General features: G+C 46.6%; 1 protein-coding gene across 2 annotated transcripts; it reads right to left on the reverse strand.

Annotated features, from left to right (window-relative positions):
- Positions 1-12,111: 12,111 nt before the first annotated feature.
- LOC138566122 (zinc finger protein 432-like) lies at positions 12,112-34,589 on the reverse strand. 2 transcript variants are annotated; one of them, XM_069643121.1, is made up of 3 exons: positions 34,378-34,589; positions 30,513-30,551; positions 12,112-17,685 (listed from the first exon to the last, which is right to left on the reverse strand). In XM_069643121.1, exon 3 carries the CDS (start codon positions 17,151-17,153, stop codon positions 15,975-15,977), a length of 1,179 nt encoding a protein of 392 aa, XP_069499222.1. In that variant the 5' UTR covers positions 17,154-17,685; positions 30,513-30,551; positions 34,378-34,589; the 3' UTR covers positions 12,112-15,974. The 2 variants fall into 2 exon arrangements, with proteins under 2 accessions (XP_069499222.1, XP_069499223.1); XM_069643122.1 differs by lacking the exon at positions 30,513-30,551.
- Between the last annotated feature and the right edge of the window lie 37,500 nt (positions 34,590-72,089).

A 72,089-nucleotide genomic window follows, 5' to 3' on the forward strand; every position in this document is an offset into this window, starting at 1 on the left:
GGGAGAAAGAACAACTAATCTTGTTCGGAGTGGATAATTGATCTAGGCTGTGAAAAGGCTGGCAGAATTGAACTGACATTTTCATTGAACTTTTGGCATCAAGAACGAGAGAGATCTGCGACGAACTTTGTCAGCAAGAAGAAGGACGATGAAGAACAAATCAAGACCGGTTTCAGCCTCCTCCTGCACCATTGCTGAAGAAATCATAGTTTTAGAGACTGTAAATTCAGGGAAAACGCATGCAAAGAAAAATCATGTACTGACTTGGACACTGGTCCTGTGTTTCTTAAGTATGGCAATACCAACAATAATAGCTATTAAGCTATGGTTTATGGAGTCAGCACACCCATTAGAAACACTCTTGCGAAAAGTGACTACTGAAAGCCCGGTTCATGTAATCACTGGTACATTGTCCGCAATGGAAGAGAGACATAGAGAAGGGTATGGCAAGAACACATTGTTTGCAGTTTTAAAAAGAAGAGATTGTTGGGTTTGTGCCCATTTACCACACAGGGTGGGAAAGGGATAGGCTGGTATGTACAACCATTGCCACTAAGTTCTGCATGCAGAGCATCTTTGGGTGCAATGTTTTTCGGGAAATAGAACAGAAGCAGTACAAGTAAATTAGATAAAACAAATATGGATGAATTTGAGGAAATTGTCATGAGACCAGTAGGATGCTCCATATTCCACAAAACACGTGTAATAATCTCAAAACCCACGCCAAAGATCGCACGAAAGATAACAAACCAATATAGGCAGGATAGATTGTCCCCGTCAGAAAAAACATCAGTAATGACGTTCCGCATGAGAGCAGAATGGAACAAAGATGCTGTGCCACCTTCCTATGTGGTGAATTACAGCCCAAGAACTGTCCTGTTATGCCTGAAGAAAAAAGGTACCTACTGAATAGGCACCTCCTCTGGGGGCATGAATACAGTGGTCTTGAACCAGTATATGTAGGAGACCCTGTTTATTTCATATGTGGGGGAAAGAGCATATCCATGGTTACCTAGAAACTGGGGAGGTACGCGTTACTTGGGTCTACTATTCCCAGGAGTGTTCCTCTTGGAAACTGCAGAAGTAGTGAGGCGATTAAAAGGTAGAACCCGAAGGAGTAGTGAAGATGGAATGATAGCAATGGAAGTAGCCAAATCGTTTATACCATTCTTGGCCCAAATAGAAAATTCCTATAATATAAGAAAACTGTCTAGAATATTAAAAAATACAATAGATTCAACAACTGATATTTTATTCAATATGACGTTAGAAGAGAAAGAATAAGACTAATGGCACTACAAAACAGAATGGCTCTTGACATAATATTAGTTGATTGTGGGGGAGTTTGCAAACTCGTAAAAACTGCATGCTGTGTGTTCATAGATGACTACTCCCCTACCATATTCAGAGCCATCAGGAAACTACATGTCCTTAGTTCCACACTCTCTAATGAAGAAGGGGGTTGGGGGGATAGGATCCTGGTTTTGCGGACTATTGCGGTCCTGGGGATGGAAGCTAATTTCGATACTAGTGGTGGTACTTGGTATATTCATAACATGTTGCTGTTGCATACATTCCCTACCAATAGTTTGCACTGAGATAACTGAGGGATGTACTAAGGGATGTATGCACATGGTGTCGAGAGGAAAACAAACGCATGGCCGAAATAACAGAGACACTGATGAAACAAAAACAGTAAAACAATTCATGGCTATAGACATTAATGATGAAGATGATGCTTATGATAGCATGAAAGGTTCAGGCATAGATACCCCAGACTTATCCTCATCAGAGGAGGATAGAATGAATGAATAAGACGTTTGGCATACGGCCAAAAGGAGGGTTTGTCAATCTCGAAAAGTGAATACCCTTCATTTGGATGATAAACGTATCTTGATGGCCGAAGGCCAACCGTTTTATGCACAGAATTATAGAAATACAGACTGCTATGCTTGACCAACAAGCGGCCATTTTAAACGTAGCAAGAATCGCCATTTTGCTTGTTAACCATTGCTCATTGCTTTCTGTCTAAACTGCTTTGCAGCTTGCAATTCTTGCGAATTCTGCTTACTCTGCTTAACTGTTAACATTGTTGTCTGAATATGAAAGGGCAAGGCTGCGGGACTGAGGAGTTCGTTGAAACTCCTCATGAGCAGCCCAGAAAGGAATGCCCACGCTCCCTCTCTGTAGCCTTGAGGGAGAGCTGCAGGGCATTTAATCATTTCACAGCTGCCAGTCAGTCTCGTACTGTGGTAGAATATGTTAGAATAAAGCAGCTAAAGGCTTGAATTATGCTCCTCTTACGGCCCCCTTCACAAAACCCTTTAGATCGTGTCGGCTCCCAGGACACGAATAGCACCTCATAGATGGCAAAGCTTGGAATGTGACTCTTCCCCCGTGTGCAGCTTGCTTCCAAGAACAGAAGCACCGTGTTCTGTTCAGCAACTAGAAGATGCCTCTGCACTTTCTAAATTGCACATTGTCACTAGAATAGACATCGAAAGTGTCATAATTGTCATACTTGTCGGAAATGTCCATCTTCATCCAGAGTACAAAGAAACTCAATAAAAGGGGGGTGTTAAACATGTCATAGCTGATTGTATGATATGCATTTTGTATATATTTAACTGATGTACGTAATTCGCTCTCTTGCGTCCCTCGAGGTCTAGAGAATACACGTCGCGGGGCGTGAGACCATAGTTGACCAATTGGGACTATTTTGCTTGCAATAAACCCTAGCATTGGGAATTTTAACCTCGTGTCTGGCGCATTCTTTCGTGTATGGTTATTGCCTTGTTTCCATATCGCGAGGGACCCCTAAGGGCCCCTTTCATTGTGAGCATTCAGAACAAGCAAGTGCAGCAAGGAAGAGGGATGGCGGGGGTGTGCTAAAGTGTCCGTGAGTGAGCCACCGATAAATGCAAGCTGGAAGTGCATGTTGAGGAGAGAGCTACACGTCCTGGGGCCGCCATGGGTAAGTGTGAGCCTCCAAGGCAGAAGGAGTGCAAGGGCAAGTGCTGAGGGTAGACAGGAGCTGGGACGATTGGTTGTGGGAGGTCAGGGGTCCCGAGCATGCATGAGGGCCCAGGACACTAATCACAGCAGCTGTGCAAATTAGTAGAGAGAAAAAGAGAAGGAGGTTAAGAGGAACGTCTTGAGTAGCTTCCTGAATTTAAGGAAGTCCTGCTCAAGGTGCAGAGAGAGGGCGAGGCTGTTCCATAGGAGGGAACAAGCAGAGGAGAGTGATCAACAACCTACTCCCTTTTCTCTGTAAGCTTTACACACAGAGTTGGTGCCAGAGGAACGTTAAAGGAGAGTATTTAGTGAGATAAAGTTGAAGATAGTGTGGTCCGCAGCCCAGACAGCCTTCTGGATGATACAGGAGGGATTAAAATTTAACCCACGCAGTAACCGGGAACCAGTGAAGACCTTTTAGGGCAGGAGAGATGCAGTGCCAGGGCTTAAGGCCAACGATAAGTTTTGCTGCCCTATTCTGGATTAACTGGAGGGGTTGCAGAGTGGAAGAAGGGAGATTCAGGGGAAGGCTATCGCAACAGTGAAGCCTAGAGAGAACCAGGGCACGGGTAACTTTGAGCCCCTTACGGAAAGTGAGAAAAGGGAGAATTCCTCTGAGAAGGAAGAGCTGAAAGTGGGACTTCTTGGCAATGTGCTAAGTGTGAGGTAGGAAGGAGAGAGAGGAGTCGAAGATGACTCCAAGGTTTCCGTCTTCAGAGGAATGATCAGGGGGAAGAGCTCATTGTGGAAGGCCAGAGTGAGGATAAGAAGGAGGAACAGGGGTTGTGGCAGAGATCATTGGCAGTGAACCAGGATTAGAAGGCAGATAGGCAGTCAGGGTGATGGAAGGTGCAAAAGGGTCAGCAGGAACTTTTAACAAGAGTTGTGTGTTATCAGCATAACACTGGAGAGAAAGAGGAGATGAGGCGAGCAAGCAGAGCAACGATAGATGTTGGAGCCAGGGGGAGAGGATAGAGCCCTGGGGGACACCCCAGGTGGAGAAGGAAGTAGGAGAAGAAGAAGCCTGGGATGACCTAGGACGTGCGTCACATAGGAAGGATGTCAGCCATTGCAGTTCCCAGTCCGAGATACCAAGGGTATCGTGGAGCCTTTGTATGAGGATGGAATGGTTGACCGTGTCAAAGGCGGAGGAGAGATCGAGTACGATCTGTACAGCTGGGGAGTTGGAGTCAAGAGATGCGAGCAGTTCTTCACAGGTGTTCAGAAGAGCGGTTTGTGCATCTGGAAGCTCGGAATCCAGATTGATGGTCGTGGAGACCACCAACAGGTTCTGTGTGCGAGCTGAGTTGGGGCAAGGCCAGCTTCTGCAGAAGTTTCCCCAGGAAGGGGGTGATGGAAATAGAGCAGCAGTTGGCTGGACAGATAGGGTCTGCTGAAGGTTTTTTCAGGAGGGGATGCACAAAGGAGTGCTTGAGCGAGGAGGGCAAAGATCCAGTGGCAAAATAATAATGACAGAAATCAACAAGTGTGGGAGCAAGAGAGCCAATGTTGTCCTTAATGGTTCTGGATGAGCAAGGGGAAACCTGTTTAGAAGAGACCTTCATGGAGCGGACAACTCTGCTACCCTCTTTAGGTGTAACAGGGCAGAGGGAAGAATGTGGAAGGCGCACAGCCAAGGGAGGCAAGGGGGAGTGGCAAGGGCTGGGCCGGTGAGTAGCAAGAGTGTACAGGATGTCATGAGTTTTTGTGGAGAAGTGAGTGGCCAGAGCATTGCAGAGAGCCTGGGAAGGGGAAGGGGAGGAGGAGGAGGAGGAGACTGCGGAAGGGTTGACAAGTTCCCAACAGATCTTGAAAAGTTCAGCCGTGTTGTTGGATTCACTGGAAATTCGTGCCTGTATGTGGGCTCTTTTCTTGGCTCAGATGGAGTCTGTATTGCCTTTGGAGCAGACGACAGGCCATTTTGTCAGAGGATGCACCAGAGGTTTGCCACTTACGTTTGGCCAATGTGCACTTTGTTTTCAGGTGCGCAAGTTCAGAATCATACCAGGTGTTACGCTTAGAGGCGGGTTTGAGGCGGATCCTCATGACTAGGGCAAGAATGTCAAGAGCATTGGTAATGGACAAATGGAGGTTGCTGAGGGCAGAGTCAGTGGTAGGGGGTGTGGTGGGATGAACGCAGAAACTGACACTTTTCTTTGGGCAGATGTTCGTGTATGAAGTTGGCAGGGCTTTTGGGGGTGCGGTCACAGTGCCAAAGTACCCAAATGGGAGGAGAGAAGAGAATAGTCTGGCAAGGGGGGAGAAGAGAAAAAGAGAGGTCAGAGTGAATGAGGGCGTCAAGAGTGTGTCCAGCAGAGTGGGTTGGACCAGAAGGGAGAATGGAGAGGGACAGAGAGGTGCAGAAGCGTAATGAAGAGTAGATGTTGCGACAGGGGAGTGCAACTGGATGTTGAAATCCCCCAAGAGGAGGAGATTGGAGGTGGAGGAGAGTAAGGAAGAACAGAAATCATCCCATTCAGAAAGGAACAGGGTGGTAGTGTCTGGAGGCCTGTAAGGGAGGAGGGAGTCAAAAGCAATGGCTGAGCTGGCATTGAACGTCTCGGTAAGAGTGAGAATGTCGAGATCAATGTCTTGAAGGAGGAGGCAGATGTCAGCGGAGTGTTTGTTGGCTGAGCGGGCGTTAAGAGTTGCCAGGTGAAGGAGGTCTTTGCCTTTGAAAGTTTTCTGAGGAGGGGTACGAGGGCGTGGTGCACTGGTAGGATCTGGTCAATGAGAAGGAGGTTGGGTTGAGGGCCCTGACCCAAGATAGTGCCTGTGTGGTAGACATTAACGAAGCAACGTGTAGATGTGAAGCCAGCCAAGAGGACTTCCCACTTGGAGCCACCGTTAATGGTAGAGGTTGTGGAAGGAGAAAGAGCGGCGATGAGATGGGAGACAGAGAAGAGGATGTCAGCGAAAACCTCTCTGGAAGAAGCGCTGTCTTAGGTGTCCGGGATGGTAAGGCCAGGGTTTAACTCAAGATGTCCTTTTTGTGCTTTTGTCTTCCTGATTTTGAGAGTGGGGGGGAAAGGTGATAGTGTAGCAGGTAGAGAAGATGGGAGAGATGGTGAGATCCATAGGGGGCGAAAGAGGATAGTAGAGGAATGAGGAAGAGTGGCTGCACTGCACAGTTCTAGCTAAACCCACCATGTGGCCTAGTAGACACAAAAGGCAAAAAGTGAAAATCAAAAGGAAAGCGACTTTTCAAAAATAGGACTTAAATGCAAACCATAAAAGAGGTGCACATATGAAAGGGCACAGCTAAAATCGATTTTCAAACATAGGCCTTAAATGCAAATGCAGTGAGAGAAGTGGTAGGATTAGGTGTGGGCAGGGAGGCAGCAAGGCAGAGAACAAAGGCACATGACAAAGTTCAGTTTGTGGAGCAGGCAAAGAGATAGTTCAGCCATCACTCACTAGTAAGTGTGCATGGAGCGTGGTGATCCATAGGTCCGATGTCAATGGAGAAGCAGTCATGACGTCTGAAGGTAGAATCATACTTTGAGAGGGGGCAAAGTGCAGAGAAGGACCACCAGGCCCTCCTTGGCCCGGACAGGCACAGGCAGGGCCTTAGGTGAGGGCCATAGTTAGGGGCCGGCTTGCCGGCACCAATTGGGTTTATGAGGCCCCAGGGTTGCCAATCACAAAGACTGTAGGGTTTGCAGGAGAGCCACTGCTGGAAGACAGATGGCATCTCTGTTACGCTCATCTGGTATCCACGGGGACGCCACCCAGCCCTGGTTGGATGATTTGCACCCTCGAACCCTCTCCCGGTCCCTTGGTAAGGCCTCTGGTTAAAGATGGGTCTGCAATATAGGAGAGCTGGATTCAATACCAGATTGTCTTTATGTTTTCCCACCTCCCTTAACCTCAACTCCTTCCAGCCCCTTGGGCCTTCTCCTCACCTTAATATTGTAAAAGGTGGATTCCCCATCCTGCTCCTCATGGCAGGGGCGCGTAGATGTGGGGAGCGAGCATCGACCAAGTGACTTCACTGGTGCAAGCCCCCTGTGGGAATCCAGGCCTGCTGCGACTCCGTAGATTTGCTGTTTTACAGTCTTTATATGTAGTTTTTATGTTGCTCTTAGTTCGAATAATAATGTCTTGCTTCTTTCCTTTTAGGTATGGAAAGGCATTTTGGTGTTGTCATGCAGTTTGAAGATGAGCATGGGCCGGTAGACGAAAGCACAGTGTGCGCGATGCTGTCCGGTGAGTAATGCGCGATGCACGGCGCTGTTTCGCCTTTTATATTGCTAACCTGTGTCTTATCTCTCCTTGCAGGTTGCAATGTTCCTCGCTGAGCACCGTAACATTCCAGCAATGATACTGACCAGGAGATGAGTACCTAGGTAAGAATTGTGTGGCTTTCTTCATTCGGGAGGAAACATTAGTAAACGCTTACGAATGCTGTGTTTCTTTCTCCTCTTTCCAGGTTATGGTATTCCAGGATGCATGCAGTGCCGGATGATGGAGTTCGTACCTTCAGGTGAGTGGACCTGAAGTCAGCGATGGATTGAAGACCGGATCCTGTTGCAGGTACGTTTTGCAGTGTTCTTTCTCTCTCTGCAGGTCCTTGGTTTCACGCAAAGCATGTTCTGCTGTTTGGGTGTGGTTTAAATAGTCTCAGGTAAAGTAGTCCAGGTAAAATAGTCCCAGGCCTGCCACAACCAAAGTAGTCCAGGTAAAGTAGTCCCAGGCCTGCCACACCCAAAAGACTAGACCGCATAGCTCAGTTCCTTGTAACTGAGCTATGTTTGTGCCTCCATGTTGGCTGACTCACCCCCCCCCCAAAAGTTAAATAATCCCAAGTAAATAGTCCCATTCTAATGTTGGTCTTCATGATGGTTATGCGCCAGGACTGACTCCAAGAGAGTCTTGGATGAGGATTTAAGGCCTTTGACCTGGTCCTAACTGGAAGGCTGACTTGCCAGTAGGGGCCAGGGGCAAGGGTCATGACAGTCGGCCATTTTAAAATGGGAGCCCCTGGAAGCAAGGAGAAAGCCAGGGGGACTAGCAGCACCAATATGCACCCTTGCATCACAGATAAAAAGACAAAAATAATCACGCTGATCCCACAGTGAATATTAAATGCTAAATGTGTCTAGAGATGAAAAGCACATATTGCAGGCGCGCAAAGCCCAATGGGCCTTACCCGCAGAATTATGACATTTTCCGAGGTAAAGACTCCTTTGATGATGTCTCGTGTCGGGGAGCCTCTCCGGTGTTGCTGGGAATCCTCCCTCGATCAGGCTACAATACCTGTTAACACAAATACAAAAACAAGAAAACACAAGATGATACTCCATCTGTTCCTTCATACACCACCTAAAATATAGGACATCACTTCTCACAGCTGTCAGACGGTGGGACGATGAGGTTGTTGGTTGGAGCCCTACGGTAGACATGTTTCTTCTGATACACCGGGGAAGAGCAAGAGAACACACTGCCCTTCCCAGTGAAACAGAATCAGAATACCAGGCATTCACCGACAGTAGCCTCATGAGTGCGCTCCAGAATCCTGAGATGAATTGTGACCCTCCAGCTGAGATATAATAATAATAGAATTATAATAATAATGGCTGGTAGACCAAAAAAGACAGAACATGTGTTGAAAATAAATAAATTTTAAATCGTTCATGACCGGGGAGGAAGGCAGTCCCTTGCACGGTATGAACCGAGCCATCTTGATGAATACATCCACCACAACCCACGCAGGTTTTATTCCTCGCACATCCGGGAATTCGCAGATGAAGTCTGTGATGATCGTAACCCAAGTCTTTTGGGGTATGAGCATGTTCATTAAAACCCCATGGGTCTCCCCAGTTGTTTTTGTCCCTGAAAACAAACGTAGCAGGACGAGACATTTTCCTCAACAGAATTGAGGCACACCTAGCGACCAACACCATTGCTGTAACATTTCTCCTGTCTGCTTGGTTCCTGGGGGAGCACTGACCGAATCCTGACACCACTGTAATGCATTCAATCACACCTTATCAGTAGAAAGGAAAAGCCTGTTCTCTACATCCGGTAATCCCTCTAATGGTATCACAGGCAGCTTCTCCAGTACTTAGGGATGGGCTTGCACTCGGATCTCTTGCCACACGATGGAGTTTGGGAATTTGGACAGAGGAAACGCTGAGATGGCAGTTACTTCAGGAGAACGCGATAAGGCATCAGCTTTTCTGTTCCGTGAGGCCGGGCGGTATTTGATCACAAAGTCAAACGTAATGCAAAACAGGTGCCATCATGATCAGCAGGCCAGAACACACTGAAGCAGCACAGTTTCTTTTTACTTTGAATATTAGTGAAATTGGATCTGTACAAGGTTCCTGGTGCCCATTTACTGCTGCATAACCAGGCATGGTTGCATATTTATATATCCCATATAATTCTGGATTATGTACACTTTGAATTGGTTTTACAAACAGTTGACGCACACCAGGGCATTTATTTCTATATTCTTTTTTTCTGTTTACCAACATAGACCATGTCATATGACATGTATACAGGCATGTTGTTGAACAATTGTAGTATTATTTCTAAAAGATTATCTCCTGTGGAGGAGACACATCATACGTTCATTTGTTTGTATCATAATTGTTCACAGTGAGAGGCCCTGAAGATGGACTCCCCAGTCCTAATGCATTGGCCAACACAGGATGCCTTGCAAAAACATTGAAATAAACAAAAATCTATATTATTTTTAAAAAGGGAGAGTTGGATCTAATGAGTCTTGTATGAATGTTTCTCACCTGCAGTAGTTATACACTACAGGGGTGCAGCCAGAACTGCGAGTGCTTCCCACAGTAGTTTTTGATCATTTGATAGTGGTAAATCTGCCATAAGTAGCCGCTGAACCCTTCTCTGCGTGTTCCATCGTGTGCCATTTTCTCCTCTGCCTCACCTATCACACTTTCTGTCCTTCCTGGAAGTAGTGGTGTGCTTTTAGAGGTGTGCCAACACCTAGGAGTTGTAGTAAAAACAGAACTGAAGCCAACGGACGCTGTGCGCACTATGTGTGCCTTCAGTGACGTCGACATCGAGACAGAGGCCTCCGAGGGACATCAAGATCAGAGCCCTCTGCTGGAAAACTCTTCCGAAGCAGCTAAACTGGATATTGGAAATATCTTAAGATAAGGAATACGTGGGCAGAACATGCAGTCGTAAGAACGTTACCAGTGGCAAGTAACTTGTTCATCCAGTGAGTACACACAATGAGCAGATCAAGGTGACCTGCTTTGGGAAGCCTACTACAGCATGGGTTTAGCACACACAGACTCTGGGTTATTGGACTTCAAGATATAGCACCTCTGTGTGGGAAAAGGTTGGTAAACAACTATTCCAGGTAAGCCAGCAGCCTTTGCTGTGGCACACCTACAACGCCACTCATCAGAACCTTCCACAAGAGAGACCACGAACAATGAGATAAATAGCCCATGGCAGCCCATACCCATCACTAAGACACAGCGCAATAGACCCACCCATGCCCGGCGCATCCTAGGACACTTTTCACCGAGAGACCATGAATGACAAGACCCTGCCGTCCGCTCTGAACGGGGATCACACCAGCCATACAACTCCGAAGGCCACAGTATGTATAATCCCTGAAGCCCTTCGGTATGTAGACCTACACATATGTGGACACAGGCCGCAGGCACGACCAAGCACCCATGCACCATAGAATGCAGCTACAGCTATGCTTTCCGGTCTAGCAGCACATAAAACTGTCCACATTGAAACACCAGACGTACCTCAACACCTCTGCCACTAGCATACAGCGACTACAAACGAAAAGAAATTCAGTATAGCCAGCCACACACCGAATCTCTCAACAATAGCTCTCCATTACAACCTCCAACAGCGCCCTCCCACATGCCTAGACCATTCAGGCTGCTTAGTCGAGCCAGGCCAGCCACCCAAGTCCAACAAAAAATATATATAACACACACACACCTCCTAACCTAAACCTCTATAACTTTCCTTGACATATGGACTACGGTCACGGAGGGCGTTCCATTCTGGTAAAAGCACATTGAGGTCATACAAATGGGGAAGAGCGCTATAAAAATAACCAAATACAATATAATACATCATCATCATCTTCCCCTGTATTTTCAGAGCACCCAATGTCCAATCAGCACAAATCACACTGTGTACATGTTTACACAAGACTTTCTGGGGCCTGGGGCCAAAATACCTTCAGCTATCCCTCCGCAAATACCTCCCCTCTCGAGCTCTTCGCTCCTCTACCTCCCACTCCCTGCGGGTCAATTGTTTTTCAAAGAAACGAGCTGGGGGTAGATCTCTTTCTTCGGCTGGGGCCTCCCTCTGGAACAGCCTCTCTGCCACTCTAAAACATGAGGAGAACCATCTCCGGTTTCGGGAGAACCTCAAGACCTTCCTCTTTGCTTCCGACTTTGCTTCCCCTCTCCCTTGCTGCTCTCTCTTGGCACTGTGCACCTGGCCGCCCTCTGTCCCCTGGGCTCAGGTACCTGTTCACCCTGCTAACATCCTGCACTGCCTCCTGGCCACTCCTTGCACTGGGGACTGTATATGTACCCATACAGCCCCGCCCCCCACTTTTCTTATATTTCTGCACTTATCAGACTTACCCAGTCTGCTGCCTTAAACACAGCACTTGCCGGCGGCACTACCACTGTTTATTGCCTCCATGTTCTATTTATTATTTTTTATCTACTCCGCACTTCCAATCTCCCCCTTCCATGCAGTTTTTTCCTGTTCCCTTTCCCATGCACTTGCGTGTACTCGATGACACTGGGCCTAGTAAGATCGTCGTTATGTGTTCTCCCGTTCCCCTCCCTTGCATTGACAAATAAAATATCATATCATACATTGGCTGAATTGATCATTGCATATACCAATATTCCTATTGCAGTCAGAATCGTGTAGCCTCAAGGAAAATTCGGAGAGATACAAACATGATAAGAACGCTTAAAAAGTTGACAATCACATTCATTCTAACATAAATAAATCAAGACAGTCACCCACTACCTAGAACACATCAATCGCCTCTGTTACAGGAATCAGTTTACTCCAGAGTAAAGACAGAAAATAAACAGATTTACCATACAAATGTAGGTTCTACTAAAGATTTATTTGTAATGTAACACAGCAACATATTGGCTGAAGTGCAATATTCTTTTAATGAGCATTTCATTCAATGTGTGAACACCGGTGGGTAACGTTTAAATTCAGCTTGTCAGTTTTCCAGGATTACTTTAATTTGGTAAACATTTGTTTCCACTATTCCTGCTCAGAATTCAGAGAGCACGGCTAGGATATCATTACACCCAAAACACGTTCATTTCAGACAGAAAGGCACCATTTCATTTCCATGTTTTCATGGATTTCATTGTCTCACAATTCTATTCCATGTGTCTTCTACTCTGTTCATAAAATGTCACTTTTCTAAAACACACGTCCACATAATATAATGGAACTCTTGCCATCTTCTCCAGGCCCTTCACACCAGGCCAGTTTCTTATAAGACAGTGCTTTGACAGAGGGCCTTCACCCTCCCGCTTATGTAACTGCACCTCCATATTGTAGATATAGGAAACCGTGAAATACACCAGAGGGGATCCTGAGAAGAGTCTTGGCAATAGTGTAATACACTAGAGGGAGTCCTGAGGAGAAGAGCGTTCCACTAGAGATAGGCAATGGTGTACAGAGGGGGTCCTGAGGGGAAGAGTGTTCCACTAGACATAGGCAATAGTGTAATACACTAGAGGGGGTCCTGAGGGGAAAAGGAGTGGAGTGTCGCAGAATGTGCTGCCAAAGCCTTTTCACATGTGTGTTGCCAAGCTTAGTCTAATTAGCCATATGAGAATCCAACTTTCTCCCAGTGTATTAAGGAGGGCTCCAATGTGGAATGTTTTAATCCATATGTTGTGAAGTTGAAAGTAATATTACTTTATGGGGGTGTAAAAGTAGGATTCTCATTTTCAGTAGAATTTTTTTACTTAAGCTGAAAGAAATGTAATTGTTTGTTTTTCACGCATCTCTGTATCTAGCAATTCATGTAAAAGAAAATATGCCTTCTTCCTTTACAGTTTCTCTACATATCAGTCAGTAACACCTGTAGAACACCTCCGAGTGGTGAAGCGTGGCTGGTATCACTGGGCTGAACATATCCATTGAACTGAGGGGTGAAATCAGGAAAGCCGGCAGCTATGTGCCCATTGCTTCCGATGTTATAGCTGGGAGCATTGCTACTTTTACATTGAGAGTGTTCGACAATTCTTGGGGAGTAAATGTGATCAATACACCGCTTATTTGTAGGGCTGGGATTAAGAGATGCCTTCTTTAAAAAAACTAAGAAAGCTTTCTCTACGGTACTTATTCATCCAAAGGTCACATGGTCTGTGGTGGCGTGCATTCTTAGAAGGCATTCCAGATAGGAGGAGCTAAAACCCAAAAAGCTACACCACCTGGTTACCTTCTGAAACAGGAAATCCTCGTCTAGAGGGGTAGAACTAAAAATACAGGCAGGACAAGGGTGGAAGGATGCACTGCAGAAAAGGGGGATGTGTGCCATACAGTACACAATGGGTTACACACAGCACCTTAAACCCAATGGGAGGTCACATGACCTCTCGCATTAGCCAGTGCAGATTGTAACAGACCAGAGTTATATGGTCACATTTCTGAACACCTGAAAGAAGCAGGTTGGCACGTTCTGTGCCACCTGAAGTTAGTCACATATGCCAGGATGCACAGAATAAATGGCATCGCCATAGTCACGTCTGGAAATGAGGGCTATAGCAAGTGAGTATGAAGGTTAAGAAATGGGAGGTTATTGTGCAGCAATTTAAAGGAATAGTGCGCTCTAAAATTGCCTTAAGAGATGGGCAATAGTCTAAAACATACTTTAAACATATTTTTAATGAAAGTTCCTATTTAAACACTTTTGAGCAAACGAGGCTCAAAGCGTTTACATGGGAGCATCCATTTTGCCATTTCAGGCAGCCTCCTCAGCTCATGTTAAGCTCTGCCCTAGCGGCACTAAACAAGCAGCAAAAGCCCCCTACTGGGAGCTTTTGTTTACGGCAGCCAGAGCAGAGCTGCATGAGCTGAGGAGGCTGCCTTCACTTTCATTTTACGTTTTCGGTGCTGCCCAAGCCCAGGGAAGCACAGAAAACAAAATGAAGGCAAAAAGCAAAGGGACAGCAATTACAAATACAACGTTGTTTTATTTGTGATTGCCTTGGTTGGAAAACCACGGAAATCAAATACAAGAACGTATTTCTGACCGTGGCGGCTTTCGCGTGGAGTCTCCTGGGCTCCGGGAGACACCAAGCGAAAGCCGCCGCTGTCAGAATAATAACGTTCCTGTATTTGTAAATACAGCGGAATTTGCAAATACAACAATGTTGCATTTCTCACTGCGGCACCTTTCGCTTGGAGTCTCCTGGGCTACCCTGGGGGAGCCCAGGGGACTGAAAGTGAAATCCACGGCAGGCAGAAATAGAACGCGGTTGTATTTAAAAATGCTGCAGTTTTTCTTTCTAAGTTTCTCGGGCTCCCCCGGCTCAGAGGAACGCGAGAAATTTGGAATGAAAATCACAGCGTTTTCAAATAATACAACGTTGTATTTATGTTTGCGGTAGCCTCCGCTTGGAGCCCTTGCTCCTCCAAACTTGGAAAGAAAACTGCAGCTAGTGCTAAGTTAAAAAAAGAAATAAGCACTTACCCAGATGCAGCTTTCCTGCCTGCAGTCTCTGGTCTCCAGCACCAATGAAGCAAAAGCCACCCAGTGGTAGCTTTTGTTTATTACAGCTGGCTGGCTTTGGCTTCATTAGTGCCGCAAGGGCAAGCACAGGAGGCATCCATTTCACAAAATGGATGCCTCCTAGTGCTTCACATTTTTGAGTTTGAGCTTCATTTGCTCAATACTTTACATAGGGACTTTGTTTAAAAATATTTTTTATATATATTTTTGATTATGGGTCATCTTTTTAGCCAATAATATTTTAGAGCACACTATTCTTTTAATCTGGGAATAAACTGCTGCCAGCCACAGCATCTCAGATACAAGTGAGAGCTCACAGGCAGATGGCGTGAGCACCAAGCTCGGAGGAATGTCAGGGAAGCATGCCAAGTGCCCGGTGCAACCCCAACAACCAATATATACTGGTCAGTCACTGAGAAACCATTCACTCGTTCACAGTTATCAGACAGCTGGTATAGTGATACCTTTGCTGAGCTCCCAAATAAGCAGAAGAGGATCAGGCTGTTAATAAGGGACTCTGATATCAAATGCAGCATCATTACCGGTAATGTTCTATTATCCTGCAAGGATTGTACAAAGTCTGAATCCCAGTGCAGGCATCTCATAGATTAAGTAGGAGCTGATGATTAATGGCGTCAAAGCAAACAGAGAGGTCCAAGAGAATTAGAAAGGTTTCCCACAATCACTTCACCAACGCGGGCTCTCATCTGCATATGTTCTCTTGCACCATCTACACAAATGACTACTCATTTAGTGCTAGGTGGCCACTTAGAAAATAATTCATAGGACAGTTTCCCAAATAAATCCAAAGAGTGTCTATAGTTATTGATTCAACTACTGAGTCTTTAAACTTTTTCAAAATGCTGTTGCACATTAATCTGCATGAGTTCCTTAGGCAAAGTGTTGTATAGGGTGGGTACCTTAGTACAGAAAGTACAGTCTCCTTTTAGAATATTCCAGAAGGTCTGCATTTGAAATAGCAGGAATTCAACCAATCATAATCAGCCACTATTTGTGTGCCAAAGGAAACTGGGAACAGCTGTGGTGATAAGTTCACAGTTTTAGTAAATAGCCATGCCAAAGTCAGACCCATTGAAGAATCACCACCTCCTCTCTGAAGCTTCAATTGCACAGGGGACTTCACAACATGTCCTCTCGTAGGGCAGATGAGAACACTGGAGTATTTTCCACATTCACTACACTGCAATCATGCCTCACACATGTTTATCTGGTGCCTAATAAGGTTACTGTTCACAATGCAGCTCTTTCCATGTTCTGCACACACAATTTCTGGGCACACATGACGTTTCTCAACTGTATGTGTTCGCTGGTGGTGCTTAAGATCGTGTTTTGCAGCAAACCCTTTCCCGCATTCAGTGCACACATGAGGTTTCTCTCCTGTATGTATTCTCTGGTGACAAATAAGTTGTCCCTTCTGAGCAAACCCTTTTCCACATTCAGTGCACTCATGAGGTTTCTCACCTGTGTGCGTTCTCTGGTGAAGAGTAAGATCTCGTTTCCCAGCAAACCCTTTCCCACATTCAGTGCATTCATGACGTTTATCACCTGTATGTGTTCTCTGGTGGATAGTAAGATCTCCCTTCAGAGCAAACCCTTTCCCACATTCAGTGCACTCATGAGGTTTCTCATCTGTATGTGTTCTCTGGTGACGAGTAAGATCTTGTTTCCTAGAAAACCCTTTCCCACATTCAGTGCACTCATACAGTGTCTCACCTGTATGTGCTCTCTGGTGGCTAATAAGATGTCCCTTCTGAGCAAACACTTTCCCACATTCAGTGCACACATGAGGTTTCTCACCTGTATGTGCTCTCTGGTGGATAGTAAGAGCTCCCTTCAGAGCAAACCCTTTCCCACATTCAGTGCACACATGAGGTTTCTCACCTGTATGTGTTCTCTGGTGGTGAATAAGACTTACCTTCTGAGCAAACCCTTTCCCACATTCAGTACACACATGAGGTTTCTCGCCTGTATGTGTTCTCTGGTGGTGAATAAGACCACCCTTCTGAGCAAACCCTTTCCCACATTCATTGCACACATGTGGTTTCCCACCTGTATGTGTTCTCTGGCGAAGAGTAAGATCTTGTTTCCCAGCGAACCCTTTCCCACATTCAGTGCACTCGTGAGGTTTCTCACCTATGTGTGTTCTCTGGTGGATAGTAAGATGTTCCTTCTGAGCAAACCCTTTCCCACATTCAGTGCACAGGTGATGTGTTTCACCTGTATGCATTGTTTGGGGGCAGACAGGTGTATCATGCAAATGGACACTATTCTCAAATTCAGTGAACGGATAAGGTTGTTCACCCATGTTCTCACGTGGGCAATATCTATGTTCTTGAGATGGCAACTTTTCCCCTATTCTGTGCATGTGTAAGGTTTCTCGTCAATTTACTGCACCACGTGCTTAATAAGAGGACACTTCCCACTGAATCTTTTGCCAAATTCAGAGCACAAATGAGCTCTCTCGTGTGAAGAACATTTCTGGTGACAAACACGATTTTTCCTCTGACTGAAAGTTTTAAAACATTCAGCCCAAGGATACATTTTGTCCAGTCACATTAGAAACTACCTTTACATTCAGAATGCATATAAAATAACACTCACATGTGTGTTATCAGGAATACTAGTAAAAAAAAAAAAAATGTCTCTTCTTACTGCACATCAAACAATGTGGTTGTCATGCCCACTATCCCTCAACCCCAGGATTGACAGAAGAAACAAGCTTAGTTACTGGATGTAACAAGGAAGGAGTTGCATGGACAGAAGCCTGACAGCTGGAACCCAAACTTGCACACTTGTCAGGTGCTTGGAAGTTGCATATTCTAATAATGACGCTTTTCACTGCATTAGTCCAGAGAATCTAACAGTCACTGCGGTTGCATTTCTGGGGCATCAGTCACCTGTTAAAATAAAAGGAGAATGTTTCAACACAATCACAGGCATCACATGTAAAAGGCAGACTGGTTCTCAGTAGTAGTGATGTGCACTAGTTAATTACTCACACAGTAGTTTATAAGACTTTGAATACTAGGGTGCCATCTATTGGGGACACAAAGTCTAGACGGCAGAGTAGTGGTTCTCTGATGATAACATAATCTGATGGAGGCAAATGCAGCAGGAACAGAGGAATTGATTTTTACGAAGACTATTTTAGTATCCAAGAATAGGAAAATGAAACACAGGGTGAACACAATTTAAGTGGGAACTTTAATGATCAGGGCCGTGCATATACATTCTACCATTTTATTTATTCAGAAATGACTAAAGTAGTTTGAAAGCGCCACATTTCCATAAACAAACGATAAAGGCAGGTGTTTGACACTAGGTCAGCAGTTTGACACCAATCGGGCACATGTTTGTCTATTTTGCAATCACAGATTACTGCCTTACATTTAGGCAAATGTATATTCACCCAAACACAGACTGATAGAAAGCAATAAGGCAAATTGTACGGTAGACTCCCCTCCTACTTTTTTTTTATACATATGCCCCATTGCCATGTACTGAAGATAATTTGCCAAAGGGATACCACTTTTGTTGCCTTTTATATATACCACTGGGTAGCGTTCAGGAGGGGGAAGACACACGGTTTCATTGTTGAGTGGGTGTAAATGGGCCTGTTACTTGCCAGTTTCCCATAACCCGGTCCAGAACCCCCTTTTTTGTGGACTCTGATTATTGCACCCTAGGTTGCATCTCAGCAGCCCCTGTACCCGCTGCACTGTGAGCAAGGATTGCTTTCATGACATCTCCAGTAACCAATGGGAATGCAGCCCCAACATTGTAAATATCCAAGAAGAGATCAGCACCATTTACTGATTACACACCAGTTGTTTGTGTCCTATATGGCATTGATCCTGGAATAAGATTTATGTACTTGTGAATAGTATGCATAGTTAGTCACCCCATGATGGGTGGGCCGCCAGTTGTCTGCCTCTCTGTCAGACAGTCCTAGATTATTTGTTGTGTGACAGACTATATGAGAAACTATGAGCATTCCGGTATGGGACCCAAGCAGTAGTTTTAGGAGAACCGATGCAATCAATTCCCTTTTTGGCTTCCCCTTCTTGCAACTTCAAGAAATACAATGTATGTACTTGCGTGCGTGTATGTGCGTGTGCACGCTGATAGGAAAGATTTCCATTTACATGTCATTTTCCCTCCAGTTGGGCCCCCCTCCCCCAACTTGTTGCTGTTGTCGGACCATCTTAGCCTGATTTTTGCCAGTGGAGCCCAGGCTTCTGCTGCACTCAGCTGAATTTTCGATCACTTTGTTATGTGGAAACTGACATGCCCTTGAAGACAGTCAGTACTGGGAGACTTTGTTTCCCTTAGTCTTTCACTTTGTTGCAAGTTCTCTGCAACATGTTTACCAGTGCAGAAAGTACCTTACAGTATAGTGCGCGGGGGTCTTCCTTTCGTTTCATTTTCTAAGGCCCTAGACACCCTCAAATGATTTATGTTGAACTACAGATGTGCCTTGGACAGAGCTGTTGACAACTGTTAATTTTCACATATGTTTAACCCTTTCTTTCGGTCCATATCGCGTTTACCACGTTTGGCCTTGGACAGTGGCTTGGCCCCAAAATAGCCATTCCACAAGATCCTTTGTTCTTTCCTTTGGCCATCTTGTCCCTTTGCCTTCCCCAGGTGGAGCTGACACGGGCCAGTGCTTATTTGGTCATGCATTCTCCCACGAAACTGCAACCTTTCGCAGGCTTCTGCATGCCTTGTGTTTGTGCTTCCAGGATGTGGGCTGGACTGTCTAGTTCCAATACACATCCTGGGTGCCAGAGAGTCTGGTGTGCTGGGAATGACTGGGACCACCGCAGTCCGTGATTGGTCCACGTCTGGCATGGCTGTATGTGAGCAGGTCTCTCATTGGGTCCTCTTCATTTTGGCACGAAGGAGATTCTGGATAATATAAGGGCCCAAACACCCACACCAGGTCAATCTCTTGAGTTCTCACTGAACCTAGGATAGGACCCATGCATCCTGAAGCTAAGAAGCTGAGTCAAGGAACCGCTGGTGACTCACTGGAAAGTTTGGCACCATGAGCCCGCTGTTGTCCCGCAGGACCCTTCTGCCTCTGATCGAACTAGGTGTGCAAAGGCGCTTCAACCCATTTGAATAGTGGGAACAACTATTCACAGCACCTCCACCTTTACCTGCAAGTGAGCCTTTTCGGAAGTGTCCCTGGGCCAACCAGTGAACTGACCAGCTTGCGCAGGATCTTTGCCCCGGACCTGCCACCGCCTCGAGTTAACTCTTGAGACTTTGGAGATTGCAAGTACTGGTCCAAGGCACTCTCTAGCCGTGTTTCGTACACCTAGGTGCCCTAGGTCTGGAATTAGGAGAGTATGCCTGAACCCGTGTACACATGGGCACCGTGTCGCCCAACTTCGTGGGTGCACTGCTGCTGTGCCTTCCTCTGCCTTGCGACGAGATGCAGTGACATTGAGTTGATCCCTTCACCAGGAGAGGAGAAATCGCCACTGTCTTCACTAGTGGGAAAAGGACCTTGGTAATGAGCTAGCGGCACTCCCAAATGACAAAAAACATATGAATATATTTTTTGACTTCCTTAATCTTGATAAATTACACTGATTTGTGTTTCTTCACACCAGTTGTGATTTATTCTTCAATCAATCTCTTTACTCAATTGTCGTTATTTTCAACTTTGCCTAGACAAGGGCCCATGCATTTCGTACATCACAGTCTTTCATCAGGGCCGGTTCCATCTTTATCAAGAAGCTCGAAATCATGATATTGAAAGAACCAAAGTAAAACTAAAATTAAAATAAATATTTCCATTTCGTCAGAATATTCAGTGTGTTCGCAACTCGCTATTCAAATAAATTCACATTATTCAATGCATTTACCCCAAATAACAAATGGATATTGAAACGATATGAAGCATATACATACGTATTGTGGAGTACCCATGTAGCGGTGCACCAAAAAGGAAAGTAAAAAAAGTCCTGTTAAATGCTGTACATATGGTAACTGACTCATAATTTGTTCTGTAGAGTGAATAATCTACCTACTGACCTACATACTTAGTAAGTGTAGCTTACGTTCTGTAAAGGAGACTCCGTCATCCACGGAGAAAAAATGTTCAGCTATGCTATCTTTGTGTTCGCTCGTCACTGTTAATAAGGGCTATTTAGATGACAGTATAAAGTGCATCTTACCCAAAAGTTTGGCATTATGTAGACTTCGTGCGGGGCACTGTACGAATTCTTCCTGCTGGCTGTGCCGATAATCGTGTGCACGTCCTAGGTGTAAATCAGCACTCGTTTAATACGTGTACATGCCTTATATTGTGAATAGAATAGTGTATAACTAACCAGAGTTCGAAATACTCAAATCGCATTCCTGCAGTGAAACGCCAACACCACAGCAAAAAAGTCTGTAGTTGTCTGTTACTGTAAATGTAAACTCATGGTTACCATGGGGCTGGACCATGTGTTCAGGACAGCCATGTTGGGGTGGGAAAAGTGAAGTGAATATCCAACAAAATAGTGCATGTATGTTGACACATAGTTCGTATAGAACAAACTCATCAGAATATTGTCTAGATGCATAGGACAGTGTAAAAATATAATCATAATTGTGACCCCTTATACTAGGTCATGGCTGATCTGTATTATCTAGGGAGTGCAGCCCACACTGCTGGCTCATTAGCCAAGGCCCTTTTCTCCTATTTTGGAGTGCTGTTCACGGAGGCACCTTTTTTTACTGGGTTTGCACCCCACACAGACACAAATTCAACAAATAATTAAGGAATACATTGAAAAAATTGCTGTGCACACCCCCCACTCTTATAAATTACATCTGTGTATTTCTTTGAGTGGACGCACCCCTAACATGTCTTATGAGGAAATTGATCATCTTACAGAGAATAGAGCAACCACACTCGGCTTCACAGCTGACAAAGCAGATGCGATCCTAAGACTGATCAAGGAGACGACTATATCAAGCACAGCTACTACTAATCCGCAAAGCAAAATCAAGCACTTACAATACGCAATTCACAAAGCAATTAATAGGAAACTTAACTCAGCTACATTAGGAAGATATTACAAAGCTCAAAGGATTCCGAGAGGACTAAGGGTTCCGTTATGACCAACCCTTTGTAAAGAAAGCAAAGATTTTGTGGCCAGATGGGAGCAGATATTGAACAAATGTTCCCTGGACTTAACTCTATTGACTATTCAAGAATTATCTCACAACATAGCACAACTTGACAAAGAAATTGAAACATTGAGTTAAGAAATCACTGATTTGACAGATGCGGCTTCTTTCAGCGAAATATTGTTAGACATTAATACCAAATTAGAGGGATACACAGATCTAGAAGCCTGTAAGGTTAAGAAATTTAAGCGGGATACATATGAATATTTAAATAATCAGGTCTAGACATGGGCCGACAAGTGTCAGTTTCAAGGAGCTAGACCCAGTAAGACATCCACAGATAATAGCAGTTCCAAATCTGATACCACAGAACCAAGAGACAACACAACAACAGATAGTCAAACAGCAAGCACTTCAGGTGAGACAAGAAAAACCACTAATCAAAAAGGAAAAGGACGAGGAGGGGGCCAAGGAAAGAAATCAAGGAATGCAAACCAGATTCCAAACACAGCGGAATTAGTGGTTAACTTATCCAAAAGGAGACTGTCTAATCATGAAATTCAAAGACTTAAAAAAGGTCTGAAGTATGTGCCCACGTATAGAACCAGTAGGTTTAATACTCAAGACGAACTACACAAATTAATACGTAAGCTTAAGCTGAAGGTATTTTTTGTTGAACTTCCACCCTCTACAAATCTGAATCTGGCAGAGAATGAATACAACAGGGTCGCATATGGGGACATTTTTTAGAGACATGGGGTCTTCATAATGCCTGAGATCTTTTGAAGAATGACTCAGATCACTTTACTTGGTTCAGGTGTGTTTACCACTGTAATTCATGATATTTTTTTCTCTGCACCAATGATGAATTCGGCAATGGACTATAAACTGCTGAGAACCAGATGTAGTAACCACAAGATTCTACAGCTAAAATGTGTGGGGGTGTGGACTAATGCGTGTGATACTTTTTGTGAATCCAATTTACAGGTTATATACTGAAAACTTGGTGTTAATTATTCAACAACTTGAAGTTACTCTGCAACCCAATTATAACTTAATCGTCTATGAATGTGTCGCACTTCCAGGAGGGTTAGAGGCCCAGACCCCACCTCTAAACTTGAATCATAATGAAGAAAAACACCCTCCTGTATAGGAACGCGCCACACAAAGGAATTGCGTGATTCTGAACAAGTGTTTATTGTCACACTCAGTTCAAAATGCATGCTACATTGATAGCCCTGTATCGGTGACACGTGTTTCAGGGCTCTGTTCCAGAAATGAACAGTTTTATTTGCGCAGTCTGTAGATGCACGTAATAACTGGGTTAAATCCCCTGCATGTTTGTGGTTCTTCACGTCGTCATAGTAAGCTTACGTCGTTGTAGTAAGCTTACTACGACGACGTGAAGAACCACAAACATGCAGGGGATTTAACCCGAAACACGATTCATTGATCTAGGGTTATCACTGATGTGCATTTTGAACTGGGTGTGACAAACACTTGTTCAGAACGACGCAATTCCTTTGTGTGGCGCATTCATATACAGGAGGGTGTTTTTCTTCATTATGATTCAATTTACAGGTTAATGTAGCAAAAACGAGAATCATTTGGCATAAAGGCAATGTTGTGAAATTGAATGCAGATTTCCCGTCTGATTTTACCACCTTTAGCTATGGGAAAAAAACAGTGTACACTAATGATTCCTTTTGCTATTATGTGGGGAATGTAATTATGCAGTCTGTGGGTCGATCTGCAAATTCTGGTGTTCGGAAAAAACATTTGCATATCTATGATCATGTGATTAGAACCTTTAAGAACAATAGAGCCAGGGAGCTGCCTACCCAAACAAAAACCAGTTTTCCATTGTCTAAAAAATTGAAATTAAGGAAAAAGATTAACAGCAAATGGAAATACAATATCAAGGCTCAACGTGCTGCACTTTATCAGGCAGACAGTGAAAATATGATTTCCTCTTTGAAAGACAACACAGCTAAAACCTTTTGGGCTCTTATGAACAACCAAATTAACCAGGAACTGTGAGGCCCTTTCCTGCTCAATTTCTGAACTACAATGGGCTGGACATTTTGGGGATCTGTACAAACCAGCTCAGTGTCATTTGTTACTCCCAGAGGGTGTACGAGATGCCGTGTGGCTAATTAAGATCCAACAGGCGGATGTTGAAGCTCCGATTCAGAAGGTATCAGCATCTAGGGCGGCAGAACCGAATGGTCTTGCAAACGCCGTCTTTAAGCAAAATCATGGTCTCAGGGCAAAAATCGTGTATATACGCTTTAATGACATTGTTAGGACTCGCACAATTCCCCTCTCATGGCACATTTCCTTTGTTGTGCCCATCTAGAAGAAAGATGATCGGTCTTGTCCTAAAAACTATAGGCCAATCGCCCTTATAGATGCAGACTCCAAGCTATTCTCTGGAATTATCTTAAAGTATATCCAAGATTGGATTAAGTCTAACAGCATTTTGTCCAGATTTCAATTTGGCTTCATGAGAGGTGTGGGAACGGATGCTTGTGGTCTGCTCTTGAATGTTATGCAGGCAAAGGCGTGGAGAAAGGGCTCAGTACCAATCTATATCGCCTCCATCAATTTATCGATGGCGTTTGACAAGGTGGAGAGATGTGTGCTTTCGGGAAAATATTTTATTTTTTTACATTATTATATTTTACATTATTATATTTTATTTTTTTACATTTGTAAAGCGCCACACAGCCCAGAGGCATCGGGGCGCTGTTGCACGAAAATGACTTAGTTGCAGTGCAGGGAGGGGTAGATCGAGGGTGTTACAGCGAGATCCTGTCTACCAAAAGCCTAGAAAAAAGGACGTTTGCCTTTACAGAGGTTATACAGTTGACAGGGCCCAGGTGGGGTTTATACAAACAGCATAGTTTTTATCGATTAGGGATGCCTTTGGACCTCCTTTCTATATTAGTTCATTTACATGAGGGGTCAATGCTGCAGGTTAGGCAGAATAATCAGGGCGGTTTATCCCCTTTGATTGATGCCTCGAACGGCCTCCGACAAGGGTGCATATTCGCACACACCATCTTCAACCTCTGTTTCCGATGCCAAAGCTAAACTAGAAGAAGCTGCATTCGCTCCACCAATGGTGGAAGGAGTCAAAATATGTTGGACCGCATATGCAAATGACTGTTTGCTCTTCGACCATACTCCAATTGGTTTACAGCGTTTACTGAGTACATTTAGAGACTACACTGTTGCCAACTTTCTCACCATAAATGAAAAAAAGACAGTAATCATACGGTTGCACCCTAGGCCCTATGCAGTTTAGTAACTTTGCTGAAAATGTTGGGGGTCGAATGGTAGATTTGACTGAATTCGGTCACCACCATTAGTTCAAAGCCGAAGATACCGAACATGAAGAGCTGGGGTTGCGGGGGCGTCTCCCGTTCTCTATGTTTGGTATTTTTGGCTTCAGCAGTTGCTGGGGTGTCCCCTGCGTCCTCAGCATTGGTGGAAGGGGACCCAACAAAAACAAAGAAAACGGGACCCTGCAGCGTCAGATCCAACCCGCGTTGGATGGATCTGACGGTCCAGGATACAGGAGAGGCAGCCGATGGAGAAAAGGTAAGTTGGGGTGCGGGGGGTTTATGGGTGTACTGGCGGTTTGGGGGATATGGGTTTGTTTTTTTGTATCGAGGTAAAAAGGTAGTCGCAGCGAAAATGACAACCTTCAATTCCGCTGTGATTTTGTAGATCAGTCAAACAACAAAAACACCGAGGGATAATAGACTACTACACCACAAGAGTCCATTGCTAACGCTCTGTTGTAACTTTCATGATAGGACTGGTGGCGTATCTTTAAAATTCAACTGGGCCCCCACACATCTTCAGCAAGCCTGCCATGCACCCAGTGACACAACATAACAGTCACAAACTTACTTCCAATAGAACATACAAACAATGCATTATTTATCATTCATTCAGACACAAAAGACAACACACACATGCTTGCATACCCTCTCACTCATACACAAATGCACCCAGCACCTCCATTGACATGTATATGTACATATACAATAACACGTGGAAACAGTGGCGCAACGTCCATTGAGCAGACCAGACTTCATCACCCCTGACCCCTGAAATTTTGGGCTAAGTTGACTTGACCTAGCTGAACTATGAAGCCATGGCCGAAAGGACCAGATTCACTGGAATGTCAGCAATTCCCTTGATATTTCCTTTCATTCAAAGGCAGCAGCCATTCGTTAATGCAGTGCAGTGGGTGACCAAGTATACTTGGTATCCATTTCTAAATGCCATATATCTCCAAACTTGGGCTCTGCACAGCACCTTATACGTGTACATGCTGAAAGATTTTTTTCTACAAGATTCTGACAGATCAAAATTAAGGTATGTTTTCCTGTGTTCAAATGGCTCCAAGCAGTGGACTACCAAGCGGGAGAGGCAGTGGAAGGGCAAGCTGACCCCCATGGCTCTTTTAAGAGCCAGAGTGGGACATTTGTCATTGGGACACCTCTCCCGTACGGCACCTCAAAGAGGGTGCCCAACAGGAAAGGTGTCTCGCTGGTAAGACAATGTGTGCTGAGCAATTCCTGCTCAGCACGCTCGTTCGCAATGGTAGAGGTGTCCCGCTGCCAGGACAATATCCCAAGGAAGTCCGGGCAGCAGAGGGTCCTCACGTTGGAGGATTAGAATGTGAGCCATAAGGCACTGGTGGGAGGGGGGGGGTACTATAGCAGGGTCTTTTGTCCCTTTAGAAATGTGAATGGGAGGGAGTGATCAGAAGTGAGAAGGGTGCATAATGTTGCATACTTTATGAAATAATGACTATGGTTATACAACCCAAGGGGGATTTGTTTTGCTCACTTTAATCTACATGATGCTTTTGAGACTTTGCTTGCAGGACGGGAGAATAAAACTAAAGCCATACTCCCATTGCTCAACATATTTATGACAATGTATATAGCGTATGGTTAGTTTACTATGAAAGGCTAGTTTATTATGTAATGTGGTTTGCTTCCAAGGCATTGCTATAAATAATGAAAGCACATGAAATGTAAAGCAAAACCTTTTTATTAAGTGTATATGGTTTATTACAAATCTTTCACAATCTACAGTTTAATTTTAAAAGACCATACACAGCAGACAAAGCCAGCCGAATCAGATACAAACAGTAGTCAATTTACACTTTAACGCTAATCTAAAATAAACATTAAAGTTTTGTGCAGCAGAGTTTTAGTTGATTTTGCTTAGTTTACCAACTTTTGGTAGTCCTAGTTGTCATCGTTCTCGCTAGGGTGTGCTAACACTTTAAATAATTGTTAGAGGAATTTGGATTTCGCATAATTAAATCTCGTTGTTCCACAATCATATCAAATTCCACCATTTTATTGAGTCTAGGTCGCATAGATCTACGATGTTACACTTGAGATATATATTTCTTACATCTCTCAATTCTGTGCAGAATAATATCAGGTGACTTAGGGATTCTTTTTGTTTGCGGAATCTGCATTTTTTACATATTGGTTCTTTATTGTATCTCACCATAGTTGTTTTGTTATGTGAGATATTAAGGGGGTAATTCATAGAATTTAGCACACAAGTGGCGCACGCGGCTGGCGCACAGTGTGCGCGTGCTAGTGTCTGAGCCAGCCGCGTGCACTAAAATCAATTTCCGCGCACAGCGTATTCGTGGATTTTAGCTACCAAAACCAGCCGTAGCGCAGCGACCCTGCAGCAGCGCCAGCTACGCCCCCAAGAATGCCCCTAGCGCAGGGAAAAGCCATCAAAATCCCCAATCCAGCGCAAAGGACTGCGCTAACCCTGTACCAGTATACATGGCCGACACAGCACACGGCAAGCGGGGAACGCGTATTACTGGGGTTCGCGGGACGTTTTACACGCGACTGGCCCTGTGCGAGTGGAGTATGTGTATTACTGGGGTTCACGGGAAGTTTCACACGCGATTGGCCCTGTGCGAGTGGGGTAGATGTATTACTGGGGTTCGAAGGACGTTTCACACGCGAAGGGTCCTGTGCGAGTGGTGTATGTGTATTACTGGGGTTCGCAGGAAATTTTACACGCTAAGGGCTCTGTGCGAGTGGGGTACGTGTATTACTGGGGTGTGCGGGAAGTTTCACACGCGACTGGCCCTGTGCAAGTGGGGTACGTGTATTACTGGGGTTCGCAGGAAGTTTTACACGCGATTCCGCTGTCAGAGCAAGTACGTGTATCTAGTGGAGTGCACGGGGAGTCCCACACGTGAATTGGCAATGTGGGTCCTCCCAGGTGTGCCCTCTACCCCATCCACGGCCCCTGCAGGCAACCCACAACACAGGGGACTACCCTGCACCCCTGGCCATGCCCCCCAGCCAGCACACATGTCACCTTCCACTAGTGATCACCAACTCATATCCCCCTGCACCCCCAATCAGTCAGGGGCACCTGCCAGCAGGCCCCCACTCATGTCCCCCTGCACCCCCACCCCCCAGCAGTGAAGGGCACCTGCCAGCAGGCCCCCACTCATGTCCCCCTGCACCCCCACCCCCCAGCAGTCAGGGGCACCTGCCAGCAGGCCCCCACTCATGTCCCCCTGCACCCCCCTCCCCCCCATCAGTGAGGGGAACCTGCGAGCAGACCCCCCCCACTCATGTCCCCCTGCACCCCCACCCCCCCATCAGTCAGGGGCACCTGCCAGCAGGCCCCCACTCATGTCCCCCCACCCATTCAGCAGTGACATGCCCATCTCATGACACAAACCAAAAGTCAACTATGTACATCAATACATGTCCGTCTCTCACACACACACACACACACACACACACACACACACACACACAGGTTGCCATTTGTATTTATTTATAAAGCACAGCCAGGCACGGGGGCATAAGGGCGCGTAAGTTAGATCCGGTTACAGTTACAATTAAAACAGTCAACAATGGTTACGTTACAGGTAGGTACAAACATAGTACTGAGTAGCATTGAGTAAAGCCACATGTCAACATGCATGAACCCAATGAGTGAATCCCACACATTGAAGTAAAAGATCAAAATGTATTAACTTAAAAAACAATTGAAAGTACTAAAAGCATAAAATAATGGCAAACATGAAATTAAATGCATGTCCAAATTAAAAAAAAAAAATCCTCAAAAAGATCCAAGTCCAAAAGAAAAATGGCCAAACCTCTCTGTCCACCAAACCAAATCCAAATGAAACGCAAAAAGGCAAATCCGTTGATCCATGGTGAAATGAAATTAAAATGTCCAAATAAATCCAACGTCCAACTATGTACAATACAATTTTCAAGGGTCCATGAGCCCAACGAAACAAATGAAACCTATCTAATAACCTACCTAACAAGAAAAACTATTTACAAAAGTGTGGGGCATAGTCCAAAAGCCCCAAAATAAAAAAAATAAAAGGAAACCTAACACTATAAACTATTTACAATGGCGACGGGCAAGTCCTGCGGCTCACTCATTGATGTTTTCGGCCAGGGCATCATCGAACTCCATGTCTATTTGCTGGAGGCGGGCCTCTGTCCTGGCCCCAAGGTCTCGCCTCGAGGCACTCTGCCCGCCTCAACGCCCGACGCATGGAGAATTCCGCCCTGACCATGGTGAGCCATGCCTCTTCCGCCCGCCGCCGCTCTGCACCTATACGCTGGCCCAACCGCAGCCACACGGAAGACACACCCATACAATTTTCACTCTATTAATCCCTGTTTTTGTTCTCATCCGCTTTAGTTTCCTATTCCACATTGAATTCAAGGGAATGGGGCGTGTCACATAGCAACTCCTGTCTACGGGGAGGGAGGGAGGGTCCACTGGGGGTGACCTTAAGGGTCCTGGAAGATTCTTCCCTGTGCATTGGGGCTGTGCTGTCTCCAGAACTCCTGAGAATATTCTCACCTGCCTCGATCGTCCAGGTACCTGACATTAGGCCTGTAAACCAGCCTCATACCTGCTATTATTGGAATAGGTCCTATGCCTGTACCTGGGTAGATGTCCTACAGCTATACTACAGTCCGTACACATGCCTTGCACCTGCTATTATTAGGCTGGGTCCTGTGCCTATGCTAGAACACAAATGCCTGCACTGCGGAATGCCAATGGTGTCCAGCACAGATGAGGGAGTCAGGGGACTTCCATGCAGCTGGTTGTGATTGCTGCAGGTCAGCTTATTAAGGAGCAGGTATTAACAGGTGTGAAGAGGTCCGGGGAAAAGAGATTCTCGGATTTCTACATTTCCTTTGATTGGATCGAAAGACAAATGTGGCTGCATAGGACCCCAAAATAGGTCGAAGAGGGTTACAACATGACTTTTTAAAAACTGTTCATGGATAGCCTCATCCAAACGCTCTGTGGCGGTGCTGGGATGGCTCGCTATCCATCTTTGCTCCACGCAACATGTGGCCATTTGCAAAAGATTTTCCAGGGCCAATTTTGGTTCCTAGTCTACCCCTGGGAACAAGCGGAGGGAAAAAAAAGTAACGAGAGGGAACGGGTACACAGGTCAGTAGACGGAAGCAGAGAGGCATACATAGATTACATTAGTTATTTATGTTTTGTAGCCTTTTCTCCTTACCTTTTGCTGAACATGACCAAACACCTAATGTATTCCTGTCTGGAGAAAGAAAAGATTTTATGATTAATAAGAGTTACATAAATGAAACTCTCCACACATTCATCACATTTAATTGAAAAGAGGTCGCTGCCGATTCACCCCGTCTCTTGCTCCGAACCTCCCGCCAAGACCGGCCTACATTTCAGAATAAACCCCGAGATTCCTGCAGCCCGCGATGTGCGCACACGTTGCAGCACCTGTGGGTACCATAAACTCTGCCCTCATCACTACCCTAGCTAGAAAGTGGGAGATTATATATAAATAATTACATACACACAATGAAATAATGCAGCAACAGTAATTTAAACACACTGTTGTAGCTTTTTCCTCCTAGCTCTTGAATGCAGGAATCTAAGTTCCAGAGTGCAAAGCAATGCCAGTTAAAAAATGACCCTTATATTTTGCAGATGTGCTCTCAACACGTAGAGCTCCATTACAAAGGATATAGTGATGCCCATGTCTGCTTCGCTATCCCAGGCATCCTGATTGCTTACAGGTAGTGTGAAGAAAAAGTTACATTCTGCATAAATGCAAACCCTCCTTTGTGGGGTTCAAAACATGAACGAATAAAAGGTATTGAAGGACAGTTTAAATGCTTTTGCCTTGAAATAAGGCACAGACTTGGGCATACATCAATTATGATGCAAAATAGCCAATGGCGCCCCAAGTTCTTATCTATGGCCATAAACAACGCTGTTAAATGTTTAAAGGTCCCCGTGGGAGACCTGTGAACTTTGCTGCCCTTCCACAGACATCTTCTAATCACTGTCAAAGGAAGACAGCCACGCATTGCATTACAACCTTGAAAACCCTGAGGCTCCGGGCAAAGCCGAAAGCTAGGCAGCACCCCCCCCCACCAGCATCACCGGCCCCCATCCCATGCACAAGTGAAAGGCTTAATGTAAGGCTAGGCAGACCCCTCCCCGCCCCACCAGCATCACCCCCCCTCCATCCCATGCACAGCTGAAAGGCTTAATGTAAGGCTAGGCAGCCCCCTCCCCACCCCACCAGCATCACCCCACCCCCCCTCCATGCCATGCACAGGAGAAAGGCTTAATGGAAGGTTAGGCAGCCCCCTCCCGACCCCCACTAGCATAATCCGCCCTCCATCCCATGCACAGGAGAAAGGCTTAATGGAAGGGTAGGCAGCCGCCCCCCCCCCCATCAGCCCCCCCCATCCTATACACAGCAGACAGGGAGGGTGTCCCGGGAACGCGACCCCCACCGCTCAGAGCCTCCCAGAGTGACTGAGGATGGCTGAGCTGTCAGTCCTGCTTTGTGGCACCTACCACACTACCACCCTCTTACCACACACAGCCCCACATGTGGCAACCCCCCCTCCACAGAACGCGCCCCGTCTCCTTGCCCTTCTTTGGTGAGGCTCCACTTCAGGCTCCTGTCGCCAAAGAGGCATTCTTGCTCTGGGTCCATTCGGCGTGTGCCTCCTCCACTTGCAGCCCTTCCATGCCCACTTCCATCTGGCGGGTGTAGAAGGCACCTGAGCAGCCCGTCGGAGCTGGAATGGGTCATAGACGTTTCTACAGATAACGATTTAATTGGTTCCTCAATGCCCGAGTTGTCATCGAGGTGAATGTTCACCCTGCCAGTGAGGCCCACCACTGGTGGAGGGCATACTGGGAGTGTCCAGGCCATTACTTTATAACTAATCCACCCGAGGACGTGCTGCTTTCATCATCTTGGGCATGGATGATGATAAACTACCACTTGTGTGGGTCAGCACAGCGCAGGGTGTGGAGATCCTCGAGAGCAGCCGATTGCAAAACGACCCGAAGGTGAGGGAAGCACCAGGGCTACACAATGTACGCGAAGTTTGCCGCTCTACCCCTGGAACTTACAGCACTGGCACCGCCTTGGGCCCCAAAGAGCCCCACAGCAGCAATAGAAAACGTGGACATAGATGATCAGGCTAACTTGTGTGTTGGTAAAGTTGCAAGCCCCACCTCCATAGACAGACTCAAATAGGAATGGGGCGGCTGAATATGCACCCACTATACCCACCCACCTGGTTTGGCCGATGTGCATATTTTGCAAGCGGGGGGCACCTGGGGCGAGCTGCAAGGGGGGGGCACCTGGGGCGAGTGGGGGCAGATGTAGAGCTGCAAGGGGGGGGGCACCTGGGGCGAGTGGGTGCAGATGTAGAGCTGCAAGGGGGGGGCACCTGGGGCGAGTGGGTGCAGATGTAGAGCTGCAAGGGGGGGGCACCTGGGGCAAGTGGGTGCAGATGTAGAGCTGCAAGGGGGGGGCACCTGGGGCAAGTGGGTGCAGATGTAGAGCTGCAAGGGGGGGGGCACCTGGGGCGAGTGGGTGCAGATGTACAGCTGCAAGGGGGGGCACCTGGGGCGAGTGGGTGCAGATGTAGAGCTGCAAGGGGGGCACCTGTGACGAGTGGGTGCAGATGTAGAGCTGCAAGGGGGGGGGCACATGTGGCGAGTGGGTGCAGATGTAGAGCTGCAAGGGGGGGCACCTGGGGCGAGTGGGTGCAGATGTAGAGCTGCAAGGGGGGGGGCACCTGTGGCGAGTGGGTGCAGATGTAGAGCTGCAAGGGGGGGGCACCTGTTGCGAGTGGGTGCAGATGTACAGCTGCAAGGGGGGGCACCTGTGGCGAGTGGGTGCAGATGTACAGCTGCAAGGGGGGGGGCACCTGGGGCGAGTGGGGGCAGATGTAGAGCTGCAAGGGGGGGGCACCTGGGGCGATGTACAGCTGCAAGGGGGGGACCTGTGGCGAGTGGGTGCAGATGTAGAGCTGCAAGGGGGGGGCACCTGTGGCGAGTGGGTGCAGATGTAGAGCTGCAAGGGGGGGGCACCTGTGGCGAGTGGGTGCAGATGTAGAGCTGCAAGGGGGGGCACCTGTGGCGAGTGGGTGCAGATGTAGAGCTGCAAGGGGGGGGCACCTGTGGCGAGTGGGTGCAGATGTAGAGCTGCAAGGGGGGGCACCTGTGGCGAGTGGGTGCAGATGTAGAGCTGCAAGGGGGGGGCACCTGTGGCGAGTGGGTGCAGATGTACAGCTGCAAGGGGGGGACCTGTGGAGAGTGGGTGCAGATGTAAATCTGCAAGGGGGGGCACCTGGGGCGATGTAGAGCTGCAAGGGGGGGCGAGTGGGTGCAGATGTAGAGCTGCAAGGGGGGCACCTGTGGAGAGTGGGTGCAGATGTAAAGCTGCAAGGGGGGGCACCTGGGGCGATATACAGCTGCAAGGGGGGCACCTGTGGCGAGTGGGTGCAGATGTAGAGCTGCAAGGGGGGGGGGGACCTGTGGCGAGTGGGTGCAGATGTAGAGCTGCAAGGGGGGGGCACCTGTGGCGAGTGGGTGCAGATGTAGAGCTGCAAGGGGGGGGCACCTGTGGCAAGTGGGTGCAGATGTAGAGCTGCAAGGGGGGGGCACCTGTGGCGAGTGGGTGCAGATGTAGAGTTGCAAGTGGGGGGGGGCACCTGTGGCGAGTGGGTGCAGATGTACAGCTGCAAGGGGGGGGCACCTGTGGCGAGTGGGTGCAGATGTAGAGCTGCAAGGGGGGGGGGCACCTGTGGCGAGTGGGTGTAGTTTAGTCTTGGCCTAGCTTAAGAGGTCCTGCTCGATGCTCATGGAACGGGGGGGCATCCATTGGGGGCTCCCCCATGACCCTCTGCGAGTGTAGACCCCCGCCCCCCATCATGTTCTGACTCACGCCCCTGTGGCATTGGCTCACGGGCCTGGAGACCAGGGAGAGGGGCCCCCCACCCTCTGAGGCCTGGGACTGGGGCCATGAGTTGGGCTCTGGATTCAGGCGCGCGGGGGGTGAGGAGTTTGGGGGGCTGGCTGCGTGTACTGACCTCGGTCCCCGGAAGTGCTGCCTTCTCCTCCTCCGCAGACTCGGGGCTCCTCCTCGCCGCCGCTGCTGCTGCTGCTGCTTCCCGCCTTCCCAGATCCAGGGGGTTCAGGGGGTTCAGGCTCGCAGAGGCGCTGCACATCCGCCCACTCTCCTCCAGCCCTGAGAACGCTCCCGTGCACCACAACCCGGAAGTCTGTCTCCTGCGCATGCTCAGTACTCAGCAAGCCTCTGCGCATGCTCCTAACCCCGAAGCGTCTCTCTCCTGCGCATGCTCAGTACTCAGCAAGCCTCTGCGCATGCTCCATGCTCCTAACCCCGAAGTTCCTCTCCTGCGCATGCTCAGTACTCAGCAAGCGTCTGCGCATGCGCCATGCCCCTAACCGGGACGTGACTCTCCTGCGCATGCTCAGTACTCAGCAAGCGTCTGCGCATGCTCCCTGCACATAACCTCTAAGTCTCTCTCCTGCGCACGCTCAGTACCAGTGTTGCCAGGTCGGAAGGAAAAAATAAGCTGAATGCCTTTCCAAAACAAGCCCAAAACAAGTCCAAATAAGCGGAAAAAACAAGCGCGCACCTAAAAAGTAAGAAACATAACACAACAAGAAAAACATACATAGAACACTACATAGTGTGTTAGAACAACAATATTTTATTGCATGGTGACTAGAAGTCCCAAATTGCAAAACAATACGGCCCTGAAATACATTGTATTTGTATTTATTGTTTTATATAGCGCCTTAATCCAAGGCGCTATATAAAATTGTAACATGGCCAATTGAAAGCTGAAAAGAAACATGGCCTTCCTGAATACATCTCTCTGAGAAAATGTTGTATATAGATTCCAATAATCCTCTAACCCAGTCTTGCAAAAAAAGTTTTCAAAAAATAAATAAATAAAGGATTTTAGTGGATAATGCGTCAGCACTGGGGTTATCACCAAGATAATATTGCTATAGAGTGACGCTTGCTAAACTAAACCAATCCCCTTCTTTACATCTTTACATGTCAGTGTGTCGGCCTGCATGACAAAACTTTTAAAGTGCGCTTTTTTTGCATATGTTTAGGCATTTGGCATTGATGGGCCACCTGGTGGGCAAGTAACGATCCCATCAGTGCCAAACACTTAAGCATATTCAAAATACAGGGCGCACCCGAGAGCAAGACAAAGCAGCAACTGCCGTCAAGTGCTGCCAGCAGCCCAGTGCAGGACGCTCTGTGCCACGTGTAATGGGCTTAACAGCAATATAAACAAGCCCAATTACACGCACACAGACGGTCCAACAAGCGGACAAAAACCGCGACAAACGACCTCCAAATATTATAAGCGACGTTGGGCAAAAACAAGCCCAAAGTCGCTTATAATAAGCGGACCTGGCAACACTGCTCCCGTGCACCACAACCCGGAAGTCTCTCTCCTGCGCATGCTCAGTACTCAGCAAGCGTCTGCGCATGCGCCATGCACCTAACCCGGAAGTCTCTCTCCTGCGCGTAACTGAAGGCACGTGATCAGAAAGTGGCTGCGCATGCTCAGTGCTCAGACATTTCTGCGCGTGCTCAGGATACTCCTGAGTGGCGCCTCAGGGGCAATTCAAGAAACACAACAATAATCCACAGGGAAATGTTCACTTCCCCATTGCTGCCAAGTTTCAGTGATTGAATGAATGAATGAATAAACAAATGAATGTGCTCTCAGAATCACTTAAAGGAATGGGCCTTTGCCATAGCTCTCAACCATTTGTGTCGCAAAGGCGGGTGAAAGCACCCGATTTTATTTTTGGCAGGTGAGAGGCCCATTGAAACAAATGGGCGTGCAGGAGGCTTGGCGGTGAGTCCGCTGGTTACAAGGTCTTATACCTGGAGTGGGCATACGAAATTAAGGACAGACACACCGAGTTGGATTGCACGTCTTACTTTATTGGCGTACATACAAATCTGATTCTCCTTTGCACCCCCTCCCCCTTACGTGCTACGTCTCACGTGACATGGTGTCGTTCTCTTAAGGAGACACAAACACTCTAACATCATCCCGGACGAAATGTCCTTACAAACGGGCGTGCTGGCTTCTTCACGGCTCGTTGGGCACGACTACTAGTGCCTTCTCCTGCATCCTCATCAGGCTTCTCTGTTCTCTTCATTCCTGGACGAGGGGAGAATCTTGGAGGTGTCCACAGTGTGTCTCGAGAATCTATTGACATTGGTTCAGGATCTGGAGGCTGAAGTCTCTCATTTTCTGTGGTTGTTGCAAGCTTAAATTTTGAGCTGTTCCGTGTTATTTGTCGTTCTTCATTTTCAGCAGTCACCATTGTTCCTTTGATGGCTGTGACTTGTAGTGTCTGTGGGGCGAATCTTGACTTAGTCTTCTTAACTGTTGACTGTTGCACCAGTACCTCTTCTCCTAATTGAAAGTCCTTTGGACGCGCTCCTCGTCTTTCATCTGTTTGGATGCAGGCTCGTTCCTTCTTCTCTGCATCTCTCCATAGGATTTGTGGATCTGTTTCTGGTTTGTTTATCGGATAGTGTATGATTCGTGTGCGAACTTGGTACTTTACCATGAGTTCGGCCAGGGTCTTGTTTGTGGCTTCATGAGGCGTATTTCGATAATCTCGAAGCATCCTACATAAGGGCTTGGTGTGGATCAACATTTTCCAGTCTGGCTCCTTGCAACATCTTTTTAATCGATGACATGAATCTCTCGGCTATCCCGTTCGCCTGGGGCCACAGGGGTGTTATCTTCTGGTGCTTGAACCCTAAGTACTTGGCGAATGTCGTGAAATCGTGGCCGCAGAAGGGCGGGCCATTGTCTGACTTGATAACGTCCGGTATGCCCCATTCGCTACACAACTTCATCGAAGATTGCTGCGACTTGTGCAAAGGCTGTGGATGATGATCTTTTTACAATTGGGAACCTTGAATGTTCATCCATGAATAAAAGTAGGTATTCCCCTGATTCTAGGGGACCATAAAAGTCTACCACCACTCTTTCCCATGGATGTTCTGGTATCTGTGTCGGCAGTAGGGGTACTGGTGTTTCGGCTCTGGTCGTGCACTGGCACGCCATGTAATGCCTTACCCACCGGTCGACTAGGGCGTCAAGGAAGGGGAACCACATATGGCAGCGTAGTTGACATTTGGTGTTGTCTGCTCCTCAGTGTCCCTCATGGGCTGTCTTAATTATTTCTGATCGCAGGGCCGCTGGGATTACTATTCTGCACCCTCTGAGGAGTATGGGTTTGTCTTTTGCAGCCAGCTCGGAGTGGATTCTTGCGAGCCTCTCCAGTTCGTCTCGGTTTGCCCCTGGATGCGTTGACAGCGATCTCTTGTAGTCTTTCCACTTGTTTTGTTCCGTGAGTTCAATCGCCAGGGCCATGGATGGATCAGCAGCTGTCGCAAGTGCGACGGTTTCTAAGGATAACCCTGGTGGTAGTGTGCTTTTGGTAACATAGCTTATATATTCCATGTCACCCTTTATAGCTTATATATTCCATTTCACGACATACAAACCTGTGTCTGCACTCCTCCCTTGAACCTTCTGGATACTTGTGCCACCCCGCCTTTTCCTAGGATGGCAACACCACGTACAATGCTGTCACCAAAGCCATCCTAAACTCACAGGCATGAGTCATACCTCACTCCCCCACATCGTGCTTGTCCGCATTTTTATTTTGCTGACCTATAGTCCTAATGCAATACCCAAAGTTAGCTGCCACTACCACTGCATTGTGCCTCTACTTATTATTACTTGTTAACAGTGCACATTGCCTAACTGTGTTAACAAATCACGCTTACAGCCCTTACCTATGTTAAATATGTTATGCATTCTTCTTCCTGCCTGATTATATACGTAATGGTCCTCAGAGTACCCCTACAATTGTACCTAGACTGACTATTTGCTCGCCTTCTGGCCACTCGACCAATTTATAATAGTAGCATAATCCAACTGTATGTCGCCAAATGCCCTGACTACTAACCCTGCCAAACTTAGATGCCCTATCGCTGTGTGCATGTTAGTCACCTCTAGGTTTGCCAAATTTGGAGGCCTTTCTCTTCGCTGTCTGCATTTTAGCCACTGTCAGGAATGCCAAATCTAGACGTCTGTGTTATTCGCATGTTAGTCACCATTAGGATTGCAAAATCTAGATGCCTTCTTTTCACTGCTTGCATTTTAGCCACTGTCAAGAATGCCATATCTAGCTGTCTTTTTGCTGCAAGTATTTTAAATCACTGCTAGGTCTGCCAAAGTTAAATGCTTCCTATTGCGTATATCCTAGGCACAGATAAGACAGCCAAATCCAGATGCGCCTGCTGTGTACTTCTCAGTCAATGTTAGGATTGCCAAACTTTGAAGCCCTGTGCAGCGCACACCCTAGGCATTACTTGCCTGCGAAACCCAGTAGCCCCTTCGCTTAATGCCACTGTCCACTATGTGCACCTCTAAGACCTACCTCTTATACGCACTTTACTCCCTCCTCTGGACCATACTAACTATTATCTTAACAATGGACAAGTTCAATACCACTCCATGTAACCTGCTAGAGAGAAACCTCCGGCTCAGAGCTAGACTGCCCCGTCTATATGACCTTAAAAATAAAAGAACTATTCCTCTAGGGGCCAATCCTATCATGACTGCTCCCAACTGCAACTTGCCTACCCGATCTGCAGATAGACGACCCAAGATACAAATAGACCAACCGCAGGTCCAGAAGAAGCCTAACCTTCCTCCGCCTAGAATCACACAAGGGAAAACTATATCCTCCACCCTGCCAGGTGCCCTCATCAACGCTAGATCCCTTGTAGCACATAATACTGAAATTGCCGACATACTTGCCTCAGCTGACTTAGATCTTTTTGCGATCACTGAGACATGAGTCCATGATGCCGCAAGTCCCGCACTCATGATTGCCATACCCGACAATTACAATATACTAAGAGTCGATCGCCCCAACTCCAGGGGAGGTGGCCTTGCTATAATTTCCAAAACTAAATTAGCTGCTAGACTCTGCCCTCACCCTCAAATCACATCCTGCGAACTTCTCTCGGCTAAAATTCCTATTTCAAACAACAGTATCCTAACGGTCCTCCAGTATACAGACCACCAGGCCCTTTGGGTAATTTTGAAGAAGACCTATCCAGCCTCCTCAGTAGCATCATCAAAGACCCCACCCAGCTCCTTCTGCTAGGCGACTTTAATCTGGGCTTTAATGATGTTGAGGATAAACAGACCCATTCTATCCAATCTATCCTAACCGATCATGGCCTTACCCAAAAAGTCTTAGCCCCTACATACATGAAAGGTCGCACATTAGACTGGATAGCTAACAGAAACTGCACTACCACCATTTCTAATATACTACCTCAGACATGGACTGACCACCACCTCATCTGCTTCTCATCCACCATAGAGCCTCCTAAACCAGCCAACCTGGAAACAGCTCCACCTGTGCATACAAGAAGCAAAAGAGACATTACGGTTGAAAAAATAATTCCGCTTCTCCTACCAGATCTTAGAGCTAGTACTATTGACACTAATCCAAATACGCTAGTGGAGACATTTAACAATACTATGTCCAAAGCATTACATGCTATTGCCCCTATCAAAGAATTCAAAAGTAAACGAAAGGCCCACCTTAACTCATGGTTTACCCCCTATCTTAAAAAATTACGAACCCAAAAACGTAAACTACAAGCCATTCGGAGGCACACACCCTCAATTGAGAATAAAACTCTACTTGACAATCTTGCCAAACATTACAAGAAGGAAATAATTCAAACTAAAAAAGATACATTCAACGAGAGAATCAGCAAAGCTAACCCCAACTCGAAAGAACTCTTTTCCCTCCTTCGGGAAATGGAAAATCCGATCGCTCCCATTGACAACGTTCCCAAGGACAAACAATGGTGCACGAGTATCCAAAATGCCTTAGCGAACAAAATTACAACTCTCCAATCTAAAATTGCTAAATAAAAACCCTACCTGAGTGCCACTGCAACCCAGACTACCCAATTGCCTGATACACCTAGAACAGTCACCCAATTCAACTGTGAACCATTCAGATTCACCTATATATCCATAGCGGAAACTGAAAAGGTGATATCTTCCCTGAAACCTTCCAATTGTCAAGGCGACAGCTGCCCTGCACAAGTCATTAAGGATGCAGCCAGAGACTTAGCACCCTTCATAGCTAAGCTAATTAACGCATCCTTTAGAACTAGCACTGTACCCACTAACCTCAAAGAATCTTGGGAACTGCCCCTCCTCAAAAAACAGGCCCATGACCCTGCCATCCCTACTAATTACAGGCCCATCACTACGGTACCATTTCTCCTTAAAATCATCGACAGAGTAGCCTACCTCCAGATACAAAACTAGAGACGAACCAATTACTAGGATCGCGCCAATCTAGTTTCAGACCACTACACAGCACTGAAACGGCCCCAATTGCCCTTAAGACTCAAATCGCCGAATTGAAGGATAAAGGCAACACAGCTATGCTCCTCCTCCTTGACTTATCGGCGTCCTTTGACCTGGTGGACCATGCAGTGTTATGCAACCACCTAGCGTCTGCCGCCTACTTCTCAAGTGAAGCGATAGCTTGGGTACAATCCTTCCTGGCCAACCGAACGATGAGAGTGTTCTCCCCTTCAGCCTCGGACCCAATACATATCACCTGTGGTGTCCCACAAGGTTCATGTGTCTCCCCCACAATGTATAATATCTTCACTAAGCCACTCTTCGACAAACTTGACAGACTGGGGATAACATACACCAACTATGCGAACGATACTCAGATCCTCATACCACTTTCTGGCAACTTTGTCGAAGATACAGCTCTAGTAAATAAGATTTATCTCCTCATTCAGGCATGGATGGCCTCACACGCCTCTGCCTGAACGATGACAAAACAGAGATACTGATCTTGGGCTCCGACTTCAACCTCAAAAAACTCAGTCCCAATTACCTTGCCTTCAATATTGATGGCAATTTAATCAAAGTGGCAACTGAGGTAAAAACTCTAGGTTTCTACCTTGACGCTACACTTTCTCTCAAAAAACAAACCAATGCCCTCGCATCGTCAACGGCCTACACTTGCAAATTAATCAGGGCTTGCAGACCTTAACTCTCCAAATCCAACTGCATAGCATTAGCCAACGCCCTAGTAATGTCGAAATTAGACTACTGCAACGCCCTCTACCCGGGGGCCCGCAAGTCTATCATAAACAAAATGCAAACACTACAAAATAATGCCCTTAGAGCAGCTCTGGACATACCTCGCAGAGCACACATATCCAATACTAGGAAAGACCATCACTGGCTGAAAATTAGCGACAGAGTCCTCCTTAAAACACTATCCCTCACTCACAAAGGACTGAACAACAATGCCCCTCCATACATTTCGGATAAACTAAATAGAAAATCGTTCACATACCACACAAGAGCAGCTAACCACCTCTTGCTTGTGATTCCGAAATTTAGATTAAAATAAAAACAGGCGGAGCCAGTTTCCCTGTAAAAGCTGCTTGCGCATGAAACGCCCTCCCCGCTGCACTGAGAGCTAATCTACCATACTCGAGCTTTAGACGCCACGTAAAAAAGTGGCTCTGGTCTAACGCCAACTAACTAACTCTCTTGGCCTGGACTCACCATTGGCTACCCACGGTGAATAACTACTTTGTCATTCCTGTTCCCTGACCTGACTTCCTCGTGGTATAGGAACCCCCCTCCTCCTGTACCCTTATACATGCCTGCTAAATTGTTAACATTTGTACTGTATCTTCTGTATGCACTATTGTATGTAACTAAGCTCAAGTATTCTTGTAACTGCTGCGCCCGGCTACCACTGGGTTTTGGTGCGCATTATCAAATAATAAACTAAACTAAACTAAATTAAACCCTGTCTTGGTGTCGGCTTTCCTGTAGGGTGTCTCGACAGATAGTCGGCTGGGTTGTGCTCACCCCCCGGACGATGTATTATGTGGTAGTCATATTCTTGTAGGCAGATGCCCCACCGTTCAATTCTGGGGGGCATCTTTGTTCGTGGGTTTCCAAACAATGACAATAGGGCTTGATGGTCCGTAATAAGGGTGAATCTTTTTCCTATAATGAAGTTGTGAAAATGTTCACATGCCCAGACTGCCGCCAGACTCACTTTTTCCGCCTGGGAGTACGCAGATTCGGGGGGTGCCACCGCCCTGCTGGTGTAGGCCACAACGTGCCTCGGGTGAGTGTCGATTCCGTTGGTCTAGGCGAGTATGGCGAGTATGGCTCCTAGCCCCACTGGGTTTGCATCGACCACAATTTCAGTGTGCTAGTCCGGGTTGAATTAGGCCAGTTTTCTGGCTTCTGCTAGGGACTGCTTGATGGTGTCGAATGTCCATTTGGCATTCTGCCGTCCAGGCGAAGAGCATGTCCTTCTGGAGAAGGTTTCAGAGAGGTTCAGTCTAGAATTATTGATTGATTGATTGGAAAAGCTGCCAGGAAAAGATCCTGGACATGGCGGGTCCATTGGTGAAAATTGGCGAAAATTATGGACCTGGCAGAACGGGCTAAGGACACCGGAGAAGAGGTGGACCCAGGTGTCCTAGCAAACTGGGCGCAAAGAGCCGTATGCCTTCTAGGCAACGCGAACTGCGCAATTTCTTCGGAGCGCAGAAGAGGCCTCCTGCTGAAAATAGACAAGAAACTAGGAGATCTGTCGTTTTATGAAGCAGGCGAAGCAGCGCAAGGCCTTTTATTCGGTGACATTCGGCAAAGAAATGGGGAGGTTCGTGGGAACTTACGCCTCCCTAGAAAAGGCGCAAGCCTCGATGAAGAAAATCTTTCCTGAAACTGTTTTCAGTGGGACCGGTCGGTTCAGAGGCCGAGCGGCCGGTCGTTTCCAATCGTACAGAAGGCCTCAAGGAAATAGAAACAACTACTGGGAGAGCCGACAACCAGACTCATTCTTCCCACCATGAGGACGCTTCCCGAGAGGGAGGAGAGGCAGAGGACAGGGAAGAGGACACAACTTCCCCACAGGTGAGAGTTTCTGCATACCCACCAGTGGGAGGGAGAACAGCGATGTTCTGGGAAAGCTGGCGCTCGCTTTCCAGCGACGTCTGGGTCCTTCAGACAGTACAAGGCATGCACATAGAGTTCATAGGGACCCCCTACCAAAGCCAAACACCCCACCCTCTCGTCGCAATGCAGATAGAGAAAAAGCTATTATACGCAGAATTGCAGAAGCTAGCAGAGAAGCGAGCGATAGAGCGATGCGTCAAACGCCCAAAATTCGTGAGCAATATGTTCTTAGTCCATCGAAAGGACAAAGTAAGACCGGTAATGAATCTAAAGAGCATGAACAGATGGGTAGTTTACAACCATTTCAAGATGGAAGGGACCCATCAGCTCAGGGATACACTCAGGCAAGACGACTGGCTAGTAAGGATAGACTTAAAAGATGCATACCTGACAGTACCAGTCCACAAGGAGTTTCGTCCCTTTCTGGCATTCGACTGGGACGGGCAATTATGGCAATTCGCCACAATGCCTTTTGGGCTGGCATCAGCGCCATGGGTGTTTACGAAGATCATGAATCCAGTAGCAGCAGCAATCAGGGAGAAGGGGATTCGTATGATCATATATCTGGACGATATCTTACTGATGGCCGGCTGCAAAGAAACACTCCTCTACCAAGCCGACTGGGTGGCGAAACTCCTGATGGCTCTAGGTTTCCTAGTGAACAATGAGAAGTCAGAGATGATACCAACCAAGAGGATAGAATTCCTAGGATTCATGTTAGATACCTGAACGGCCACTCTAGAGATTCCGGGTAGGAAGATAAAAGACAAAGAGAGAATTGAGAGCATGCCTCAACAAAATAGTTATATGCCTCCGCACAGTGGCACGAGTGGTAGGCTTGTTAGCAGCCTCGATACAAGCAATCTTTCCGGGTCCACTTCACTATCGAGCTCTGCAAAGGTTAAAAATAAGATATTTGCAGCAGGGCCTCCAGTATCACCACTTAGTACACATCGATCAAGACTGCAGGACGGAGTTACAGTGATGGCTGGCGAACATGGAAGCATGGAACTGAAGAGCCATTTTCGGCGACCGCCCCGATCAGATAATAGAGTCGGATGAAAGCCAAGCAGGCTGGGGAACCCGATGCAGGGATCTCCAGACAGGGGGGAGGTGGAGCGCGCAAGAACTCCAGCTGCACATCAACTGTCTGGAACTATTAGCCGGATCTTTTGCGATCAAGGCTTTTACCAAAGGGAGAGTGAACTACTGTATTCTGCTGAAGATGGACAACATTTCAGCAGTCAAATACATAAATCATTTAGGTAGAACGAGATCCAGATTACTGGCAGAAATAGCCAAGGATTTATGGCACACCTGCCTGGAATCGGGGATTTCAGTGGTAGCCGAGTACCTCCCGAGATCGCTGAATGTTATAGCGGACTGGAACTCCAGATACCTATCAGACTCCAGCGATTGGATGCTGGAGAAGAGCATATACTGACAGCTGGAAGAACTGTGGGGACCGATTCACACAGATCTGTTTGCGTCCACACTGAACGCACAGAAAGAGAGATTCTTCAGCTGGAGATTAGACCCAGCGGCAGTGGGAGCGGATGCTTTCCTGCAGGACTGGAGAGAACAAGTACTCCACGCTTTCCCGCCATTTATAATGATTAGCAGGGTACTGGCGAAAGTACGCAGAGAGGCAGCGAGCCTCATAGTAGAGTACCCGATCTGGAAATCGCAAGTGTGGTTTCCGACGCTCATGGAGCTGTTAATAGACTGCCCGAGATTACTACCTCAAGAAGCGAGCCTGCTCACGGACCCAGCTGGGTCATATGATCCTCTGAGGGTGAAGGGGACACTGCAGCTGATGGCTTCCAGGATAGCAGGAGACGCTAGAATCTCCCAGGAATTTCGGCACAGGCTGCGAGCCTCATCGCCGAGTCTTGGGCACCCTCTACCAGAAGGAGCTACGATGCAGCTTTGAATAGGTGGGCATCGTGGTGCAGAAGGAGAAATATTCATCCTGTTTCTGCCCCTCTAGTCGAAATAATAAATTTCCTAGCAGAGCGGCTCAAAGACGGTAAAGCTTACAGGACTATAGGAGTGTATAGGTCTGCAATCTCAGCAGGACATCTGCCTATAGAAGGGGTTCCAGTGGGAGAAAACATAGCAACCCCCGCAACCAAAGTACGACACACTATGGGACGTGTCGATAGTGTTAAGATTTCTGGCAGGCTGGCCGAACAATAGGTATCTGTCCCTGGCGCAGTTGTCTGGTAAGCTTGCTATGCTCCTGTGCATGATATCATGTAGGAGAGTAGCAGACGTTAAAGCATTAGAGATCAATCGGAAGACTTATGGCCCGAGGGAGTGACATTTAACATAGCCAGGAGAACAAAGACAGATTCTGCTACTATCACTTACCCGTATATGCAAGAACATCCCAAGTGGTGCGTGGCATCATGTATTAAGGAATACGAGAACAGGACGGCGGAAGTGAGGCCAGCGGGAATAACCCAACTATTAATAGCACGTAGGAAACCACATAGAGGAGTAGCAACAGCTACTATAGCGAGATGGGTCAGAGACATCATGAATCTGGCAGGCATTGACAATTCAAATTCAGTGCACATTCAGTCAGAGGAGCTATGGCCTCGAAGGCAGTAGGGCAAGGCGCAGCATTACAAGACATCATGAAAGCAGCTGACTGGGCTAACGGTTCAACGTTCAGGACATTTTATTTTAGACCAATAAATGATGGGACTTGAAGTTTCTTTGTAAAACAAAAAAAAAAAGTTACATTTTAAAGGAAAGTTTTACAGTTTATATTTGTTGAGACTGCTGGAGAGTGAAAAATAAAGAAGATGAAAGCTTAATGCTCGCCTCCTTGTCTTTAATAGAATCAAGAGCTCCCTGCGCTATTAGCAGGGGGAATCTTCACTGTATGCACAGTGTTGACCATGTTAAATGAAAATGTGCACATATGTATAAATAACACTAAAGTCATTCAGTAAAGTCACCCTGACGTTACTCCAGCAGCAGTGGCAGACTGGCAGTGGCACCTGATCACTTGCCAGTTGCCAGCCAGCCTGCCTGCATCTTGCTTCCTTCCAGCGATTGCCTTCAGAAAGGTAAGACAAAAGGTAGGACCCGGGTCGACTCATAAAAAAATAAGCATTGGCAATGCCAACAGTTTGGGTCTGTGTTACCTGCCAAATGCCTTATATTTCTACAATAGCCAAAACTATTGGCTTTGCCAATGTTTGTAACAGGACTCCAAAGAAGGACACACAGTGCGCATACATTGAGTGGCTGAAGCAGATTCGGTTTTATTACACCAATAGCGGGTTTATAGCTCGAAATGAAGCCATTAACTCTGGCATGACTGCTTTGAAAAAACACTGGCAGGCACTTCCAGCACCAAGTTTAATGTTAAGGCTGGATTAAAGTGAGCAAAACAAATTCCCACGAGGAGGTGTTTTGGATGGGGAGGGGTAGGAACTGGGTGGCAATGGCCATAGGGATTAGCATGACCAGTCAATGGATGAGCAAATAAACAAACCATGTCTCCCTCCTCATGTAGCATGTTTCCCTATCTGTACTCTAATGCTTTATTTTAAAGAAATAGCCAGTTTCTAACAGGTATAATAGTGGCCCCAGTTCATAATTCTAAATGGCCCCCATTTCTGCATGGCTTAGTTGTAGCGCTACAATGCCTCACAGGCTTAAGTTATCAGTTTTAACACGTGATTTAACACGTGCATGCTATCGTCATACCCATGCCCCTCCCTGTTTATGAGTAAACTGCAAAGTAATGGCATTTGTGTCGGAGAACTTTGCCAAACCTGCCAACACTAGCCTACCACATAGGCAATTGCATGGGAAGTACAATGAACTATGGTGGTTGCATAACCTATAACAGGTGGACTGTATAGTGGGAGACATGTGCCAAGATCACTGGCAATAATAGCCCACGAAGTCAAGCAGGCCGAAGGAAAGTGGAAGCAGAAAGTGAACGAACAAACCCGCAATCCCGAGTGATGCGTCCCCCCAGAAGGTAACAGGAACAGTAATAAGTCCAGGAGGCAGCCGGGAAAACTTGAGCAGGTGATACCATAAGACGAGAGAGAAGTAGACCATTTTGTGAGGCAACTTCCTGGTTAGTTTCATAAGATCATGCAAGTGGAGCATCGAGAAAGACTGGGGAAACGTCTTCCTTTTCATCGTGTGTGGGTGCACTGAAGGACATCTGTGAAATCTTGAGGAAGCAAAGAGAGCTTGAGGAGCATCTCCTTAGTCCCGATAGGGGCAAGTCGAAGGACAGTGTGCAAGTAAAGTCAGGAGTGTGGGGGAATGCAGTTTTAGTCAGTGTGGCCGTAACCATCAGTGATGGGCTAATAAGCCCTGATGTTGTATCTTAATGGCCCCCAGAACTATATTATCCAGGAGAACGAGGGGCCAGCATGCATTGCTAGATGCTTACCATCTGAAACGAGTAAAAGAGGGAGATGAGTGGAAAATGGCATTTAGGACAAAGTTCGGGTTGCTCAAATATTTGCTAATGCCATTTGGGCTGTGTAACCTCCCTGCTACATTTCAACATTTTATACAGGAGGTGTTAAGGGACTATATTGATGTGTTGGTCATTGTATACGTTGAAAATATTTTGATGCACTCCGAGTCAAGGGAACAACACGTCTTATAAGTTAAGGCTAAGGCAGTGCTTAAACGGTTGCAATTATATCAAGTGTATGCTAAATTGAAGAAGTGTGTGTGTGTTGCAGAAAAGGTGTAGTTCTTGGGAGGTGTTTTGTGAGTGGTCATGCACAAGGAAAAGGTGCAGTCTACAGTAACTGAGTGGCCCTCACTACAGTGCTTGAAGGATATGCAGTCGCTTTTGGGTTTTGCACATTTTAATCTGAGATTCATTACCATTTTCCCCCAATGATGACACCTATTAGACAGTAACTTAGGAAGAACAAGCCTTTTCCATGGAATAAGGAGGCAGATGGAGCATTTCATGAGCTAAAGACAGCTTTCACGAGAGCACTAGTATTAGGACACCCAGTGGTAGAGAGACCTTTTCAGGTTGAGACAGATGGGCCGAATTAGTCATTGGGGGCGGTATTGTCTCAGAGAGATCATGACGGAGTTTTGCAAACAGTGGCATTTTATTGCAGGAAACTTACGGGTTGAGAGCAAACTATTCAATTACTGACACAGAGTTATTGTCCATTAAAGCAGCTTTTCAGGACTGGAGGCATTACCTCATGGGGGCATGTCACCAAGTCACAGTGGTGACGGACCATAAGAATATGCAGTATTTGGAGTCAGCTAGAACATTGAGTCAGGCTGTTGAGGTGATCCCAATACTTTAATGAATTCGATTTTGTGGTGACCTATCGGCCTGGAAAGAAGAATGGGAAGACAGATGCATTGACTAGCAACATCAGTAGGTTCCTATTACAGAAAGCAATGAAATAGTTCCCCCACAGAGTGACAGAAGGCTTACTAAAACAAGTATGGACGAGTACTCTCCTGGGTGGCAGGTCATCCTTTAAGAACCCTTCGGGATGGACTTTCTTACCATGCCCAGCATCTGTATTTGCCTATGTAGGCATTACGAGAGAAAGCCTTGTATTGGTGCCAAAACTCACGATTGGCAGTTCATTCTGGGGAATGAAATACCCAATGCATGCTGGGAAAATATTTCTGGTGCCCTGGTATGAATAGGCATGTACATAAATATGTGGAGGGTTGTGATGTATGCATGTGGAGCAAGTCGGATCATTCTAGCTTGGACTATTGTAACAGCCTCTTTCTAAATCTACCTGCCTGTACTCTCCACCCTCTGCAACTAATCCAGAGCAGGACTGCTAGCCTTGTCCTTGGCCTCAAGCCCTGGGATCGTATCTTTCCAGCTCTGAAATCTCTCCACTGGCTCCCAGTGGATGCAAGGATTAAATTCAAAACCCTCTGCATTGTCCACAGGGCTTTCTGGGGCATGGGTCCAAAATACCTTCAGCTGTCCCTCCGCAAATACCTCCCCTCTCGAGCTCTTCGCTCCTCTACCTCCAACTCCCACGGGGTCAGTCGTTTTTCAAAGAAACAAGCTGGGGGTAGATCTCTGTCTTTGGCTGGGGCCTCCCTCTGGAACAGCCTCCCTGCCATTCTAAAACTTGAGGAGAACCATCTCTGGTTAAGGAAGCACCTCAAGACCTTCCTCTTTTCTTCTGCCTTCGCTCCCCCTCTCCCCTGCTGATCTGTTCTCTCTTGGCACTGTGCACCTGGCCACCCTCTGTCCTTCGGGCCCAGGTACCCGCTCACCCTGCCACCCTCCCGCACTGTCTCCGGGCCATCCCTTGCACTGGGGTCTGTATCTGTACCCATACAGCCCCCCCTTTTTCTTCCTGCACTTATCAGACATACACTGTCTGCTGCCTTAAACCTAGCACTTGCAAATTGCTGGCTGCATTACCACTGTTTGTTGCCTTTATTATTTATTGTTATTTATCTCTTTCTCCTCTGCTTCACACTTCCCACTTCTCCCTCCTTCCATGCACTTTTCCCCTCCCTCTCCCTCTCCCATGCACTTGCTCGTTCTCAATGTCATTGGGCCTAGTAAGATTGCTGTTTTGTTCTCCCCTGTTCCCCTCCCTTGCCTTGTCGCGCTCTGAAACACTTGTGTATGAGCGCGATAGAAATAAAATATCAATCAATCAAAATTCTAAGAAGATGGATTTGATGCAACCACTGCTGACTCCTGATGTTCCTTGGACACACATTTCTATAGACAGTGACGGATTTACCGAAGGATCATAGAAATGACATAATTATGGTGGTTGTTGACTATTTCTCTAAACAGGCCCATTTTGTTCCATGTAGAGGAATACCTAGTGCTAGTCAATTGGCAGAATTAGTCTTACAACACATGTCACAAGGCCTAGTAGGACCATTACTGTTATCCTCTCCCTTGCCCCCCCCCCTTTTTTTGTCTTGTGGTACCTTGAAACAACTTTTGTTGTACAGGCGCCTTACATTGATCCAATAAAAAAAATAAGATATAGTGCAATTACATGGTTTGCCTAAGACTATAGTGTCGGATCAAGGTTTGCAATTTACCTCTCGGTTTTGGCAGGCCTTCTGCAGAATGTTGGGAATCAGTTGTGCGCTTTCAAGTAGTTACCATCCGCAAACGGATGGACAAACGGAAAGGGTGAACCAGACCATGGAGCAATACATAGTGTTTTTTGGTTCATGGAATGACCTCTTGGGTACAGGCGTTGTGGTTAGCGGAATTTACATATAACAATACTGAGCAAGTCTCATTAGGAACAGCGCCAAATGAATGTCTATATGGATTGGCACAAAATATGCTTCCTGAAACGAACCTGATGTGGACACAGTTACTGTGTTAATAGGGCACAAACAGGTACTTCTTGATATCAGGCAGAGGGCACGACAAAACTTGGACAAAAAGCTAAAGAGGTATATAAGAAACAAGCAGATAAGAAACGCTGATTGGTTCCCACATATGGGGTAGGAAACAAGGGGCCTCGTTATGAGTCAGGCAGTAACCCTGTCGGTGCTAGCGGCGGGTTGCTGCCAGACGCGTAACATTTTACTGATGCCTGACTTCCTGGTACCACCGGGACATTACAAGTCTGGCGGTCTGGGAAGTCAAGCGCTGGGTAAAATGTTAGTCCCCATTCCCATAGGACTCTATGGGAGTGGGGACTCGGAAGGAAGGGCGCCGTTGCTACCGGTGCAGGCGCTTCTGTGAAGTCTACCTATCGTGGCCGATGCGCCTGGCATGGTCAGACCTCTTGAGCGCAGCAGGCCCGACAGGCAAACTTGTAGTTTGCCGGTCTGGAAACAAGGGTGCCGGTGAGCTTACCAGTACCCTGGTTTCCGGACCGGCAAACTTGTAATGAGGCCTAAGGTGTTGTTATCGACTCAATATTTAGGGCTACTGGGGCCATGGAAATTCATGCCTAGGTTCATTGGGCCTTATGTGATCAATAAATGTGTGTCGCAATGAGCAATGAGATTGTAATTGTCTAGTCATCTAAAAAACCATCTAGTCTTTCACGTGTCTCTGCTTAAACCTGCAGCTCCTGATGTCCGTGCTGAAAGAGCACTGGTCATCATGAAGGATGGAAAAGAGTAATGTGAAGTCTAAAGTATTTTGCATTCAAGATGGCAAAGACAATTGTGGTACCTTGTGGAGTGGGGGGTATGGACACGAGGACTGCTCATGGGAACCAGCTGATACGGTACATGACCACGTCTGGTGAGACAATTCCATACTTGCTTTCCAGGAAAGCCAGGGCCGGATCGGCCCCCTGAGATGGCGGGTACTGTCAGATGTGTGGTGGCATGTAGTATTAGTCACTGTGTCTGCAGCCATCAGTGGGGGGCTAAAAAGCACTAGTGTAACTTACTAGACCCCCAAACTACATTTCCCAGGAGTCTGGGGGCCAGCGTGCATTGCTTCGTGTTTAGTCCGTATGGGCTTTTAAGGCCCACCTCCGCCTGTGCAAGGTGCTGATGATTGATGTTTGGAGGCACGGGCGGAGGTCATCATGGACAAACGCTTATACTCACTGGCAGGCTGCCTTCCCCGGGCTTTAGCGATGAGCATATTCATCCCGGGCGCTGTAGTCAACAGTGTAAGCGCACTGTCAGTGGTGGGACAGCCTCGTGGGGCTACCGGCGACACGAAGTAACTCTAGGTCCTCGGCAAAATATCACGAGTCCTTCGCTATTCGGCTGAGTAGACTGAGAATCTTTCCGTGGACAATGATAGTGTAAGTCCATATAAAAAACTGCAGTGGGTCTGAAGGAACCCGTCTTTCCCTTCTCATTCCTATGGGCAGCCGATCGGAAGAAAAGACCGAAGGAGGCGGTAAAGGAGGGGTGGTGACCCCGAAGATCGAGAGGAACCATGTGAGCGGTGAGTGAACCAAGAAATTCAATACTTTGGCAAATGTCTTATAGGCATTAGGCATTAGGGAAAAGGCAACGGAGGGAGGTGGAAAATAAAAATAGTCAGAAGTAGAGAATATATATATATATATATATATATATATATATATATATATATATATATATATATATAATGACTCAAGCATAAGAGAGAAAACAGTGGTTACCGGGAGGACACCCGAGAGAAAAACAGAGGATACCAGGAAGGACACCTGAGATAAAAAAGTGAGAGGAATCACCTTGTTCCTGCGCTTTAATATAGCGGTCAGAAGAAACGTGAACTCATAGTCCCATATAATAGGGAAAAATTACGCTACTATGACGATTAAAGACGTCATAAAAGGAGTTTGTTTAAACTCCATGGGCCTCATTACACAGAAGGCGGTAAAGGTTAACGGTCACTGGTAATGGTACCGGTGACCGTTAACCCTTACCGCCTTACTGCGCGGTCCCTTTGCGGGTTGGCACTTTAACGCCTGCTTTTTAGCAGGCGTTAAAAACCAACCCGCAAAGGGACCAGGGTGCTAATTACGGTACCGCAATTTGCAGTACCGTAATTAGCACCTTCCCCATTCCCATTATGCCCTATGGGGCAAAAATGGGAATGGGGGAAGGGCAATGGGCGAAGGGGGAATTACCGCCCCGCCAACCTCGGAATAGGGCGGTAATTCCCCTTTCATCCAAGGCGGTGCCGGTATTTTACCGGCATGGACCAAGGTGCTAATAGCACCTTGGTCCACCGCCTACCATGTAATGAGGCCCTATGTCGGGTAATTGATTAGAAGGCAGAGATATAGGTGTCCAGCTGGTGTCTGTCTAGTCTGTCAAGTGTCTATTGTACGTGTTCTGTTGAATGTCACATGTAAAGAATTGTGTATCATTGATTGGTTGAAGCAAAGTTTTTGGGTTTGAAGCGATTCTGTAACTGAGTGGGAATCGCACACAGATTGATGTTCTTGAAGTAAATTGATGACATAAAATTTTGACGAGGAAAGATTGGATTGGAGCTTGCGGTATTTGGTGCTCGCTCATATTGTGGAAGTGGTGAAGTTGCATGAAAGTATTGCTAGAACCAGAGTACAAGCATGGAAGCGATAACCCCACTTGCTCACTTATGTAAGCAATTGCCTAAACAGGCACCCAAGCTTAAGAAGTACAGCACCAAGTGGGTTAAGGGCACCGCCCACAAGATGTTTATGCCGTGGCCACAGAACGGGTCCTTATCTAAAGCCGTTTTACAGCATATGACGACTTATCTACATGCCACATATACAGGGAAAAACCTAGAGAAACGCCTCACTGTTCTAGAACTTTGGAAAATGTACAACCGCAGACTGGATATTAAATGTATGCACGGAGGGGGGTGAGACGCCTACCGCGCCACCAGCCCCGCCTGAGCCAGAAATCGAGTGAAGTCAGAGGGACTCTACCCGCTAAGAGAGCTGAAGGCAGCTACTGGGTATAGTAAACCCGCATATGAGTCACCCACTTACAGTAGTGACGAAATTAAGGGGAAGGATCAGGAAATTAATCTTACCTCCGCAGTCCTGAGGGACAAGGAGAGATGCGATGAGGGAAGGGAGGATAAGGCACAGTTTAGTGCACCTCTCGATAAAGAGAGAGAAGGGAAGAAATGGAAAGGAAGTGAAGACAGAACTGATGAGATAGGATTCGCAAAAGATGAATGGATGGGAGGACAGATATTGTTGAAACTCCATGGTAAAGGAAGTTATGACGGGAGGCCGAGAGAGAGAGGTCTGATGAGGCACAGAGAAGGGAAAAGGAGAAGGAAAAGGAAATAAGGGATGAGAGAATAAGAAAGAAAGATAGGCTGAGGCGAGAACAGCTATATCGCAAAGAGCAAGAAAAACAGCTTGTTCGCAAACAGAAGGCAGCCTATGACCAGTACAGACAGAATCAGCAAACTTTGGAAGAAGAGCAAAGAGTATGTGAAAAAAGGATAAAGAGGCGAAAGGATGAGGAAGTTAGAAGGGCAAATGAACGTAGAGATGAAAGGAGAAGGGAAGAAAATGAGACCAGAGAAGAACCGAGGAAGCGCACGGAAGTTGATGATGAAATAGAACGTAAGCGTAGACAGAGGGCACGCGATCTTCAATATTTGGAGCGATAAGTTAAAAAACCCAATCCCGTTGTAGAATGGGAAGATATTGAAGAATTTTTTCCTGCATACGACTCAGTACCAGGCACGAGTGGGGCAAATATTGGAGATGACTTCGACACCAGAAGCATCGGGGAAACGATCGATAAAATATACGATGAAATGGGGCTAGAATCAAATTCCCACGGGGGAAGAGAAGACAAGCACTTGGAAAGCACTCAGCTGTATGACACTAAGGATGTCACCCGAAGTAGTGGAAGCAGGGGACTGTCCCTGGACAGGCTAGAAATTAGTAAGAACGACGAAGATGCAAGGGGTTGCATGAATTGGGAACAATCAATGTCCGACTCCAGGGGAGAAATGGAGGACGAGACAAATGAAGAAGAGAGACGGCGCGAAAGCGACTCCCAAGGGACAAAGGGGTACGATGGTCAGGCGCTAGCAATTCTTCACCTAGGGCATCAGAGTCTGCCACGCAGCCTAGCCAGCATGAAGGAACACCCCATGGTCAGAGGGGGAGGTCAGCACCCGCCTATGTAGACAGATTGAGGACATTTCCAGGTAGACGGCAATGTGGGAATATTATCCAGGCAATAGACAGGAGGGCCATGGGGAAAGAAGGAAGACTGCACTTTCCAATTCCTGCTGAAAAAGGGGGGAGTAAGACCACAATATATTCCATGGCCACACATGGATTGAGAGAACCTGAAAAACAAGCTTCCAATGCGGACAACGGGAGCTGGGAAGTGGATACATGAGTTAGAAAAAATGACAGGGGGTGTCACGTTAGCTATAGGGGACATTGAGTGTCTCCTAATCGCCATACTTGGTGAAAGAGCAGACGATGTGTGGAAGCGGGCAGGATACCCTGGGGTAACCATAATTAACACTACCCATGACAGAGAACCATTCAATAACTGTAGAGCTGCAGTGTGGAAAGCGCTACGAGTGCTGTATCCAGACACTTCCGATATGGGAGCTATAATGACTCGGAAAATGAAAGCGTCCAGAATTTTTAAGACGCGTGGGTGCTCAAAACGCATGAATCTTGGATGAAATCTATCCCTGTATTCTACCACATATTGTGCCAAGGGTTACCAGAACCGGTGCAGAAACAGCTCAAGAAATTGGTAGGAGTACAAGCTAAACCGTGGGCCGAAATACAGTTGACTATTCCACATTACTGTAGATTGTTGCAGGAAAAGAATCGGAAAAAGGAGACAACTCGTAAGGGTGAGGAAGAGAAGCTGGTGCAAAAGAAATTATCAAAGTATGCTCTCGAAGGAGCCATGCTAACTAACCCAGCTGAACAGAACGTACAACAGGCGACTAACCCACCGCAGAACAACCAGGGTAACGCAGGATTTTACCCCAGGGGAAGGGGATTTAGAGGAAGAGGATGGCAGAGTAACCAGGAAGGGTTTCAAACTAATCAAGGAGGCTTTCAAAACGTGCAGATGGGCAGTCCAGATATGTCAAATGGGCAGATAGCCCGACCACCGCCAGTGTGTTGGATGTGTGGAATGACAGAACATGTGGCGCGCTCGTGCAGAAACCAAGGGGCGTTGCAAAATGGTCAAGGAATGGGAGCAGGCACGGTGAATCCACCTGCTATCCCACAACAGGGCGGTGCACAGAATCACACAGTGCAGCAGCAAGCACCGGGCTTGCAGCAAGGTGCACAGCAAGGTGTCCAACCCTCCAACATGGGGAACCTGCCACAGGGGCAATCTCAACAGGCACCACCGCAAATGTCTTAGGGCACAAACTCCGGAAGGGGAGGCAACCCTGGGAATGGAGAAAATCCACAAGCATACAGTGCACCGAACTTATATATGAACTAGGACAGCTCACTGGGAACTCTGATGTGCTCTATCCTATCAGTGACACCAGACCCTAACAGGGAACCAAGGGTGAATGTCGTCATAGGGGGGAAAGAATATTCCTTCCTAGTTGACACGGGTGCAACACGCTCGTGCATACGAGAAGGCAAGTTTTCCTTGTCCGGCCAGGCCATAGATACTCAGTTTTACAGGAGCTCATAGTCGAGTTCCCTTCACGGACAATCTCCCAGTCTCCATAGGAGAGTGTAAAATGAATGTACCTTTATTGTATTCACGTCAGGTCCCAGTAAACATTTTGGGTCGAGACTTAATGACAAAGTCGAATATGACAATCTCGTTCACGGAGGAGGGCATAGTATGCTCCACTCATGGAATGCATTATTCAAACGTGTGCGAAATGATCAGAGCATACTCCGGACGCATAGCCATGAGGGCTATACCATTAGAGCCAGAAGTCTTCGCCTACGGCATGCGTGTGCTCATGGCGGGATTGCCAGGCCTTGCAGATAGGGCCATGAGAACCCCCGACGAGTTTCTATTCAGACCAAGAATACCTATGCATGAAGAAGGGGGACAGGTATTTCCCTTGACGATACATATTGCAGCAGTACGAGAGAAAGTAGCGTTGGTCGAAGGGTATGATGACGAAGGCAGGCAATGGTGTGCGATTATCGCCATTGAAGAAGGGTTTCAAGTCACTGACGTCTCCGATGAGGATCTGTTCGAAGAACACCCTAACTTGGATGAGACAAGGGTGGAAGTAAGTCTAATATTCTGGGTCAAAATGATCAAACGAGAAGTGCCACAAAGAATGATGTTGGCACTGACCTGTCCCGCATATTTTGATGATAACATGGCCCAGGTGTCTGTCTCAGTATGGACTACGGGACCCTATGACGTAGGCCTCCTAAAGGGGGTGGGAGAAGTGAAAATCAAACTGAAACCAGGAGCAATTTTACCAAGAGCGTGACAATATCCCATGTCCAGAGAAGTGGATGAAGGGATCGCGAAGACAATTTCCGCCATGATGGACCAGGGCGTTTTAGTGACGTCAGAGTCACCATGTAACACAGTGGTTTATCCTGTCAAAAAATCAAAGGGGGGGTCTTGGCGTTTAATCCAAGATTTAAGAGCATTAAACGATATTGTCAAAGCCGAATTCCCTCTGGTCCCTAATCCATCTATGATCCTGTGTAATATACCGATCAAGACGCAATATTTCACGGTGATTGACTTGAAAAATGCTTTTTTCTCAATCCCGTTGCACCGTGACTCAAGATCTGACGTCATTTACTTTCAGACAAATGCGTCCGAAAAGCACGAGGTTGCCACAGGCTATTGTGAGTCCCCATCCATTTTCAACAGAGTCTGACAAATGGACCTAAGCAATATTGCTGTAGACAGTGTTGTGTTGCAGTATGTGGATGACATTCTGATCTGCAGCACCACTGAAGAGCAATGCGGCGCGATTCTATCCGGCTACTGACTATACTGGTTGAGAAAGGATATAAGGTTGACAAGGAAAAACTACAATACTGTCAACAAGAGGTGCTGTACATAGGCCAGTTAATCTCACATGAGAGGAAAATAGTCACCCCAGAAAGGGCTGAAGCTATCATGAACATGGCTAAGCCACTCACGATAAAGCAAATGCAGAGCTTCCTAGGCTTGTGCAATTATGTTAGAGCATGGATCTTCAATTACAGCACGTATACCAAGCCTTTGCTCCAGGCCCTAAAGAAGGCCCAGGCGACAAAGGAAAAAGATTGATTTGACTGAAGCAATGGAAAAAGGGTTTGCAGAACTCAAGAGAGCAATTTGCTCGCCTCCGGTTCTCGGGATTCCTAATTATGCAGAGGAATTCTACCTGTTCTCACACACGAATGGCAGCGTTATGACAGCAGTGCTCGCCCAAAGAATCTCGTTGGGGTACAAGCACCTAGCGTATTACAGTGGGAATCTGGACCCAGTAATGAGAGGCCAGTTGCCATGCGAACAATGCTTAGCTGCCGCAGCGTTCGCCATAGAGAAGACAGCAACCATAGTAATGGGATGCTCCATGACGTTATACGTCGAGCACTCATTATTTGCCATCTTAGAGAAACCAAAAAGGCACATTGACATCTCAGAGAGCTTCTGCATATGAAGTGATCATATCTAATCCATCGATCAAAATAGTTCGATGTAAAACAGTAAACCCAGCTACGTTCATAGCTGAGGCAGTCACTGAAGGAGAACCTATACATGACTGTGCGAACTACGAAGAATTCTATGATGAAATCCCCAGGGTGAAAGAAAATGCCCTGGCGGGAGGGGAAATCATCTTTATTGATGGGTCTTTGAGAATCGACCAAGAAGACGGACAAATATATACAGGCGTGGCCGTAATAAAACACATAGCACACAGAGAATTTCAAGTACTTGTCAGTGCATGAATACCATCTCACTATTCAGCACAGGCTGCAGAACTTTTGGCGTTGATACTCGCCATTGAGAATCACGCAGATCAGGAAGTAACGGTGTACAGTGACTCGGCCTATGTGACGTCAACACTGCACGCTGGTTTAGCGTGCTGGAAAAGGAGGGGCTACCTCCGAGCGGACAGCACGCCAGTGCAACACGCAGCCTTATTGGACAGGCTGATTAAGGCACTACAGCTCCCAGTGGACATAGCGGTCATGAAATGCGCCGCCCACACCTAAGGGACAGATTTCGTGTCACGAAGAAACCATGCAGCAGACACGGAGGCCAAGCGTATGGCGTCTAAAAGTGAGACGATCATGGAAGTAGAAGTGGCACGCACCCATGAACGAATGATGGTAGCTCGAGCCACACCAGAGTCCTACAGTAATATGGGGCAGACTCAACTAATGGAGCTTCAAGGGGAGGCACCACAGGATGAAAACCTGTGGAAGCGTCGAGGGTGTTCTTTAAACCTCTCAAACGTATTGTGGCGGCAAGACAGCATTGGTAAACCAGTAATGCCTGTAGCCCTATTAAAAATAGCATTGGAACAGTTCTATTACCCATTTCATTTGTCAAAAGAAAATCTTGCTGCAACACTCACAGAAGACTAGTTTATACCGAATTTAGCGGAGCATGTTGCATTCTTTATGGTGAACTGCATAATCTGCCAGCAATTCACTGCTTGGCACACATTTAAAGTAGTGAGAGGAATCCTCCCCCAGCCTAATGGGCCTTTTCAGCACTTACATATCAATTATGTCGACATGATTCAAGTGTGTAACAGGTACTTAATTGTAGTGGTGTGTCCATTCTCTAGATGGATAGAAGCAGGTCCCTGTACACACCCAGACTCAACCTGTGTTGTCAAATTACTGGTGAGGGAGGTGTTCCCTAGATGGGGGGTACGTGAGGTGATGAGGTCAGAGAACAGGGCTCATTTTGTCAATGCAGTCATCTTCCCTGGAGATGCCGTGTTGGTAAAGAACACGAGAAAAAGGTGGGACGAGCCAAGATTCAACAGCCCTTTCATCATAGAGGACTGCACTCCGTCAGCCGTTAAATTGCAAGGCAGGCGAGCATGGATCTTCCTTAATGACATTAAACCCTATATCGGTGAGATCCCTCTAGCTGCAGCCCACTGCGAAGAAATCACAGACAACGGGGAAGAACCACAGCACGTGCAGACGAGATCCATGATGAGGAAGAAGGACGCATGAGCTGCAAAGCCAAGACAAAATAACTCTGTTTGAAAGTTGTGGCTTTAAACTGGACATTTCCTCTAAGCATAAAAAGGGGCTAAGGACAATAAAACGGACACTCTGTGCAGCCTAGTTGCAGGGTGAAGGAGAATTGTACACCCAAAGCTACAACACACTGATATTACGAACGTTTGAATCAAGCCACACTTAAGCATTGTTGAAAAACAAGACTCCGATAGGCAGTGAGCAAAGACTTTTCGTTTAAGAGTGTAAAACAGTCACCTGAAGCAACCAACACCAAGACTTTGCTTTGCAGAACGTATGGTATCCCCCAGCTGGAATATCACAAGGGATGTGCTGTCCTGTTTCCACTTAGTACTAGAGACATACCCGTTACTTGTAGGGAGAATAGCCAGTGTCACAGACTTTGTTCAAGATCCTGCTAACAAGAAAGTAATACAGCAACTGCTGACTGTTCTCGCGGAAGCCTTCGCCGAGCTGCCCAAATACAGTGATAAGGACACAAATGCTTCCACCACAGGTGATCATAGATGAACTCACGTATACACTTTTCTTTCGTATCATAGAGGAGTGCCCAGGACTCGTCGGGAGAACCACGGACACACTTACGTACATTAGTGATCCAAGAAACAGTGAGCATTTGAACCAACTGTGAATCAAACACAACTGCATGGTCGCAATCCACGCAGCCGGAAAGTGTAGAGACTGTTTACGTCAAAAAAAAGGCCTATGATCTAGAGACCAGCAAAGCAGAACAATGTCCCTTTCACCCGAGGACAGCTGGCTGGCTCACAACGTCCTATTCCGGCTAGTCACTGACTTTCCCGAAATGGTTGGGTGACCTACCGAGGTTGACGTAATCACCTTCATCAGAGATCCAGCTAATGTTGCACACATGGGAACACTCCTCCATGGATTCATGCTCCAAGTGGAGCTGTCCAACTTTCAACGAGAATATCTACGGAGATTCCAGTGAAACCTTCCGTCGAGGGACAGATCGAAACGAAGGCAGTTCTTCATCTTTCTGCCGACGGACAGATCCAGGAGATGGACACAGTTCTTCACCTTTCCACCGAGGGACAGATTGAGAGCAGAGACGTGGACGCCACCATTTATTTTTATTTTTTATTTTTATGACTTTGATTTGAATTGATTGCTATTTTTCTATTTATTTATTTTAACAGGACCCAGCATGTCTTCTGGACTGAAGCAAATTCGGGGGGTGGACTGGGAATGGACCTATTTTGAATATGCTCAATGAATGTGACTCACCAAAGGGGATAGTCTAATCTTTTTCCATAGTCTAGCAAGGGAACTGCATCCCGTAACCAGAGACAATTGACACCCTCGAGAGGGAGGACACTTACGAAGCACAAGACACTTTATGTTACAAACTTTGAGAGACAATAATGGAGTAAGCGAAAAGTACAGAACTTTATAAAGCTACTATGATTGAAATGGGGGCCCAAAACAGTAACTTATTCCTCCCACAAACAGAGGGGCGCACCCACTTCCCTGAAAGGAAATGCTGCAAATTGTCATACCGCACAATTATGTGCATATGTATAGCGATTGTCATTGTCTTTGTCATTAACAATCAGACCTGCATTCTTTATTGGTGCACAAAACAATCCAATTTCGGTGCACCCACCAGATAATGTACGCATAATTCCCACGAAAGCACCCAGGCCCTATATAGTTATTCCAGTTCCAAGAAAATCTGATGGTAACGCGAACTAACTAAAATTGAATGTAATAAGCAGTGATTCATACACACTTGAGGGAACGAATGAAGAGAAAAGCTGGAGACAGGGTCAGCACGGAATTAATTAAAACATAGCACTGACCACTACACGCACACACACTGAATGCACATGAACAATGGCAAGTGTCAATGGCTGCAGAACCTCGAACAAAGGCAGCATAGAGCACAAGGCTGCCTACCGAACAATCAGTTCCAGAAAACGATAAAGGAGACCGAAAAAAGCTGAGCGAAGGGCTGACGAAAGTAGAAATAGCAAAAGTCCTCGAAAGGACAGAAGTGGCTACAAGAGAATTCACTGCAAGGACACAAGTGCTAATAGATCATCTATTCCCGTTCATAGCTAGAGCAAAGAAACTACATGATGAACTGAAAACTAAATCTGCAAGGATGGGATTGACAAGCACACAAGTTCCAACCCAAGGAACAAGCTTCAGACCGACCATACAGCCACATGCAGGACCAGTGTCAGGCTGGATAACATGGACACTTGCACACCGAAAAGAAAAGATGCATGAGGACCAGGAAGGAGCCAACACATGAAGGAGGTCGGAAGAAGAAATCAGAAGGAGAATGCTTCGTCTGTGCACTTCTACCGTACAGCATGGGAAAATCCAAGGTCTTTGTGGCTGTAGAAATTGATGTCCAGACAGCACACTGCATGTCGCACGTAGCAATGTGCAAGACCAGAGGCCAGTTCATGGCGAGTGATGCCTCCCTGAAATGGGCAACTGAAGCAACTGATCCTGACGAGGATGATTATGTTCAAGACATAAGACAAGAAACAGAGCTCCTACTAAGAATCATGTAATCAGGTACGAGAACCCTGGAGTAAAAGGGGCTGGAATTAGATGGGAAGTGAATCAGAAGCTAAATGTCCAAGGAAAAACTCCAGAGGAGGCTTGAAGTTGGAAGAACAGAAGCCAAAGGCATATTTGGGGGACAGTGCTTTCACCAGACTGATGGGAGAAAGGAGTGGTGATCTGCAGAGCTTGGATGGTCATTGGACAGTACAAACCTACCATCAACATTGTGTGGAACGGATGCAAGTCATTATGGCCGAAACTTGCAAAACTACTCACATGGGTCGAAGACAGAGGAGGACCAATGCAGATAGTGCCACTAGAAAACCCAAAACTCTGTTTCAGAAACAATGGCACAAGGAAGATGGGAGAGAATCAGAACTGCGGACGAGTCTTCGACACTCCAGGAATGGTACATGGAACCGCAGTAATTATGGCTCATTACTGGCCGTGTGGATCTAAGGCATACATAAGACTGCCGAAAAACTGGGGTGGCATATGCACAATAGTGAACATCCACGTTCCTTCACTAGTGAGCACAAAAAGAGACCAGAGTATTGACAGTTTCCCGAAAGCAAATCACCACCTAAGGAAGGGGAGGTCTGTGGAACTGGTATCCCGAATGAAGAGAGAATTACTTTTCTGCCAAATCAGAAGTAGCATTTTATGCTATCCCATATGACCACAGGCTGTTTAGCTTCACCTAATCAGTATTCACAACAATACTCTTGCCACACATCCAAGTAGGAGCAAATACTAAATGGTTGCAGATAACCAGATGGGAGTTATTGCAGGCCATCAACACCACCATAAAAGGATTCAACGCGATCAAAGAAGAACTAAGAGCAATTCGATTGATGACCCTCCAGAACAGATATGTACTTGACATGATCACAGCGATGGATGGAGGTGTTTGCACAAAAACCGGAGAATCATGTTGCACATGTATACCTTCGCATGATGAAGAAAATGGAACCCTAACAGAAGCCATAAGTATGCTGACAACCCTGCAGAACCAGATGATTGATGAAACTGACAAATTAGATGATGACAGCTGGTTTGGAAGAATATTCTCATGGGTCCCACAATGGATGGCGGATATAGTCAAGTTTCTGGGAGCCTTACTAGTATTGATACTGCTAGGATCCTGTGTTATCAAGATAATCATCACACAGTGCCAGAAAACTGTGAAGAAAGCCATTGGAATGAAAAGCATGGTCGATGTCGAACCAGGATGGAAGCCCAGAGACCTGACTGATGAAGAAATAAGAGACTTTGTGAAGGCCAGCGAATTTTCGCCAGTAGGAACAAAGTTTGTATATCCCAGAAATCGAAGATAATATGAAGGAAAATTGATCTATTGTAGCCCAAACAGACAGTGTCAGCTTATGACCTGGAACAAAGACGAACACATAAAAACAGCAGGAAGCCTGAAAGGAGTGATAAAGATATGGACCCCTAAGAAACGCACGTTCACGCCCTCGTGTACAAACCCAGAAGACGAAGAAGTGGATACGGAAGAACAAAGTAACAAGAATTCAAAGGGGGAAGCAGAAGTGGTTGATGAACCGACCAGAGGGGGGTGTGTAGATGAGGTCCCGGATACGGCCTGCACTCCAGTCCCCCATTTTGAGGTACCTGAAGCATACTCGCCAAGGTATGTGACGTATAAGGAGCAAATAAACCAACAGAGAGCCACAGTGGGGCTCTGTCCAGTACCCATCAGAAGGACTTGTATACCTATTGAAGCACCAATCACCAGACAACCATGGGCTGCACAGTATCCCTTGAAACAACCATACCAGCAGTTGACATGAAATGAAGATTACGTACAACCTGTCCCCGAAGAGACCCAAAGGGCCTTAATCTAAGGCAAATGGTGAACAACACAAGGGCCCGGAGAGACGCACGGACGAACAAGACACGGATTAAAGAATGAATAATGACGTAATGAACAGTGAAGAAGAGACGACATTGAAATGTAAGGAAACGTAACCATGATCAAATTATGCAACTGGCTAAATGTCTGTAAATAGGCTCGGAACGCAAGAAGCTAAGCAAACTGTACTGCTTGCAATGCTTAGTACAATAATAGAGTGGCAAGCGCCAAGTATATAACTACCTCAATGAAGCACAATATACAAGTGCGACTCCATTTTGTAAAAGCAGAATTAAGCCCAGGCTGCAAGGGACTAACAAGGCCAAGATTTATATTCCAGCCAGAGCAAAAGGAAAGAGCGAAATCGAAACTCAGTAAGAAGTAGCTCATGCCTGGGAATTCGAGGTCAACTCCAAGAGGGGGGGAGAGAGGCAGCTTCGAAGAATCGAAACTTCAGAGCATACCAGCCAGCCAGTGAAGGTCGAGATAACGAGGCCCCAGGCAAGAGGCGAGGCTATGGAACAATCAAATACACGAATAACAGGAAAATGAAGCAGATTCACGGTGAACAGACACGTGACCAGCCATGGGCGAAGAGGTACCAACTTCTGATGTCACCCAGAACCTGAGGATGCCCTATCTTTTCTTGATAAGAAGCTACAGTTTGAGGCCATCCCTAGCCAACTAATTGACACATAGCCCTAAAAATGCTGATTGATGGAAGAGAGGTTAGGTGAATCCTGGGGCACAAGGCATCTGGATGTCCATTCTGCATGCTGCTAATTAAAGTGGAGATTTATGTCTAGGGGTGTAACCTACCCAATCACAATGGACCAAATAATCTGGGGTCCTATAGTATGTAGAACCAATTAGACGTTGTACTTGTAGTGACGTCTATCACGAGTGATGTAGAGGGATGGGCATAGACACCCACCCGATAAGAGTTATCCAATCCTCATGCTCTGTTACAATATACAGATATAGCACCTATACTTAAGTTACCTTTCCCGACCAATAGAAGTGCATGATAAACTTTGAGTGTTACATGTCAATGATGACGAGAATTCGGTATAACTATTGCTGTCTGAATGAAGAAGTTGGAAGTTGAAGCGAGACAGGTGATCGCATCACTGATGATTTCATTTGTTTCCCCGTTTTTTGTACTGGTCATTAAACAGACTTCCCTTTGCCAAACTACTGAGTTGTCCTTATTGATTTGTGTTGGAGTAAGATAATCCTGCACCCTCATCCACCTCAAGGTGCAGCTATCTCATCTTAAAAGTACTCGAGGGTGAGCTCTGATCCCATGGGCCCGTCAGAGATCACTCCGCCCTCTTGTACAAAGTTTTAAGTGGCAAGAAAGGGAGGTAATTTTCTGGGGTGGTAAGAGCAATGTGAAATGGGCATAATTATTGATCACAAAATCCCTCAACATATTGCCACAGTTCAACAGAGTCAAAAAAACCTGACTATGGCTTTGAGGAAGTTTTCAGTGATGTCATTTGTTGTTTGAAGGGTTTCTGTCATAAGATGCAAATACACAAAGAGGCAGTTCTTGTAGCAGCTGGGAGCAGATGTGTACCTATAGAGATCAGGAATGATGTTTCTAAAGAAATAAAAAGACTTTCTGAGAAAGTGATTATTGAGGCAGTGGAAGCTTCAGAATGGATTTTCCAGTTGTAATTGTCAGAAGGAGCTATGGTAGTGTCAGACTTTGTGTGGACCTTCGTGACCCTAACAAATGTGTGGTGGTAAACATGTTTTTTCGTTACCCAATTTAGGGGAACTTGTGAGTATGACAGCCGTGCCACTGTGTTCAGCACCTTAGACTCACCCCCCCCCACCATCAGGTAGTACTACAACCAGAGAGCAGAAACTATATCACTTTCATCACACATTTGTTTGTTTTTCTTATTTCTATAGCACATGTTAACCCGGAGGTATCTGGGCGCATTGGACGGCTGCAGAAATTACAAAAGTTACAGACATGCATATTATATATAGAACGGATTTACAGAGGTAAAACACATAGAATTACAGACAAACAATACTAGTGATACTAACTTATTCGGAATGTGCAGTCATTGATTCGGATTGGGGGTTCGGAAGTGGAAAGGTAGAGAGGAATGTTAAGGTTAATACTACTCAGTTAGCCATTTGATGGAGTTGCTTCTGAAGTTTGCAAATTACTTCAATTTATATCTGGGGACTATCAAGCCGAGTGTATTAGTTGACCTAGTGGTTCGGGTAGATGAATTTAACTTGAACTTTTCTGTTAAGTACAGGGGGCTGCATGGTTTAGAGCTTTATAGGCGAGGGACATAGTTTTGAGTTGTAGCTTGTCCTTGATCGACATTCATTTATATTGTCTACTTGTTTCAGATATATGAGCTCTTCTTGAGATGCTCAGAGCTGATCTAAGAGCATTATTTTGCAATGTGTGTAGTTTATTGAGCACATATTTTCTGGTTCCCAAATAGAGTCCATTGCAATAGTTCAGCTTGGACAGTATTAATGCTCTGGCAAGTGGGATGCAACTTTCCTTAGAGAGCAGGGGTCTGCATGCCCGGATTAGTTTCCCGGTATAAGCCATGGCTGAGGCCGTAGCGTTCACCTGTTTATGTAGATGTAAGGTGGCGTCGAAATAAAAGCCTAGCGTTTTTACCTCTTTGGCCACTGGGATCTTGTTTCCATCGATGTTGAATGATGCGTAATCTGAGTTCCGTATTTTTAGGTTAGCTGTGGAGCCTACGATCAGCAATTCCGTTTTGTCATCATTCAGGCAGGGACTGTGTGTGGCCATCCATGCCTGAATAATGAGGTAGATTTTGTTCACCAATGCTACATCATCTTCATAAATACCCGACAACGGGAGGAGGATCTGGGTGTCATCTGCATAGTTGGTGTAGGTGACACCCAGGTGATCCAGTTTATCGAATAAGGGCCTTGGGGAACTCTGCATGTGATGGGAATAGGGTTGGCTGCTGCTGAGGGGGAGAAGACTCTCATAGTCCTATCATTTAGAAAATATGGTATCCAGGTAATGGCGTTCTGGGAGAAGTGGCCTGCAGAAGCGAGGTGGTTGCATAGTACCTTGTGGTCAACCAAGTCGAACGCAGCCCATAGGTCCAATAATAGTAGTAGGGCCATTTTCCCATTGTCCTTCAGTTCATCAATCTGAGCTTTTAGGTCAATGAGTGTTACACTCACCTGGTCTCTGCGGGGACGTTGGGGCACAGTCGCAGCCCTCCCTGGAAGTGAATTCCCCTCGTCAGGGTCCCTCCCCTGCTCATGTGCGGTGGACTGCGCTGGTTGTCAGCACTGCCCCTGTTTGATGATGGCGAGCTCTCTGTCCTGCTTCTCACAGCAAGGGCACGTTGACGGGACCGAGTTCCTTCACTGATCCATGTGATGTGCGCGGCAGCCCAGACCGGCTGTGGCTGATCCACTCCTAAAGGTAAGTGTCTTTTGGCTTTTAAAATATTGTAGTTGTGATTATTGATTGATTATTGTCCGTATCCTTGTAATAATGTCTTTCCTCCGCTTTCTCCCAATAGGTGATATGCAGCCCAGCGGTAGTTGCGGTGCATTTGGCACGGCCAAATGGGAAGAGAATTGAGTTCACGATGTTCCAACAGATGGCGAGTGTTGGTTTTAGGTCAAGCATGAGGATTGGGCTAAGCGCGACCTTAAATGTATTGTCTTATAGGTTTCTCACCTTGTCTTTGTCTTTTTCCCTTGCAGGCACTGTCTGTCACAAAGTCGAGATGGAGCGCCGCTACCCAGAGGTCTGGAGATGGAAGATGGATGCCTGACTCCACGAGGAGGCGTACCGAAGGAAGCGGATGGCAGGTAAGATGGAAGATGAATGCCTGACTCCACAAGGATGCGTGCCGAAGGAAGCAGATGGCAGGTTAAGTGTTGCGGCTGGTAGCTGACGGCAGGTAAGATGCACTCTAGAGAGTAGCTGAATGTAGGTAAGGTGTGCTCTGGCCAGTAGCTGAAGACAGGTAAGGTGCGCTCTGGCTGGTAGCTGCGCTTAGGCGGCGGTGAGCTTTAGCAATAGCAGAATAACGCGAAGCGCATGCTGGGAGGCAGAACTGGCTTATATAGCCTGCTCTGGCCACGCCCATAGTCATGACTCATCGGCCCCACCCTGGCACTCCTGAAAGGATGCTACCACGTGCATTCAGCCTCTCCAGCAGCCACGCCGGACCCAAAGCACATGGGGCCCCCTGTAGGGGAAACCAAGTACCTGCAGCAAATAAAATGTGCTAGTGCACATTTATTTATGAGCCTGGCGCCAAAGGTGCCAGGACTGAGTCCAGTTGGGCTCTCCAAGTTGTATTGTCCCCAAAGGACAATAAAAGGTCATGTTGCCCCTTGATCTCGTGCCCTGATGGTGCAGGGTCTGGGGTTCTGGGGCCATGGCCATGACAATGAGTGCCGTTTTTCGGTCCCATGTTGGGGTCTAAATCCCGATTGGCGAGTCCCAAGAAGGTGGTTAATCTCTAGGTATTCTTGGATCTGTAGATAAACTACGCTGTCCAGAATCATTAATAAAAATGGGACTCTCGCAATTGGTCTATAATTTGTAGGGATGGTCGGGTCCAGAGATTGTTTTTTAATTAGGGGTAAAAACCCAGGATTCCTTTAGCTTATTACTTACTGTACCCGATGTGAATGAGCCGTTGATTAGTTTGGAAATGAAGGGTGATTCTTTAATTATTTGCACCGGGCAGCTATCGCCCTGGCATCGTATAGGTTTGAGGGAGGCCATGATTTTTTGAACCTCCAAGGCGGAGACTTTAGAAAATGTAAAGTCTGGGAACTTTCAGGTTCACGCGCATGCCGTTTGGCCCAGTATCGGCAGCGGCTTTCTTTGAACGAGTTATTCATGTGGTACTAGGACATATAAAGGGGGTGCTGTATTTCCAGATTGACTTCCTAGTGACGGGAAAGACTGGAAGAGCATGGCTTTAGGTAGAGTGAGGTACTCAATAAACAGAGCAGGCTTGGACTAACATTACAGAAGAGTAAATGTCACTTCAGGAGTCAGGAGATTGATTATTTGGATCTACGTGATCCGACCGCGGCCGATTTTCCTGCAGCCGAAAAGTTTGCATGTGAAATGTACGAACCACCAAAGGTTTGTACATTTCCCATGCGAACACACGCTCAAAACCCCTACATACCCACACCCCCACCCACAACACACCCAAGACACACCCTCAACACACCCCCAGCTACACCCCCCAATATAAACAAACCCTACTCACCTTTTCTTCAGGCTGTGTACCTGCAGCGCCAGTTCCCTTTCACTTCTGTGATCGGGAACCGGCGCCGCAGGGTCCTTTTCTTTTTTTCGGGAGCTGTAGGGGTTTCCCCGCAACCCCTGCTCACTATACTGGGTGGTATAGTGAGCAGGGACAGCCTGCAGCCTTTTTTTTTAATACTTACTGACATTGCTACTACCAAAGGTTTGAACTTTTGGTGTTTGAACCTTTGGTGGTAGCATTTATCGGACATTTTGTACGGTCGGACCTTTATTTTTGGTCTGATCGTACAATTCCAATTATTTTGACACAGGCGAAGTGCAATTGGTGTGTCTCCAAAGAAGAGCTTGGTCTCTGCCATTTTAGATATTGTGTCGACTACAGGGTCGGACTAGCCCCCCCCCCCTTTCGGCCCTTGGCCGGGCCGAAGTCGGCCTTGGGGATTGGGGGCCGGTTTGGCAAAAATAAAATGAGGAAAAAAATATGTTTTTTTCTTTTTTCAAAAAGCCTTTCATCCTTCTTAGGTCGATAAATGAGTACCAACACATGTGCTATACAATAACATATCATTTGGCCTTGCACGTCTGCTTGGATTCACAGTAATTTGACAATATGGATCTATACACAAAGATATTAATGATGCATATGGTGATCCATTCTTGTATGAAATCTATTTCACATTAGTGAAATCCTAACAATTTTTATCGTAGTGTGCTTAGGAACAATGCCATTTGATGCCACTTCCTGTTTTGTCAAGGGGTGAAAGGTTGTGTTTCATCACTTCCCAGGATGTCACTTTGGGGTGGGGTCAAATGACATCACTTCTGGTGATATCATCAGACGTCAAGGGTCATGAGGCAAGGGGTGGGCCACTTTTCTGAGGCGAGGGGTGGGCCTATTTCTTGTCCCAGTCTGACCCTGGTCGCCTACAGCCAAGCAGAGTGCGATATCCTTTCTAGGTGTTGAAGAACACTATTCAAAGTTTGTCAGGAATTGTGTTGATCGTTGCAAAAACATAAGATGGATGTGGCTTTTGTTTGGTCCCAGAAGTGTGACATGGAATTCGAGGAGATAAAAAGAGCTACATCAAATGCTCCCACTTTGGGGAGTTTTGATTCAGAGTGTGACACTTATAGTATGGCGGATGCCAGTAGCACCGGGGTTAGGGGCAGCTTTAATGCAAAAGCAAAATGGTTGTGACAGGGTGATTGCCATCACATCGAGGGTCCTCGAGGAGGCGGAGACTCAGTATTCTGTAATAGAAAAAGAGGCCTTGTGTGTGATGTGGGCAATAACGAAGTTCAAGGCATTGCTGTGGGTAAGGAGGTTTAAAGGGTTCAGTGATCATAAACCCCTGGGTCAGTATTTTTGGCAGTAAGGGCCTGGATGGAGGGTCCCGCAGGATTGTGAGGCGGGTCACAGGGCTTCAAGGACATGAGTTTGTAGTTGAGCATATCCCGGGGAGAGAACATATCTTGGCAGATTTTCTTTCTAGGGCACTGAGCAAGTCTGCTGCATTAGGGGAGGTTGAGGAAGATGGAGAAGTGGAAGATCAGGAGGTATTTGTTATTTGCAGTGGTGCGATACGAGAACAAGACTGGAAAGATGCAGAGAAGGTGGACGAGGTGCTGGAAACTTGAAGAGGTGTGTGTTGGACAATTGGTGGAGTTGGACCAGTGAAGATGGTTTAGGCCCCTTCATTGGGTGAGAGATGAGCTGAGTGTGCAAGGGAACTAAGTGCTGAGATCTGGGCCGGTGATACCGCCGCTTGGGGTGAGGAAGCGATTGTTGGAATTAGGCAACAAAATTCACATTGGAAAGAACAAGACCAAGGGGCGTCTAAGAGCGGACAACTAATGGCTGAGCCGAAATGGAAAGGTGGAGGACTTGGTGAAGAATTGCAGTGTGTGCTGTGATGCAGACAAAGTATTAAAGAATCATGTTCAACCACTGAGGCCTTTAGAGTTTCCAGAAATGCCATCAGAGTTCGTGGCTATGGACATATTAGGTCTGATTGTAGGTAGGGGAGGTGTCAAGAAATATGTTAAAAGTGTTAGTTGACTTCTATTCCAAGAGGTTTGAGGTGGAGATTGTGCAGGAGGCGGATTCAAGGACTGTGGTGGTGTTTTTTCTGGAAAACTGCTCACTGATAATGGTGTTCAGTTCACTTCCAGGATAATGAAAGAGTTTCTGTTAGGCATTGGGGTGGCACATCACAACACGGCAGTGTTCCACCATGAAATCAATGGGGCCGTGGAACAATTAATCGTACAGTGATGTAGGGTACGCACCCGTTTATAGAAGGATATATGCAGTGTAAGGGTGCAGAAGGAGGAGGCTGACACACAGGTG

The sequence above is a fragment of the Ambystoma mexicanum genome, chromosome 2p, assembly GCF_040938575.1.
Source record: "Ambystoma mexicanum isolate Mex_15411 chromosome 2p, UKY_AmexF1_1, whole genome shotgun sequence".
NCBI classification, from domain to species: domain Eukaryota; kingdom Metazoa; phylum Chordata; class Amphibia; order Caudata; family Ambystomatidae; genus Ambystoma; species Ambystoma mexicanum.

Coding starts and splice junctions, on each gene's coding strand:
- LOC138566122 (XM_069643122.1), bottom strand. CDS start 17,153: ATGCACAGAATAGGGGAAAAGTTGCCATCTCAAGAACATAGATATTGC.